This window comes from Propithecus coquereli, unplaced genomic scaffold, assembly GCF_000956105.1.
Source record: "Propithecus coquereli isolate 6110/MARCELLA unplaced genomic scaffold, Pcoq_1.0 Scaffold10, whole genome shotgun sequence".
Lineage (NCBI taxonomy): Eukaryota > Metazoa > Chordata > Mammalia > Primates > Indriidae > Propithecus > Propithecus coquereli.
Window position 1 is genome coordinate 1272332 of NW_012133858.1, and position 56327 is coordinate 1328658.

The 56327-nt window shown below is 46.6% G+C and overlaps 2 protein-coding genes across 4 annotated transcripts; both read left to right on the forward strand.

Moving 5' to 3' along the window:
- The first annotated feature begins 332 nt into the window (after positions 1-332).
- Positions 333-7115, forward strand: ADPRH (ADP-ribosylarginine hydrolase). Of its 2 annotated transcripts, none has more exons than XM_012639405.1 (5): positions 333-464; positions 1325-1420; positions 2595-2928; positions 5201-5561; positions 6372-7115. In XM_012639405.1, exons 3-5 carry the CDS (start codon positions 2616-2618, stop codon positions 6772-6774), a joined length of 1077 nt encoding a protein of 358 aa, XP_012494859.1. In that variant the 5' UTR covers positions 333-464; positions 1325-1420; positions 2595-2615; the 3' UTR covers positions 6775-7115. The 2 variants fall into 2 exon arrangements, with proteins under 2 accessions (XP_012494859.1, XP_012494866.1); XM_012639412.1 differs by having other exon boundaries at positions 2599-2928; positions 6372-7098.
- An 11856-nt stretch (positions 7116-18971) lies between these two features.
- On the forward strand, positions 18972-48745 carry PLA1A (phospholipase A1 member A). Of its 2 annotated transcripts, none has more exons than XR_001137388.1 (11): positions 18972-19092; positions 30280-30481; positions 32249-32426; positions 32924-33032; positions 34216-34317; positions 36771-36860; positions 39497-39664; positions 41047-41136; positions 43559-43671; positions 47608-47772; positions 48329-48745. XR_001137388.1 is itself a non-coding variant. In XM_012642233.1 (11 exons), exons 1-11 carry the CDS (start codon positions 19014-19016, stop codon positions 48411-48413), a joined length of 1377 nt encoding a protein of 458 aa, XP_012497687.1. In that variant the 5' UTR covers positions 18972-19013; the 3' UTR covers positions 48414-48745. The 2 variants fall into 2 exon arrangements, 1 of the variants encoding a protein (XP_012497687.1); XM_012642233.1 differs by having other exon boundaries at positions 43559-43667.
- The last annotated feature ends 7582 nt before the right edge of the window (positions 48746-56327 follow it).

The window sequence follows — 56327 nt, forward strand, 5'->3', positions numbered from 1 at the left end:
TTGAGGTTGCTGTGAGCTAGGATGACGCCACGGCACTCGCTCTAGCCAGGGCAGCAGAGTGAGACTCTGTCTCAAAAAAAAAAAAAAAAAAAAAAAAAGAGGTAGACACCGTTGTCCCATTTTATGGATGAGGGGCCCAGAACCAGGGCCAGGGCGGCGCCCTCAGTCCCATCTTCAGGCATTCAGGCACACCCGGTTCACCGCAGCTCTGGGAAAGCCGGCATGAAGAAAGGCCAAGGCGTCAGCCCGGGGCCACACGCGTCATTGACGACAGCCAGAGCAGAGCCGAGTTCCCGGAACTGCCACACTGCGCGACGCCAGGCTGTTCCCAGGGCCCTCCAGCTCCTCGGTGGCGGCGACGCAGGCTCTGTCCGCCCCAGGGGGGCGCAGAAGGGCGCGACGGTGCCAGGAAGCCGCTTGCGAAGCCCCAAGACTCGCTCAAACTCAGCTCGGCCAAGCTCAAGGTGAGGGGGCGCTCGGCCGCGGTCCAGCCCACCTGGGTGCGGTCCCAGAAGGCGGCGACACCGCTCTGTCCTCGCCCGCGCGCGCTCCGCTCCCCTCGGCGACCCGCTGCCTCCCCGCCCCCGCGCGCTGCTCCCCGGGGGCGACCGGCTCCCCCGCTTTTCCGGGCCCCAGCGCGTGCGGGGCGGCGGGATCTCCCGGAGCGGCGGGGCGCTTTGCAGACCCGGCGTGCGTGCAGGTTAACATCTTCCCCACCCGCCAGAGCAGAGGACTGTCGGGAAGCAGCTGACTAAACCTCAGTTTTGAATGTAGAGTTCGGGTAGGAGAATGTGACCCGGGCAAGTTCACAAGAGTTCAAGGAATGACAGCGTTCGGAAAGGCCGAGGCCAGCTCACTACGTGCGGAAGTTAAAAGGCATTTGCATCGGAAAAAGATGCTGGTCGTCTTCCCCCACCCTCGCTCGCAACTCACAAAAACACCCAGTGGGGTGGAGCCGGAAGGAATTACAGAAAGGACGCCCAGGACGTTGGGAGGGGGGCTACAGGGAAGTTCAAAGTTAGTCGTCAGAGGCCAGCTGCTTGGTCTCTAAAAATCTCAGAGCAGGACGGGACCTCAGGGAGCATCTACATCTCCTCCCCGCCCTCCAATATATAGCTCCTGGGTGTCTGCGGTCACCCAACTTATTCTCCGCAGGGTCAGGTCTAGTAGCCCAGAACTCCAGTGCCTCCCCAGGCTTAGTGTATAATTAATAAAATATGTAAATGGCGTTTTACAAATAGCCTTTGTGAGCTCAGAAACTCAGCATGATCAGCAGCTGGGTATTGGCAAGCTCAAGCCATCTTTGTCGTTCCTCCTTCTCCAGGTGCTTGCCAGCCTGCACCCCCTGGCCCACAGCAGAGCAGCCGCAGGACTCCAGGCAGCCCAGGACTTTAAAGAACCCCGAGTAAACAGGGTTTGGGTAAAGCGGACGACGGGAGGAAGGGCAACCGGGTGGGCAAAGAGCCTGAGCTGGGGGCAGAATGAACTAGTCCACCGGCCCTTATAAACGTGTTGGCCTGGCTGGCCTTGAACCTGAAATCCACAGGGAAGGGACCCCCTGGGGAACTGGCTGAGGGAGGGCACCTACAGCACTTCACCCGGGGTTTAATTCACGGTGGGTGTATTAGCTGAGATCCTTATACTCTAGAAGTCTGTCATTTAGGAGAAAACCAAAATGTAAATATTGCTGTAGAAGGGAATGTTGTGGCAAGAAAGTATTCTAGTTCAGTAATAGAAAACCCTGTTCCCCTGGTTGTGTATGACTAATAGCAGCAATAACAAAAACAGTGCTTACTATGTGCCAAGCACTGTTCTAAGTGCTTTATAAAAATTAGTTCACTTCCTCCTCTCGACAAATCCATGGTTGTTACTTTTTTTTTTTTTATCAGTACCATTTTACACATGTGGAGGCCGAGGCACCAAGAGGTTGCCCACGGTAAGCAGGTGCAGCTGAGGCAGAGTGGTGTGACACCAAGCACCCTGGTCTGGCTGCAATCAGGAGATTTGGGTGCCAGGGCTTCCACTCTCTGGTTGTGTGAACTTAGCTTCTCTGAGCCTCAGTTTTCTTATATGGGAAATGCACAGTGTAATCCCTACCTAGAGAGGCAATGAATGTGCAGGCACTGTATGAACTGTGCATTGTGATTCCAGTAGAAAGTATTATTATTTAAGTGAAACCTTGCACTTCCAAGACCAAATCTCAACTAAAAAGAGAAAATGACGAGATGACTTGGACTTGCAGAATTAATGGGGTTACCCGTCACCAAGAGGCAAACATACAGTCTTAGCTAAAATCATAGGGTTTGGAATCACATTCCTGCATTGGAATCCCAGCCCTGCCACTCATTAACTCTGTGACCTGAGACAAGTTACTAAACATTTTTGAAACTGTATTATCTCTGTGATCCTCCGTTTACTCATACGTAAGACGGGCCTAATAATACATTCCTCATACAGCACTTATGAGGATTAGATGAAATGCATCTAATACAATGCCTACAAGTAGTAAGTGCTCAATAAAATGTAGATGGGGGCTTTTGTTTTTTCTGATTCTTCTTCCTCCTCATTTCCCCTCGTGTGCCTCCCCTCCAAAGACAGCCTCTCTGGAGCCCAGCATGTGTGGGGGACTGATGGAGAGGTATGTGGCTGCCATGGTGCTGAGTGCGGCTGGAGATGCCTTGGGGTACTATAACGGAAGATGGGAGTTCCTCCGGGATGGGGAGAAGATACACCAGCAGTTGGCCCAGCTGGGCGGCTTGGACGCCCTGGACGTGGGAAGGTGGAGAGTGAGCGATGACACGGTGATGCACCTGGCCACAGCGGAAGCCCTCCTGGAAGCTGGGGAAGTCCCAGACTTGGCTCGACTGTATTCTCTCCTTGCTAAGCATTACCAAGACTGCATGGAAGATATGGATGGCAGGGCACCAGGTGAGCCAGCCAGAGGGAGGGCAGGGAGGGTGGAGAATAAAACTGGCCCAAGGAAATCACTAAGAATGTCAACGGAGATTTAAATATCAAGGAGACGGTAGTGTTTGTAATTGTGATAAAAATGGAAACAACCTAAATGTCTCATAATTTACTTAATTATGGTGACACGTTGTCAATCATTTAAAATTATGCAGGGTGACTGTAGTCAGTAATAATGTATATTTCAAAATCAGTAAATTTCAAATGTCTCAGAACAAAAAGTGATAAGTGGGTGGCAGATGTGTTAATTAACTTGATTTAATCATTCTATATGTATACCTATATCAAATCCTCTCATTGTATGCCATAAAGGTACCCCATACAGTTATGATTTATCAGTGAAAATAATATTAAAGTAAATGAAATTATGCAGATAAATACTGATATAGGAAGGTATTATATACTTAGTGAAAAAAATAGGTTACAAAACAGTATGTATGTTATGAACCCAGTGTTCTTTAAAGAATAGATGTGTATCTCTATATTGGGAGAGGTCTGAAAGAACATACACAAAGATAATAATTATATCTGGGTGATGGGTTCTTATTTAAATTTTACTTATTTGTATTTTCTAAGTTTTCTGCGATGAACAAGCATAAAGAAAAATATTTTGTTTTCTTTTTTAAGAAGAATGGAAAAGGTCTTATAGAAACTCCTCTTCTGGTCCCAGGGCTGCCCACAAGTGGTTCTTGCCCACTTTGGGAACTTGTTGTAGCCACTTGGGCCAACAGGTGATTTTCCCCTTTCTCTGGCCCACCTGACCTACCTCTCTCCTGTTTTAGTCTGCTAGGGCTAACAACAAAATACCATAGGCTGGGTGGCTTAAACAAGAGAGATTTATTTCTCACAGTTCTGGAGGCTAGAAGTTCATGCAAGTCAAGGTGTTGGGGTTTGGTTTCTTCTTAGGCCCCTCTTCTTGGCTTGCAGATGACCACCTCTCTCTGGGTCCTCACATGGTTTTTGCTCTGTGCACATACATCCATGGTATCTCTCTGTGTGTCCACATTCCTCTTCTTGTAAGGTCACCAGTTAGATTGGCTTAGGGCCCACCCTAAAGGCCACATTTTAACTTAATCACCCTTTAAAGGCCCTATCTTCAAATAGAGGTATTGCGTATTAAGGCTACAGCATATGAATTTGGGAGACAAAATTCAGCCCATAGTACTACCTTATGAAAAGCTCTTCACCGCCATACCGAGTAGCCTCTGGTGACCCTAAGGACTGGCCTTAGAAGCCAATCTCTGTTCACTCTAAGTATCTGATAGCTCATCAGTTTGGCAAGCAGAAAGTTTTCGTTGCCTGTGCCATCCATGAACATTGTTGTGAATGAACTGACCAATAAAGGAACAATAATACCACATTCCCTAGTACGTTGCTGCCATTGTTTAGTGCCTGTACAGATTCATAGCTCCCTGGTAAGATAAGTCAATGGGACAAACCTGCTTACACACTGTCAGGTAGGGGACAGCCAAGGCCCAGTAGTTCAGTGACTCATCCAAGGGTACATTGCTCCCCTGAATCCACTGCTCCTCATCTGAGCCCAGGGCTTCACTCTGGAATTCGTGGCCTCTTTGTGATGATTCTCAGGAACTCCACTTGTCAGGTTCTTACCGGAGTCCTTAGGGCAGGGGTCCCCAACCTGTGGTGAATTGTATGATTATTTAATTATATATTACAATGTAAGAATAGTAGAAATAAAGTGCACAAGAAATGTAATGCACTTGAAAGATCCCAGAACCATTCCCTACCTCCTCAGTCTATGGAAACATTGTCTTCCATGAAAACAGTCCCTGGTGCCAAAAAGGTTGGGGACCTCTGCCTTAAGGTCTTGGGCTTTGGAGTGTGGTGAATTTTATCTGGCCACTGACTAGCTGGTTATGTGATTTTGAGCAAATTTCTTAAACTATGAGCTTTACCTTATTTATTTTAAAAAAGAGAATAATACGTTATACCTACTTTTTTGATATGTTGTGATATCTCAGTAATAACTGTTAATGATTCCAGGGGTCGCTACATGAGTCTGCTGCTTTTGCTAGTGCTGTCATGCTTAGGGTGGTATATCAGGTAAGGCATGTTGCTGAGTTGGAGTTTGGAGTCTGGGGACATTTGTCATCGTATTTTTCTGGCTTTCCCTTTCCATCAAAGAAGCCTGGAGACAGTTCAGTTCTTTCTTCCCCCTGGGGTCTTTGCTTTGGTTACACTGACCTCGGTGCCCTGCCCGACTCTTCCCCAGGCGGTGCCTCCATGCAGAACGCCATGCAGCTGAAGCCAGACGAGGCCGATGGCTGGAGGATTCCCTTCAACGGCCATGAGGGTGGCTGCGGAGCTGCCATGCGGGCCATGTGCATCGGTCTCAGGTTCCCTCACCCCGGCCAGCTGGACACGCTGATCCAAGTGAGCATTGAGAGCGGGCGAATGACCCACCACCACCCCACGGGCTACCTGGGGGCCCTTGCATCTGCTCTTTTTACAGCCTATGCCGTGAATGGCAAACCACCTAGGCAGTGGGGAAAAGGACTGATGGAGCTGCTACCAGAGGCTAAGAAGTACATTGTCCAATCAGGCTACTTTGTGGAGGAAAATCTTCAACACTGGTGAGTCTGTAGGAGCGTGCACCTGCCAGAACATGGTTAAACCTGTGTGTGCACACACCCCTGCACATGTATGTCTAGGATTCAGAGATTGTGGTTCTCACTGCGGAGTCCCCTCCCGGCCCGCCTGCCAAGGATTTCAAGTTCCTTTTCAGCAGTGGTTGTCACGAAGTAGCCAAGTATGATAAATACCTCAATGGGTAGCACAGCTGCATTGCCTTCCTCTTACGGAGGAATCCTGTCTTGTGTTCCAGCTTTTTGTAGTTTTTGTGGCTGTCCTGTGCTGAGATGAACTTTCATGCTTATTTCCTATTTCTCTAGAACTTGCTTTTTCCATGTCATCTTGACGCATAAATACTATTTTCAAATCCTTGGTTAAAATGTCAGAGAGAGGTTTTTCCACTAGCTAATTAATAAGCGGTAAGGCCACGCCTTCCCCTTTTTGTGAGTTCACTTCACATTCTCTTTCTTAGAATAAAAAAGGCTTTCTGCTCAATCACCCATGGTCATGATGTCCTGAAGTTCCCCCTTGAAAGGTGACATGACATATTGTCAACCCAGGACAAACAAACCTTTATTTCCTACCCTTTAACTTCATATTTGTCTTCTTTGTTCGGCGACAGGGTCACTGCCTTGTTTATGTAGATCCTTAGTAAAAATTTATTGACTGAATAGTATTTAGAGGTAATCTTGATTTTTATGTAGTTTATATATTAGTACAAAAAGTTGATGTTATCTTGGAATTTCCTCTGTTTGCACATCTATCTGGTGCTTTTCTTTATGGCTTTTTACTTTATTTTTTCCTTCCTATAGGTCCTACTTCCAAAACCAGTGGGAAAAGTACCTAAAACTTAGAGGGATTTTGGACGGCAAATCAGCCCCTACCTTCCCCAAGCCCTTTGATGTGAAGGAGAGGGATCAGTTCTACACGTCCCTGAGCTACTCTGGCTGGGGTGGCAGCAGTGGGCACGATGCCCCCATGATTGCCTATGACGCCGTCCTTGCCGCAGGAGACTCCTGGAAGGAACTTGCCCACCGAGCCTTCTTCCATGGTGGAGACAGCGATTCGACAGCCGCCATTGCTGGCTGCTGGTGGGGAGTGATGTATGGTTTTAAAGGAGTGAGTCCCCCCAACTATGAGAAACTGGAATACAGAACCCGGCTGGAAGAGACAGCTAGGGCTTTATATTCTCTCGGTCAAAGGAAGACACCGTAATTACCCTTTAGGGAGATGTGTTGTTCATTTCTGGTGGTTTCTTCTTTTGAGTATTCCCATTTCTGCTCCGTTTCTTTTCACTTTTTCCACCAAAGAGTCTTAACCTTGTACTCAGGAGTTGAGATGACAAATCCCTGGGGTTAAGCTTAATCTTTTCAGATTCATCCTGTTCTCCCTGAATCTGTCCCTCTTCTTATATTGAAGAGTCTTTTATCTCAGTTGATGGGATCAGTAACTCCCAAGACAGAAATCCCCAAACCTCATATCTGAGTCTTCATTTTCATCATGTAATTGTTCTAAAGTTTTTTCTGTTTGTCTTAGGTTTTAGGGGCAGGGGCAGGAACCCAACAGCCTTACGGCCACATGTGGCCTTCTAGGTCCTAGGTCCAAACCTGCCTTTGGACTGAATCCAAATTTTACAGAACAAATCCTTTTATTAAAAGGGTGCAGCAGAGAACGGTGAAGCTTTTCTTGCCTCCTTTGGTGCATAAAAAAAGAACAATCTGGAAATCATAAGGCTTCAGGTTCCCCACCCCTGGTGGGTTCTCCCACAAAGTGGACTCTGAGACAAGGATTTGAGTGCAAGTAGTTTGTCTGGGAGGTGAGGAACTACTGGTAGGAGAATGGGGAGGTAAGACCAAGAAGGGAAGGGAGGGTTAGTGAGTGGGTTTCCACCGTGGCCATTTGGGCCTCGGTCATCTGGGTCCCCTGCTAAAGGCAATTCTCAGAGTAGTCCCACCTGAAGGGCAAGCAAACCAACTTCCATCTGTCATTGGTTGAGGACCACTCTCAAGGATGCCAGCTCCCTGGTACTTCTTGGCTTGCCTTTTGTACAAGCCAAACCTGAATGTCTTCAGGTAAAGACTAAGAGATGCTTGCAGTAGCAAGCTGTAAGGTGCGTGGGAACTATGAGGGTATATGTGGGGTCCTAACAGCATCTACTAGACTCTTCTACCTCCTAAATATCTTTGAAAACTATCACCTCTTTTATCTTCATGCACTGAGTATTTTCAGCTGGATTTCTGCAATCCACGCTGCCCATGTCTGGAGAGGTGCTACTCCCAGCTGCCCTCAGTACTTTCCTCGTCAGGGCACCTGACATGTTACCAATTTTGTTATTGTCTGTTTTCTTGTCTGTAATCGTCTGGACAGAATCCGGATGGTGCCTGGGCACGCCACAGGCGCTTCATCAGTACGTACGCAGTCGTCGTCGTCAACTCGCCTCCTGTCTGGTGCCTCCCTCATTACGCTCCAGGTCATCTTTACAAATAACAAATCGATCATGCTGAACTTCAAATCAGGTTCCCATGAATACATTATTCCCTTTCTTCACGTCTTGATGCTCTTTCCTCTCCTTTTCCACCTGGTAAATTCGTACTCATCCTTCAAGACCCAGCTCAGATAGAACTTCCTGCGCGAAACCTGCTTCGATTGTTCAGGCACTTGGCCACCTTCTAACTGTACCCACAGCCTCCTGTCCCAGCCCTGTCGCCACCCTGATCCTGTTGTGTGGTGACCGTGTGTCTTCTGGGTCAATCTCAGGTGCACTCTGCCCAGCAGACATCCAACTCAGAAATGGCATGCCATCGTCACCTTCATCTGGTCACCCTAGTCTCAGCCATGGGCCTGCTCTCGTTTGGCTTGTTGTCAGGCAGTAGGGAAGAGCGCTCCCTTCCTTCCCCTTTCCAGAAAACCCAGAACTATGACTCTCACAATTTTTCCTTCAGATCCCTGGTTTTCAGCAAGGGGAAGTGGGGAAGGGAGGTCTGATTGCAGTGGTCCTGCTGCCTCCTAGTTAGTCCCACAGGGATTTGCTTTTCCAAGTCCTTCCAGTCCCTTAGGACATGGCATGTGTGGGGGGTAGGGGAGGCTCTGGCGTAAGGCTTTAGCTGCAGTTGTACACAGAGGAAAGCTCTTTAGAGACCCCATTATGTTTGCTCTGTCAATTCTCACTCTTCATCACAGGCACACTTCAAAAACAGTTTAGACTTTCGTACTCCTTTTCATCAAACCTCAAAACCTCCTCCCCAGACTTCACTCTCAACTGGTGGCCTTGCTTCCTTGTCTGTGTGTTTGTGCGTGTGAGAGAGAGGAGGGAGGATGACAGTGATGGGGGGAAGGAGACAAGCTTAATTGTATGCATAATGTTAGAGTAAATCAATAAAGGTGGTGCGACACACAGTATGAGTCTGTCATGTGTATCAAGTTAATATATGTGTACTGAAAAGCAGAATAGGTCATATGTGACATTTCAGGGATTGCTGGTACTTTTTCGAGCTGCTGTGTGATGAGGTTTCATTTGCTTGCTTTCTTACCCAAGATTGCTAGAAGTCTAGAAGGCTTGACAATAATTATTTATTTATTTAGGAGACAAAGTCTCATTCTGTCACCCTGGTTAGAATGGTTAAGGACACAGGGGTCATTCAGATAGGGATGGGGGCAGCCTGCCATCATTTTTTTTTTTCATCTTTTGAGTTTGGGATTGGGGAGAGTGACACCCAGGGAGTAGGTGAGGCTCTTCCCATTGGGGGAAGAAGAAAGAAGAGGAAGAAGAGAGTGTTGCCATGTATCAGACAGTGCACAACAACCCATTAATAGATGAAGAAGTTGGGCTCAGAGAGGTTGCTATCTATCTAAAGTCACACAGCTAGGATGAGATGGAGCTGGGATTTAAACCCGGTCTGTTTGTCCTATAAAAGACAGGAAAAAATCAAACCAAAGTGCTTTTCCAACTCTCACACACTATTCAACATGATACTTCTGACACCAAGGGGTGAGAGTTGGGGAGTGTTGGGGAGTGCTGTCCACATACCAGCCCAAACGATGGGAAACACTGGTTCGCATGGTCCTCTATTAGTAGAGACTTCCCCACACACCAGGTAAGTCTCTAGCAGACATCAGCTGGTTGTCCTCTAATTTAATTCAATTCTGACGCTGTCAGATCCCACGAGTTAAAGGCTCAGTCCTGCAAGACTGCCCCCCCATTTCAGATGCCAGTCACACATCACAGGTTGTGACCTGTGCTTCTGACCAACTGGCTATAAGTCAGGGTTCCTAAGACCCCCTCCTCAGGTGCTATTAATTTGCTAGAGCAGCTCACAGAACTAAGGGAAACACTTATGTTTATTGGTTTATTGTAAAAGATGTCACAAAAGATACAGATGAAAGCCAGATGGAAGAGATGCATGGGGCCAGCCATGTGGAAAGTGGTGCAGAGTTTCCACATTGTCCAAGCTGCCACCCTCCAGGCACCCTCATGTGTTCAGTTCTCCAAACCCGGTCCTTCTGGGTTTTTATGGAGGCTTATTATATAGGCACGATTAATCGATTACATCATTGGCCATTGGTGAGCAACTAAGACTTTAGCCCTCTCCCCTCCCTGGAGGTCCAGGGTGGATAGGAAGAAAGTTCCAAACTTCAAATCACATGGCCAGTTCCCCTGGTAACCAGCCCCATCCTGAGGCTGTCCAGGGGCCCATCACTAGAAGAAGAGATGCTCCTAGCACCCAGGAAATTCCAAGGGGTTCGGGAGCTCTGTGTCAGACACTTCTATCAGTCAGGAAATTACAAAGATCTTACAAGCTCTGTGTCAGGAATTGGGGGCAAAGACCAAATATTAGAACAAAAGATCCTCCTAGCAGCCCTATCTACAAGGGTTTTAGGAGCTCTGTGCCAAGAATTGGGACAGAGACCAAATATATATTTCTTATTATATCATAATACCACAATCTCCAAAGACTTTTTCTTTGCAGACACTCTACCACACACTGTTAGCTACAAGTATTAGAAAATCCTTCCTTAGAGAGAGTCCCAGTGGGGTAAGATGGTGATAGCTGTAAGCCTGTGCTCTCTTCTCCACCTTCACACAACTAAGAGGTGAAGTCAGGAGGAAAGCTAGTTGTGAGTTTGAGATCCACATTTGGCAGCAGGGGTAGGGGGAGGCCGAGCTGAGCCCAGGTAAAGCTGTGAAATGGACAGAGAACCTTCACTCCCCTCTCAGCCCCTGTCCCTCCTTAGCCTCCTCTTCCTCTGTCCTCATCCTGCCCCTTGACCCAATGGAGACCCACCCAGTGCTTGGGCCACGATCTGGACCTCTCCACACTGTGTTTGGTTACACCTGTCCCCATTTGCCAAGGTTCTTACTTCACCTTTGTGGGCCTGTGTATCATCTGTACCAGCTGGTGGACTCAGGCAAGTGCCCCCTCTCGGGGTCTCTGGGCTTGGATCCATGGACTTAAACACTAACATCCAAAGAATATGAGTCTACAATGGGGCTGACTGAAGTTGAGGATAGGATCAAAGGAAGAATCTTTTGGTCTCTCCCCATCTGCAGAGCTGCAGATAGAAGTTTGTATTTATTAATAGAGGACCATGCTTCAAACCAGTGTTTCCCATCGTTGGGGCTGGTATGTGGACAACACTCCCCAACGTTAATGCCAGCAGATGGAGGTGACACAGTGCACCTGTCAGCCCACTTCAGGGGCTGTGTCTTCTTAATAGGAATCTTCCTTCTAAAATACACTTATTAAAGCTTATTTACATAAAAACTTTAAATTCATATAAGTACAGGGGATAAGGGACTATGGCAGGAATAGGGAAGGTAGGATCCAAATGAATGAAATCGAGAAACACGGCCTTGAGCAAACAAATGGATCTCCCTCCAGCAGGGTGATTTCCACCAGAGACCTTTCTAGAGGAGGTGATATTTTTGGGGTGAGGTGGGCTTTCTGGCATCCCTTTATGCCACCAGTCTTGAATCCAGGAGACTGGGAAGGAGGCCACTCTCCGAAGGTGTACATTTTGTCCCTGTTGCAGGAACATGGTAAGTGCCATATAGTTAGGCCTAAGAAAAGCCGTGCTCTGTGGTCTTTTGTGGACAGCTGCCATTGAAACCCGGCTCTCAGGTTACTTAGGACTAATGTAAGTTGAGGCTAATAGTGCCTACCTTGAGGGGTATGATGGGCATGAGATTAGGGAACCTATATTTCGAGTAGCAGATAAGGATGTGTTTGCTGGTGGCAGTTTTTCAGATTCAAATCCATGCTGCGCCACTTTGTGTAGCCTTGGGCAAGTTATTTAACCTTGCTCTGCCTTTGTTTCCACAGGTGTAAAATGGGGCTAAGAACAGTACCTACTTTCTGGGATTGTTGTACATTCTACATAGAATAAATAGCATCTGGCACACGATAAGCCCTCAAACAAAAAGTGGGGCCGGGCGCGGTGGTTCACGCCTGTAATCCTAGCACTCTGGGATTGTTTGAGCTCAGGAGTTCGAAACCAGCCTGAGCAAAGAGCGAGACCCCGTCTCTACCAAAAATAGAAAGAAATTAATTGGACAACTAAAAATATATAGAAAAAATTAGCCGGGCATGGTGGCGCATGCCTGTAGTCCCAGCTACTCAGGAGGCTGAGGCAGGAGGATCGCTTGAGCCCAGGAGTTTGAGGTTGCTGTGAGCTGGGATGATGCCACGGCACTCTAGCCCGGGCAACACAGTGAGACTCTGTCTCGAAAAAAAAAAAAAAAAGTGGAAGGAGATATGTCGACATATATTATCTACATATTAACTGATAGCTTTTTAAAAAATGTATCTAGGGTCTTCTTTCCACCAGCCTGTCATGCAATACTAATAGCAGACCCAGGGAAATCCCCAGATGATCACTTCCAGCCAGTTCTTTCATCATTGGGAAACTTTTGATATGACCCGGGGCTCATGGGGTTTTCTCTCCCTTCAACTTTCTCCTGGTACCACCTTGCAGTCCTGCACCCGCAATGAAAAGCCCTTAAGGTTCACAAACAATTTTACTTTGAAGTTAGGAGATCTCAGGCAACAAACTCTCCAAACCACAGAATTTTACTATCACACTGTCATTTAAAAGCTACAAACAATTTTCAGTCTCTCTCAACACTTGCAGCTTGGCATCACCTGGCAGGCACACCACTTCTCTGTTCTGGCAAAACCATAAGGGGTCTTTTATCTGAGAAAATGTAAAGCTGGTGTCCACTGTGGGAGCGAAGGCAAAACTTCCCCCTTGCCCTGGGAAGGTTCTCTGAAAAATCAACTCACAATAAAGCAGATTAATAAGAGAAAACTTATCAAGTTTATTTCATGTATATACATGGGGACTCCAAGAAAATGAGGATTCAACTCCCCAGAGGGTTCAGAAGCTTATATGCCTTTCTGGTAAGGTGGGTTATGGGATGGGGAAAGAGGAAGTCTGTTGAGGAGCAACAAAGGACCACCAGGGAGGACGAATGGATGGAGAAGGAAGGCTAACTGGTAAATAGTTCCCTTCTGGAATCGAAAAGAGTCTGAGAGGTGGGACACTATCTTCTTAAAGAATCTGTTCAAGTGTGGTCACGCCCTTGGTCTTACAGGGAGGGAATGAGAAGGACAATTGTAATCCTAGGTGGGTCCTGATCTCAGGCAGATAAAGAAATGGCAATGATTTGGGGGGAGTCCGTGGTGGTGGCAGCGGTGAGGGACGGTCAGAGAGACCTTGAGGCTTCTTCAGTCTGTCAGGTTTCAATCTGAAATGTTGGTTCTTGGCGCACGCATGGCCGAAGAATGACCAGACACACCAAAGCAAGGCAAGCACAAAAATGAGGTTTATTGAGGAGAGAAGGATAGGGTTATAGGGCAAGAGGAAGATATAGGTTTACAGAGCATGATATGTACACCACAGATGACGAACAGATCCATTGTGGTAGCAAAGGGAGAGCAAAAGGAAGGGGCCAAAAGAGGCCTGGTTATGGTCTGCGTCTTGTTTTACAGTGCCTGCATTGGGACCTCCCTCATGGTTCAGAGGTCACCATGGAACCACTTTGATTGGACAGTTGGGAGTTGCATGACCTGAGTCTTAGACTACACGTGCCAGGTGTTCTAGGTCACTTCCAGACTCTATGGTACCTATGCTACTTGGCCCGTGGGCTATGGAGTCCCCTGCATTCTTTCGCAGCTGGCGCGCTAAGTTATGATTGGCTGATTCACAGGGTGTTCCCTCCTCCCCAGGTATGGCGGTTGCTCAGGAGAGGATTAGGGTGGGGCAGGGCCCTATGGGGCCACCCTTGTGCTTCTTCCTAGATGGGGCAATTGCACCAAGGCAAGATCACCCACTTCCATCTCTAGGAGACCCGGAATCCCTCGCTATCTACCTAACAAGTCCAGAATATCAAAATGTCATATTTTGGGGTAAATTTCTAATTTCCTTTGCTACCCATTTTTCTGAGAAAATAGAGACAGAATATAGATGTCTTAAAATGAAGCTAAAATTACATGGTTTGGGGTAAAAGGGGCATGAAATGTTCTCTTTTCCCATAAGAATCTAGATTGTCCTAAGTGGGAGGCGGCTTCGCCATAAACTGGTTACCAGCTCACCTGACGTAACACCCCTACACACACGTTATCTGAAGTGGGCTTGTCACTTACACCTGGGCAGCAGGGACAGCAGAAGCCTAGGGTTCATGGGGAGACAGCCCCCCAAGGCTCAGGAGAGTGTTAGGCAGGGACCAAATCTGCAGGTGGCGGGTACAGCCAGGAGGGTGGTTCCCAGGAGTGAAGCCAGGGACCAATGAGGGGAAGGGACTGTGGGAAAACATAGAACACCTATCAGTCATGTATACCAATCATGTGGTAACATCCCACACCCCTGTAAGCCCTCTTCTGGACCAGGCCAATAAAAGGGAACCACCTGGGAGAACTTAACCTCTTTCTCCACTCATGGAGATTGACCCCTTCCTCTCTCTGGACCTTCTTTTCACTTTGTATAGTTCCCATCTTTTCTGCAATAAAAGCTCTTTGTATGGAATTGCTTCCTGTCTGTGGTCACTCTGTCACACCAGCCTGCTTGTGATTCCTCAAAGCAAGGAGCCAAAGAACCAGGACAACAGTCCACCAAGAGGCCAGACCGGACAAGAGCAGCCCTGGGCAAATGGAGACTCATCTGCACACACCCCACCCGCACCACTGAAGAGAGCTAAGGAAGCAGCAGCCCACTCTGGGTTTTCTACCCCAGGGCAATAGGACACACTGGGCTAAAGCTGTGAAGAACATCCTGTTTCAGGAGTCAGGCCTGGGAGACTGGAACAGAGGCTAGGCTCTTCTGGCCGGTTCCCCACTATCCCAGGATGTTGTATTCCCAACATCCTACAGTTATTCTTGAGAACTACAAGCAAGAAAGAGGGGAAAACTGGGTCAGTGCAAGGCCACCTGAAAACTGTCCTACGCTATGCTCATGCATTATGACTTGTCCGGAGAAGGTGCCTGTGTGTGTGTGTGTGCATGTATGTTCACATGCAGTACACACCGGACGTCAGGAGTGCAGACTCCAAAATCATGCTCTTCACCTCATATTGGAGAGGAACCTGGCAAAAGTTTGGACTTCCTAAAAATCGAGTGGGATAAGGGCTTGAGCCATTCTGGGTTGGGCACTAAAATTTCATGACACATTCTATCTAATGGGGTTATATGCAATCTTAAAGAAAGAATGAGACAGCCTGAAGTATTTTGTTTAGTGTGAAAAGTAAAGATCAAAGAGTTGTGTGTAGTAAGTCAATAAGTGTGTAAAAACCTAAAAAGAGTGAGCTAGAATATCTCTAAAAGGATATGCAAGAAAATGGTGACAATGACTGGCTTCTATGGGATCTGGGGAACTCGGGGGGAGGAGGATGGAGATTTATTTTTCAACCACATGCTTTTGTACTTTTCTTTTTTTTTTCTGAGACAGGGTCTCAGTCTGTTGCCTGGGCCAGAGTGTAGTGGTGTCATCATAGCTCACAGAAACCTCAGACTCCTGGGCTCCAGCCATCCTCCTTCCTCAGCCTCCCAAGTAGCTGGGACTACAGGCATGCGCCACCACACCCAGCTAATTTTTCTATTTTTTATAGAGATGAGGCTGTGCTCTTGCTCAGGCTGGTCTCAAACTCCTGGCCTCAAGCAATCCTCCTGCCTCAGCCTCCCAAAGCACTAGGATTACAGGCATAAGGTACCACAATTGGCTTTTTGTACTTTCTGATTGTTTAAAAAGCATATACACATAGAGCTATTTTAAAACACACTTTAAAAAATTAATATGACCTCATTTTGTAGTCATAAACTGGTGAGGCCTAGAATTATTACTTCCTAAGTTTAGTGTATAGTTTTATCAGTACCCACCTCCCACTCACTCCCGCACTGAAGGCAGCAATGCCCATTCCTCCCACACACACCTAAACAAATAAAGGCAAATTCATTTGTGGAACTGTCAGCTAAAGATCCTGAAAGAAGGTGAAGACATTGTGACTCTGTGCTGGAACCAGGCAGAGGGGAAAGGCTAGAAGGGATTCGACGGATTCTGGGAGTGGTAGCCTATAGATCTCCCTCCCTCCCTCGCTCCCCGCCCTTCCTTCCTTTCCTCTTTCCTTCCTTCCTTTGTTCTTTCCTTCCTCCTTCCTTGTGAAGGCTCCTTCTCTCTCTCTCTTTCTCTCTCTCTGCATTTAGTGGGTACCATAATTTGTCCGGCACTGTTCTAGGTATTGAGCACACAGCAGGGAACACCGAGCAAAGAGAATTTTAGACATCAGTTCCTTGGTCGCTTGCTTGCCTCCTGTGTGCTTAGATCCTAGGCAAATAAAACCATCTGAATCCACTTTAAAATGGGTGACTAGGACCCCTTCTCTGAACCAGTGAGGTGGGGAACCACCAGCACATCCTACGATGTCTTCCCTTAACAAATATTTATTGAGCACTGGCTGTGTGGCAAGTCTGTGCTAGGTGCTAGGTGCTAGGTGAGCTCCGTGAGCAAAACAGACTAGGATTCTGTCCTCCTGAGGCTGACGTTGTCCTCGGGGGAGAAGACAGTATACGTTGAATATAAATTGTGGTTCCCTCAGTGTCTCTTACTAGAAGGGTCTCATCCTCACCTTCTAAAACATGCAATCTCACCTTGCAGAAGGACCTTACTTCCTTGGGCCCCTCCAGCAGTGTTCGCCAGGCTCCTGGACTCTCTAAGCCTCGATTTCTTCGTTGGTGACATGGAGATGGCTACGGTGATGATTCCCAGAAGACGAGAGGTTCCAGCACGTGTGCAATCACATGAGGAGGCTGTTGGAACTTCAGAGTCCTGCGCCCCATCCCAAAGGTTCTCATTCGGTGTGTCTGGGGTGGGCTCAGCAATCTGTCCCCAGTCCCATGGATGATTCTGAGGCTCTGGAAGGGAGCGCTCTGACCCCACTTGGAGAGCGCCGTACCCAATGTTGACGTGAAAGGGAAGGTGCTCTCTCAATGGCAGCTTTATTCCTCTCAAGCACAAGGGCAGCCTGGGTTGGCTACCTCTGGCCATGGCGTAGGTGGCCATGAAAATAGCCCTCAGATGTCCTGCGCAGGGAACATGATTGATCAATGGCTGCAGCCGCTGCCTTCTGAATCTGCCTGCCTCTGTGCTGAGGCTGAGCCCAGCTAGTGACTGAGCAGGGTGTGGTGCGTATGCAGGCCCATTCCCACAAGATACGGAACTGCTTTAATAGGAGACTTCAGCCTGAGGGCTCCCCCTTGGCCTGGCCAGAGTATTCTAGAAACTGTGCTGCTGTCCAAGACTCTTCCTATGGGATCCTCTCTTTCCTTCCCACTCTCCTTCACAGGTGTCAGACCTGCCTGCTCCAGTGCCCCTCATTCTTCACAGCTGTAAGCCCAAGAAATCTCTTGCATATCTAGTTCCACGTTGGCATTTTCTTCTCCAAGGACCTAAACTTTAATAATATACCTGGCTTGGTTTCTGACATCAGAAGGGCCTTCAGCAGTGACCTCTGCTGTGCCCTTCTTATTGCCATACTCCTTCCGGGTGGCAGCAGCGCTGCAGCAGTAGGATCGCGGGCACAAGGGGAAGCAAGGGCCGGCCCCTCCAAAGTCGTTTTACCCTTGTCTTCAGCCTCGTTGCCATGGCCCAGCGCCTCCTCGGGGTTGTTGCTGTAGAGTGTAGTGGTTCAGGGCATGGATTCTGGGAGCTAGTCCTACTTTCCATCCCAGCTCTGCAGCCCTTGCGCAAACTATTTAACCTCTCTAATGCCCTAACAGCTGCGTAAAACAGGCATGTAGATAGTATTCACCTCACAGTAACTGTTCAGAAAGGACAATCCTGGCCCTGCTGGATCACAGCAGGGTGTTTAGATTTAGGGAGCGCCAGGCAAGTGCTCTGCCCTATGCCTGGCCCCTGGCATGCCTCGAAACAGCTCCATGTGGTTTCTGCCACTCCTTTGGATGAAGAGGCCACATGGGACCCTGGAACCCCCCTTGTTCCAGGCTCAGCTCTGCCACTTCCACCATCAGGGCTCATTTTCTTTTTCTACTATTCAGTCTCTTCATTTGTGAATTCAGGAAGTTGAACATCTATTCTTTTTTTTTTGAGACACAGTTTCCCTCTGTCACCCAGCTAGAGTGCAGTGACATCATCATAGCTCACTGCAACCTCAAACTCAGGTCCCACATACCTGGGACTACAGGCATGTGCCACCACGCCGGGCTAATTTTTTTATTTTTTGTAGAGACAGGATCTCGCTCTTGCTCAGGCTGGTCTCAAACTCCTGGACTCAAGTGATTCTCCCGCCTTGGCCTCCCAAAGTGCTAGGATCATAGGCGTGAGCCACGGTGCCTGGTTTGAACATCTGTTCTTAGAGGCTGGGCTTTACTTCTAGTCCCAAGATTCTGTGAAAGTGTAATATCGTCCAGAGCAAACTCCATCTTTCTCCATTCTGTGCATTAAATGTATATGTACCATGTATTGTTGGCTCAGCTCGGTGGCCGGCACTGGGGCTTCAAAAACGTAGAGAAGGTCTTTGCTCTCAAGTCACTCAGAATCTTCCTAGGAAGACAAACAAGTTCACAGTTCCAATACAATGAGGGCTTTGTGGCCACCTGGAGATGAAAGACTGCTGCCTTGGTTATCACTAACATTTTATAAGGGGAAATGGGAGAGGTACAGGAAAGTTTCCTGATCATGTTTGGCTCTGAGAGGAAGGACAGTGTGTTTCAATGCTCCCTGGTTAAAATAAAAAAAAAAAAAAAAAGAGAAAGGAAAAAGGAAAGTGTATTTATTTTCATTGAGAAGAAGAAACTGAAAACTCTGGAGTTTGAATAAACAGGAAGACTTTATTTTTCTTTTACAGGTCATGAGGCCAGTTAATGATTAGTGAGACCCGAGTGGACGTTTGGTGAGAGGTCCGGCTGTGGGTCTCCTCAGCCTAAGGCGTTAGGACTTCCCGCTCAGCAATGCCCCCAGGCCCTTGGGGGAGACGCTTCTGCTTGTGGGGGCTCTTTCTGTGGCTCCGCGGCAGCGTTGGAAGCTCAGGTAAGGGGGACGCTCAGGCCTGGGGTGGGACTTACATCAGTCAATGATCCTATTTCTCAAACTACTTATGGAGGGCTAACTGCTGGAACGTCCCCTAAAAGCCCTTTGCCTCTCCTGAGGTGAATTTAAAACAGGGGAAAAACCCTACTATCATAAGAGGAATGATGGTAAACAGGACACTTTCTCAGGTCACAGAAATTTAACTTCTCCTCGTTGTTTGACTCATTTTTCTAAAAGCCATATTACAATCATTTTTGCCTCACACAAGCCGGGGTGACTCTAAGAAAATAAAATTTGATTAATTCCAAAATATTCATTTTCACCCTATATATATCCACTGTTCCAAGATATAGTTAATGTTAAAATTTGAATTTTCCAAACTAATAATGATTTTGTTTGTCATTGAGATTGTTAGATGTCCTTTTCTTTTTTTCTCATTTCTTTTTCTTTTCTTTTCTTTTTTTCTTTTTTCTTTTATTTAAGGCTGGTCAAGTGAAGCAGTGGGAGTGGAGAAGGAACAAAGGAATCTGTAACTGGTTGTGATCAGTTAGTTGTAAACACCACTGCTCTTGGACCAACCTAGATGTCCTTTTTAATCCTGTGACCCAACTCAAGTTCAGGCTTGTCCTCCGTCTTAGCTGACGACTAGTGCCTGCTAACCACAGATGCCCGTTAGCATGACTTCCCTCAGATGCCATTTGCATTGTATCTTTCCCCTGGTAAAGAATCAGAAGACACGGGTTCTCGGAAGACTCTCCCCTCCCCCGAGCAGTGGCCCCATTCTCAGAAAGGTCCCCTCCCTCGGCACCCAACAGCAGATCTTCCCCATAAGACGTTTAATTCTCATTCCCCAGCTCTAGAATATGCTATGCTTCTGCCTGGAGTTGCTCGCACTCCCTTTGGGTTAATTTCTGTTCTTCACGTCTTCCAAGGGGGCTTCCATGACCGTATCTTCCTTGCAACTCATCATTCCTCTGTTCACACCCCTCCCTGCTCCAAAGTTCAACTTGCATGAGTGTGTACACTCCCTGCATCCGTGGGTGGCTTTTTATTTTTGACATTAAAAAGAGAAACGAAACATTTATTTAAAAATAGTTTTAGATTTATAGAACAATTGGACATACACCACAGTGAGCTTTCATATAGTCCATACACATTGCCCCTTATTAACTGCTTACGTTACATGGGTGGCTTTTTAAAGGTGCTGCTCAGCTTCACGTGTGGTCTCTCCTTCTGTAATCATTTGTCCCTGCCCTAGTGCCTAACACCTCTAGCAGGGGGTAACCATAACAGAGAGAAACTATTCTAGAACCAGGGAAGCCCGTCTGCCCAGTTCTTTCCCAGGGAATTATGGTGCCCACTTCCTAGAATACTCTCTTTCTCTTTAACACCTTTCATTTCTTTTGACAAAACAGTATTCTAGGAGGGGCACAGTAGCTAATGCCTATAATCCTAGCACTCTGTCCTTGGTGATCTTAGTCTGATTGAGCTAGCCCATAATATTTAGAAGAAAATACGAGAGAGTATCTTATGGGAAAATTGCTTAAACGAGACACCAGAAGCACACATCATAAGATAAAAGATTGATAAATTTCATTCTATAAGCTTTTGTATAAAAACACAAGCAAAAAATAAAAATAAAAAAAGTCATAGGCTAAAAAAAGTCTTTTTGCAATACATATTATAAACAAAGGATTTGTGTCAAGAATATATAAAAAACCTGACACAAATCAATGAGATAAAATGAGCAGGTCAGTAGAAGAGTGAACAAACTACATGAACAAGTTTCATAGAAAAGGAAATCACAATATATGAAAAGAAGTTCAACTCTACTAATTAGCACTAAAGGGCAAGTTAAAATGACAAAGAGGTAGTATTTCATTCCCATCAGATTGGCAAAAATTAAAAAAATCTGACAACACTAAATACCAGTGAGAGGGGAAACAGGATCCTGTGTCTTTCTGGTGGGGATATAAATTGTATCGACTGCTTTGGAGAGCAATTTGGCTATACTGGTAAACTGCCTTGGGACCCAGTGATTCCATTTTCAGAAACCACCTTAAACTTTTCACGTTGTAGTGGGGTGGGGAACCTCCAACCTCAAGGGGACATGGGGCTCTCTAGATCCCCAAGTACAGCCCCTCCACCAAATCCAAACTTCCCTTTATTAAGAGGATCTGTGCTGTAAAACTTGGATTCAGTCAAAGGCCACAGTCAAAGATCCAGAAGGCCACGTGTAGTCCGAAGGCAGCAGGGGACTATATTGTCATATTATTTACTGAACATTCTTATATCTTAAAATTATTTCATAATTTTTTTAAAATTCACCCATAAAAGAGCAAAAAAAAAAAAAGGAATGAAATACATTAAAATGTTAAAATATATTTGTGTCTGGATGGTGGGCTACAGACAATATTTATTTTCTTCCATCTGCTTTTATGTATTGTCTAAACTTTCTGTGATAAGTCTCTGTTACTGTTTTTAAAAATTCAGAACGGTACAAAGAAGAAAGGGGTGCTGGTGCTGGAGACAGTTCACAGTCTCTCTACCTGGATAACCCCTGCTGATCCCTAAAAAGTAAGGTTAGAAATCTTACACTTACCTGTCCATACTTCTTCTACCCAAAGGTAAATTCTCCTTACATTTTCTTGGATTCTTTTCAGGAAAAAAGTGTATACATAAACAGACACAGATGGCATATACTTATATGTCCCTTTGTATTGCTTTTGTAGTAGAAAATACCTAGAATTTAGCCAGAGAGAAAAGAATTTTATTTTGCAAGTTTAAAAACACTGGGGCTTGAAGATTGTGCCAATTTAAACAGGAATACAAATCAGATAGCACATATGACTCTTTGGAGAGAAGGAAAGTGGTGAAAGGGAGGAAAGGCCTTAGAACCGCTTCTAGGACACTTGTTTTTTCTTTTTTTTGAGACAGGGTCTTGCTCTGTTGCCCCAACAAGAGTGCCTCAGCCTGCTGAGTAGGTAGGACTACAGTCATGCCACAATGCCTGGCTAATTTTTCTATGTTTTGTAGGGATGGGGTGGGGGCGGGGGGGGATTTCTTGCTCTTGCTCAGGCTGGTCTTGGACTCCTGACCTCAAGTGATCTTCCTGCCTGGCCTCCCAGAGTGCTAGGATTACAGGCGTGAGCCACCGCACTCAGCTGTTTATCATTTTCTTTCTGGTATTGCCCTTGTCTGGTTTTTTGTTTTTTGACAGAGTCTTGCTTTTGTTGCCCAGGCTAGAGTGAGTGCCGTGGTGTCAGCCTAGCTCACAGCAACCTCAAACTCCTGGGCTCAAGCGATCCTCCTGCCTCAGCCTCCTGAGTAGCTGGGACTACAGGCATGCGCCACCATGCCCGGCTAATTTTTTTCTGTATATTTTTAGTTGTCCGATTAATTTCTTTCTATTTTTGGTAGAGACAGGGTCTTGCTCTTGCTCAGGCTGGTCTCGAACTCCTGAGGTCAAACTCAAACAATCCGCCCGCCTCGGCCTCCCAGAGTGCTAGGATTACAGCATGAGCCACCGCACCCGGCCCTTGTCTGGTTTTGATACTGGGTTGTTATAGCCTCATAAAATAAGTTTCTATTCTATGAAACAGCTTATATCATGTAGAGGTTATTTGTACTTTAAAGATTTGGTAGAGTTTTCATATAAAACTGTCTGTCTCCAGTATATTTGATGGCTAGAGAAAACTCTTGGTTGCCAATTCAATTTTCTGATTTTATGAGGTTTATGTGGGTTTTCTAGTTCCTCTTGAGTCAGTTCCAGTAAATTATATTTTTCTGGAAAAGTATCCATTTGTTTTAAGTTTTTCAATGTATTTGGGAATTATTAAAAATATGTTTTAATCCTTGATGTTCTGCAGTTATTCTTTGGTCTGCCTAGTATAGCTTTGTTTATTTATTTATTTATTTTTATTTTACTCATTACCCTGAGAACAATTTTTGATTGGAGCACTCATGCTTTTTTTAAGTTACAGAAAATTCTTAGCAATTAACTTTTCAAATACTGCTTTTTCTCCCATTCTCTTCCTTTAGAGCAGTGATCCCCAACCTTTTTGGCACCAGGGACTGGTTTCATGGAAGACAATTTTTCCATGGACCAGGGAGTCGTAGGGGGATGGTTTCAGGATGATTCAAGCGCATTATATTACTGTACACTTTATTTCTATTATTATTACATTGTCACTTGCTGCTCACTGATAGGGTTTTGATATGAGTATGCAATTGATTTATTATGGTCTCTGTGCAAACCTCTCTGCTAATGATCATCTGTACTTGCAGCTGCTCCCCAGCACCTTCATTGCTGCCTCAGTTCCACCTCAAATCATCAGGCAGTAGATTCTTATAAATAGCTGCAACCTAGATCCCTGGAATGCGCAGCTCCCGGTAGGGTTTGCGCTCCTGTGAGAATCTAATGCCGCCACTGATCTGACAGGAGGCGGAGCTCCAGCAGCGATGCCAGTGATGGGGAGCGGCTGTAAATACAGATGAAGCTTTGCTGGCTTGCCTGCTGCTCACCTCCTGCTGTGCAGCCCCATTCCTAACAGGCCAGGGGACTGGTACTAAGTAAACTTTTTATTTATTTATTTTTAATTAATTTTTTTTTTTTGAGACAGAGTCTCACTCCGTTGCCCTGCGTAGAGTGCCGTAGTGTCATCACAGCTCACTGCAACCTCAAACTCCTGGGCTCAAGGGACCCTCCTGCCTTGGCCTCCTGAGTAGCTGGGACTACAGGCACGTGCCACCATGCCTGGCTAATTTTTTCTATTTTTGGTAGAGATGGGGTCAGACTCTCGCTCAGGCTGGTCTCAAACTCCTGACCTCAAGTGATCCTCCTGTCTTGGCCTCCCAGAGTGCTAGGATTACAGGCATGAGCCATCACACCTAGCCTCTAAGTAAACTTTTTATTAAAGTACAACATATATACAGAAAAGTTCACAAATTCCTACTACACAGATTAATAAATTTTTAGAGTGAATTCACCTCTGTAACCATCATCCAGACCAAGGAATGAAACATTACCAAGGTCCTAAAACTCATCCCATATGCCCCCTCTTAGTCACTACCACTGCAAAGATGACTACTACCTTGGCATCTAACATATTAGATTAGTTTCATTTTAATTTTTCATTTTAACTTTTTCATTTTAATTTTTCAATGAAAAGTTTGGTTGTGGCCTCTCTCCTTCCCCCTCCCCCAGCCCCTCACCAACCCCCAATCTCTCAGCTCTCCCAGCCAGCTCCCACCTCTCCATCTTCACAGTCTCCTCCAGCCAGGGAGTCAGACAGCTCCTGTCTCAGCTCCTGTTAGCCAGGCCTGGTCTTTCTATCCTGCCTCCCTAAATAAAGCTACAGCTCTAGGCAGCAAGTCAATTGCTGTGTTTTGTTTGTTTGTTTTTGTTTTTGCCCTTCCTTTCATGGGTTGAAAAGCTCCTCTCCATCACTGGCTACAAGGTGAGCCTGGTGCTGGTCCTCACATCTGACCTTAGCAGAGCTGAATTCTTATAACCACTGCCTTCTCCCAGACCTGGCACCAAGCGCCATGTTGCATTTCTGTTCTTTTTCTTTTTCATGGAGATAGCATTTTTATATCTGAGATCCTCAGTGTCTTTTCATCTCTCCCTTTTGATACTCACCTGTCATTGCTCTTCAGTTGGAGTGATGGTTGGGGAGAGGCAGTATCTGGATGTGATTCACTCTGCCATACTCCATGCTCTTGAAGGATTGACAGTTCTATCGTCTTCAAATGTTGGCAACTTTTTTCTCTCCCTCTCTAAACTTTATAACCTTTGTCCCTTTGTATTGTCTTCTTTTACTGACTAGGGCTAGGACAAAGAATACAATATTTAATAGAAGCAGTGATAACAGACATTGGTGTTTGTTCCCAGTTCTAAGTGGCATGCTTCCAATGTTTCACCAGTAAGTCTGATCCTTAGGCTTTTGGTAGCTATCCTTTCCTATGTTAAGGAGTGTTGGGTGTTGAATTTTGTCAAGTATTCTTTTTTATGCCTCTGTTGAGATGATCATTTGGTTTTTCTTCTTAGGTTGTTCATATATCAATTATATTAATACATTTTCTAATATTAAAACATCCTTTGATTCTTTGGATTTGACCTTGCTTGTCCATGAAGTACTTTTTTTTTTCTCATTCTGTTGCCCTGGCTAGAGTGCAGTGGTGTCATCATAGCTCACTACAGCCGCAAACTCCGGGCTCAAGCAACCCACCTACCTCAGCCTCCTGAGTAGCTGGGACTATAGGTGCATACCACCACGCCTGGCTAATTTTTTTCTATTTTTTTGTAGAGACAGGTCTCACTCTTGCTCAGGCTGATCTCGAACTCCTGACCTCAAGTGATCCTCCTGTGTTGGTCTCCCAGAGTGTTAGGATAACAGGCCTGAGCCATTGTACCTGGTCCATGATGTACTTTTTGTTCTTGTTATCCTTGATGAATTTAGATTTGCTGAACTTTTATCTAGGACTTTTTGTGTCTATGTTTAGAAGTGAAAGTGGTCTTTAGATTTTCTTTCTCCTCTTTGTCCAGTTTTGATATTTTGGTTATTCTCACAGTTGGGAATCTGTCTCCCTCCTATTTGTATTGCCTGGAACAATATATATACAATAAGGACTTCAGGATTTGTAGAACTCCCTGGAAAACTGTCTTGCCTATTAGAGCTTTTTGACAGATAGATTTAAAACTACTGTTTCAACTCCTTTATGCTACAGTTTTATATTTGATTTTCTGGTTTTTTTTCTTGAGTAAGTTTTGGTAAGTTCTATTTTTCTAGGAAATTATCCATTTTCTAGAAAAATATTCATATTTTCAACATTTGGGTGGGTATAAACATGTTCTTTTATGGTTTAAAAAATCTACTGTGTCTGTATTTATATCCCCTTTTTACTCTTTACTTGTGACCTCCCTCTTTTTTCCTTACTCTGCCTTATCAAAAGCACATCTAGTTCATTATTCTTTTCAATGGACCAGCTTTTGGGATTTGTTGTATTGGGAGGTACTATTCTAGGCAGCAGATTGAACAAAATAGATAAAAATCCCTGCCTTGTAGGAAAGTACATTCTTTTTTTTTTTTTTTTTTTTTTTTACAGAGTCTCACTGTGTTGCTCAGGTTAGAGTGCCGTGGCGTCATCCTAGCTCACAGCAACCTCAAACTCCTGGGCTCAAGCAATCCTCCTGCCTCAGCCTCCCGAGTAGCTGGGACTACAGGCACATGCCACCATGCCCGGCTAATTTTTTCTATGTATTTTTAGTTGTCCAATTAATTTCTTTCTATTTTTAGTAGAGACGGGGTCTCGCTCTTGCTCAGGCTGGTTTCGAACTCCTGAGCTCAAACAATCCGCCCACCTCGGCCTCCCAGAGAGCTAGGATTACAGGCGTGAGCCACCGCGCCCGGCCAGAAAGTACATTCTAATGGGGCAGACAGTCAATGAACAATGAGTATAATCAATTAGTAAATTCCATAGTAGATTAGAAGGGGATGATTGCTAAACAAATAAATTGATCAGTGTCAGGAAGATTGAGAGAAATGAAGTGAGGGGCATAAGCAGGTTACAATTGAAATAGGACTGTTAGAGCAGCAAAGGTGGCATATGACAAGTAAAGACTTGAGAGGAAAAGGGAATGAGCCATGTAGGTACCTGAATGAAACACATTCCAGGCAGAAGGCACAGCCAGTGCAAAGACCTCCCCAGGAACCTGTCCTGGCGGAGGGAGAGCAAGGAAGACTCCTGGCTGGAACAGAGTGAGCGATTGATTGATAAGACAAAGGGCTCTCAGAGCAGGCTGATCAGATCACAGAGGGCCTTGTAGTCATTGTTAGGACTTCAGATTTTAATCTGAATGAAAATCCTTGGCGACTTTTGCACAGAGATGTGATATGATTTACTTTTTAAAAAGATAAATCTGGTTACTGTGTTGCAAATAGACTGAAGGGGCCAAGAGTGAGGACGGGAAAAGCAGTTATGGGGTAGGGCAGTAATTTTGGGAGATAATGGTGGCTGGGATCAAGGTGATAACAGCGTGGGTAGTTAGAAGGGCTGGATTCTGAATATTTTATTCTGATGGTCAAGCCAACAGGACTCACTTACCATTTATATGTGGGATGTGAGGGAAAGGGAAGACTCAAAGACGTCTCTAGCAAGTTTGGCCGGAGAAACTACAATGACTGAGTTGCTAACAACGTTGTTCATATTTCATTGTTTTCTGTTCCTTTAGTTTCAACTATTATCTTTATATTTCTTTCCCTGTACTTTATCTGGAGTTGCTGTGGTGTTCTTTTCTGAGTTAAGAGATTAATTTACCTAATCTAAATGTTTCCCATTTTCCCACTAACGTTTGTGTGTAAGATTATGTATTAAGATTTTAAAGAGGTTTTTTTTTGGTTAGCAAACAGTGATGCATGAATTGGGCATCTCCAGACTGCAAGTTTCTCAGGACTCCACCAAAGTGGCATGAGGAGAACATTTTACAAGGCGCATGTGGAGCAAGACAAAGAAGATATTTGATGGGTTAAAGTGGAGCAGTAGGCTGGGTGTGGTGGCTCACGCCTGTAGTCCCAGCACTTAGGGAGGCTGAGGTGGGAGGATCTTTTGAGCCGGGAGTTAGAGGCTATAGTGAGCAATGATTGTGCCGCTACACTCTAGCCTGGGTGACAGAGCAACACCCTGCCTCAATCAATCAGTCATTCACTCAATGGAGCAATAGCCTAAGGCCCCTAGTGAGAGGTTGCTTGGCGCTTCTGACTGGTAAACCTTAAGTTTCCTTTTCCTAGGGTACAACTGTTCACCATGAGTTGGGGTTTAGTTAAGCTTCTCTAGGAACTCAAGCACTAGAGCTGCCTCAGTCTAATGGCCTCCCAATTCATTATCTTAATGCCTCTAAGTGCTGTTTTAGCCATTCTTTGCAAGTTATGATATGTACTCATTTTATTGTCATTTAGTTTTTAATATTCTCTAGTTCCATTGTGATTATCCTGTAACTCATTCATTGCTTAAAAGGGTGGTTTTACATCTCCAAATGTATTTTAAAAGACCTTTTTTTATTGATTTTTTTTTCCTTTTTTTTTGAGACAGGATCTCACTCTGTCACCCAGGCTGGAGTGATCGCAGTGGTGCGATCATACCCACTGCAACCTCAAACTCCTGGGCTGACGTGATCCTCCCGCCTCAGCCTCCTGAGTAGCTGGGACTACAGGCATGCGCCACCACACTTGGCTAATTCTTTGTAGATGTGGGATCTCACTATGTTGCCCATGCTGGTCTCAAACTACTAGCCTCAAGCGATCCTCCCACCTCAGCTTCCCAAAGTGCTGGGATTATAGGCATGAGACACTGTGCCCAGCCTTGTTAGTGGTTTCTAATTTTATTACATTTTATTTAGATAATGTGGTCTGGATGATTTTGATTCTTTGATGATTATCTGAGATAGCTTGTGATATATTATGCTCATTTAAAAGGACTCTTAATTCTCTGTTTGATACATCTAGGGTTCCCTATAGGACCAACAGAGCCGATTTATTAATAACGTGGTTCAAATCTCATGCTCAAGCAGAGTCCTTTCATTCTTTCTTTAAATAGCCAAAGGCTGGGGAAGGCAGATACGGTAGTAGACTCAGGCATCTTTGTCTCCCATGTACTGCGGGCTGCACTCTTAGAGGGCTTGATCTCAGGAGTGTCCAAGACCTGGCAGCTCAGAAGAGCTCGGCATGGGGACTGGAGATGAGGTCTGGGACTCAGAAGTGGTGATGGGGAAACCTCAGTGCTGCTCTGGAAGGCCTTGCTGCAGGAGGTATTCTGCAAGGGTGGGGTTCCCACCATTTACTCATATAGCACCATAGCCCAGAGCATCCGAGGCCCATTACCTCTGATGGCAAACAATCTCTCCAGAAACCTAAAGTTGCTGTCTTCCTTGGCAAAGGGCCCACACAAACCAAAGTCTTCAATCTGGACCTTTCCTCTGAACAGCTGATTCTGTGAATTTCTTCATCCTGTGGCAGTAATGCTTGGTAGCTGCCAACAGCACCACAGCTGGGCTGTATGCTGCGGGTCAGCGGGCCGTGCTGCTCCTGCCTGTCTCCCTGTGGGATGTGCGGGAGTCAGGGACCACGCGTCTTCATCACAGAAGTGGACGTGGGGGAAGGATACTGGGTATTAAAGACGGGCCAGATTTTCAGCTCCCTGGGAAGCAGGAGTTTCATGCTGTCTTTTGTGTTCAATATTTTAAAAGGCCCTTCAAGGACCTTGGCCAGAAAATATCAAGTTTAAAGGTATCTATTATAAGGAGCTGTAGAGTAGGTGTCGCTTGTTAAGCTCTTCTCCAAGGGCTGGGCACTGGAAGGCTATGGCCTGGCTCTGGACAACTCGTGAGGACAAGAAGCAATTAGGTTGGAGCAGGGGGTTTGAAATCCTTCTGGGATGCAGTGTTCAGACCAGGGCGAGCCTGGTTCCCAAAGTGACTGCCCATCTGGATGCCCAGGGTTCCTTTTAGAAGTCTCTGTTAGTTTTCTGGGGCTGCCTTGACAAAGTGCCACAGGATGGGTGGTTTAAACAATGGCAATGTATTGGCTCACAGTCACGGAGGCTGGAAGTCTGAAATCAAGGTGTCCGCAGTGTCGGTTCTTTCTGAGGGCCATGAAGGAAGGATCTGCTCCCGGCCTCTCTCCTTGGCTATCTGTAAGAGCTGTCTTCTCCCTGTGTCTTCACATCATCTTCCCTCTGGCTGTGTCCACATTTCTTCTTCTTGTGAGGACACCAGTCATATTGGATTAAGGCCCACTCTGGCAGCATCATTTTACTTTAATTACCTTTGTAAAGACCCTATCTCCAAATACGGTCACATTCTGGGGTATTAGGGGTTAGGACTTCAACATATGAAATTTGGGAGGTGAAACTCAATTCAGCTCATAACAATAGCCATTTCACCATGACATTTAATCTCTCTCCTCTAGTTGAGCAGCATTCATATTCTCTGGTATTTTTTATCATTAGCCATGAAAAATATTCACAGGTTTTGATTACAGAAAGGACACAACCTTTAATAAATGAGTGAGTGATTATTGCCCTAGCTTATTGATGATAAACCCCATGCCTGTAAGCCCCTGTTTCTTTCTTCCTTGTAAGAACAGATGACCTCATTTTGGATGCTTCTTCTTTTGTTTTGTTTTCCTCCAGGGGATGCACCTCATACCCCACAGCCCAACTGCACTGACTTCCAGAACGCCAGGCTCCTTCAAGGCACCCATCTCAATGTCCGGTTTCTCCTCTTTACCCCTTCGGATCCTAGCTGTGGGCAGCTAGTGGAAGAAAGTAGTGACATCCAAAACTCTGGGTTCAATGCCACTCTGGGAACCAAACTAATTATTCACGGATTCAGGTGGGCGCTAACCAACCAACCAATAGAATCTCTCAGCTGAGAACTATCAAGTGACCATAATGCCATAAGAAGTTAGTGAGGAGCAAGAGGAGGAATGGCTTTACTGATGATTACATGTTCCCTCACCCACATCCTGCTTTCTTTGAAGAGGTCTCATGTCAACATGCACACACGTTATGTTGCTTATTCTTGTTGGTCATATACATTACCCCTCCACCCAGTCTTGTCTACACATTCACAGACAGTATATATGTCTGGACACGCCACTCCATACACAGAGGCTCGGTTTCCATATCTGAATTCGAGGGGAGGTTGCAGGGTTGGTCTCAGTGGTCTTCTTTTCCCTGAAGTATGGATTGCATGACATGATTCATCTCAGACAATGAGATCAGAGGCTTTTTGCAGTTGCTCAGAGATAACAGCATGATGCTTTTACCCACGGTTTTATTTCCTCTTCTTCACTTCTTCCTTGATTTCATGATTTATGAAACTGTTTCTCAGGAGCTAGGCACTTCTCTTTTGCAATTTCTCTGATGCCCTGCAGTCCACATTTTGTTGCAATATATTGTCACTGAGTCTCAATTCAATCGCCATCCTTCCTTCCAACGTTTTTCTCCAAAGCTCCCTGACAAGGTTGGAAACAGAAGAAGGTTTCCGGGAGGAAAGAGGGAACGAGTATGGTAAAATGGTAGCACAATGGAGCAAGTAGATTTAGGGGCATCGGATGAAGAGGTAGGCACAAAGGCAGCACATGGAGGATCTCCATTTCCTGAGCCCTGGCCTCACTCTGCCTCTCAGATCCATGGACTCCAGGGACCCAGCCACTTACTTCCTTAGGCATCTCACCTTGTTCTTAAAATCTCTCCTCTAGCAAACCTTACATTCAGCCGCTATCCAAGGCTGAGTGTGTGCCTTTAACCCAGGGCTGGCTAACAGAGCTAGAGAGCTCGTTGGGCTGGGTGCTCTGCCTGTTCCTGAATCTCCCCGACCCCAATGCCTGGTGCACACCCAGGGTGTACTCCTCCATCCACGCAAGCGTGCTCTCGTTGCTTCTCTACTGGGGGCTGTGAAAAAGCCGTCTTTCCTGATCCTAACCTGTTGGGAGAGATTTCTAAAAAAAATTTTCTATCATTCTTCTTTTCCTAGAGAAGTCCTATTACACTGTAAGTTCCAGAAGGATAAGGACTCTATCTTATTTGTCTTTATTTTTTGGAAAGCACCTAGCATACTGCCTGGCCCACAGGTACTCAATAATTGTTTGTTGAATGAATGAATGGGTGAGTGAAAGAAAGAAAAAATGAATGAATTAATATGCACAAGGAAAGAGCCTATATTCTAGAATGAGAATTAAGGTTGCACACATTAACTCTAAGGTACAAAGCTATCTTTTCTTTTCCATGCATAACACAAACGGGGCAGTGCAGTGTCTGTAGTTTTCAGAGTTTATGCATTGCACAAAGATGCCTGACTGAAGGCTGGTGGGGCTGAAATCCAGCCTGCGTTCTGAACCCTGGCATCAGGCTGCATCTACCTGGAACAAAAGGCACCTTTTTATAATTTGCACAAAGGCTCCACATGTGCTGGTGGAAGGTCTGGCAACTTTGGAATTTTGTCCTCCCTGTGCTCAGAGTGCTGTGTGATTTATTCCTCACATCCTCCCTCCCTTAGTTTTGACTTCTTTTCTGGGTTTGAGATACTAGAGGTTTTCAGGACAATGGATAACATCTTGGAGGTAATTTTCCTATCCTTTTTTGGCCCCACATCCAGGGTTTTAGGAACAAAGCCTTCCTGGGTTGACAAATTTGTTAGAGCCCTTCTGCGTGCAGCAGATGTCAACGTGATTGCTGTGGACTGGGTGTACGGGTCTACGGGGATCTACTTCTCAGCTGTGGAGAATGTGGTTAAGCTGAGCCTGGAGATCTCCCGTTTCCTCAGGAAACTTCTGGTAGGTGCAAAAGAGTTTATGGTGAGTTGTGTTTGCTTACGGAGGAGAGAAGCAAAAAGACAGCAAAAAGCACCACACAAGGAGGCTCAGGGTGGAAGCTGAGCCACACAGTGGCCCGTTGGTCTTGGGTTCAAGTCTTGACTTTGTCACCTAGAGTACCGACCTTGGGTAGATCATTGGACCGCTGAGCCTTCGGCTGCTTCTCTGCAAAATGTGCACATAACACAGCGAGCGCAGATGGCCTGGCATTTAGTCACCCCTCAAGAGGGAATGGCTGTGATCCTTACTCACACACAAAGGAAAGCTGTCAGGGTGAGGAGCCTAGGAAGAGAGGAAGTGATTAACAATGACAGCTCTGCCCTTTTTTCCAGAAGCACATGTGGCCAGTGTGTCATGCCCAGGGCCCTTGGCTTCTGAAGCCTTGGGGATAAGTGTGTCACTGTGAAGCCAGCAGCGGCTGTGGCTGACATGTAACTCACTGTCCATGCCTGTCCTAGGCGCTGGGTGTGTCGGAGTCCTCGATCCACATCATTGGTGTTAGCCTGGGGGCCCACGTTGGGGGCATGGTGGGACATTTCTACAAAGGCCAGTTGGGACGAATCACAGGTAATGTTTCTCCCTGCCCATCCTCTCAGGGTTTAGAGATACAGAGATCACCCTGGAAATGCCTCTTCTGAGGGAGTGAAAGGAAGTGTTGACCCTTTGTTTTCAAGATCAAGTCATCTTTTACCACTAAAATTTGTGGTCCTTTTGCACAAAATGGTATTGTATTGGTATTGCACGATCTCTAATATCCGTGTGAGAGGCCATGTATTTCCTTCTGAGCCTCAGTTTCTACATCTATAAAATGGGTTGTAACAGCACATACCTCCCTGGCCCCACTGTGGAAATCACCTTTCGACAGTTTTGTTAAGCACCTGCGGAAGTGTGGAGGACTTTACGCTTCCAGATCCACCCTCAGTCAATAAGGGAGGAGAGTTGCACGAGAAACATCCGAGCTTCCTGGGCCCTCCATGGACAATTCTGAGTCATGTCTACAGAATCGTCAGAAGGGCCCCGGTGGGATGAGACTCAGGTGCCCACAGTGCAGTTACTCGACATTTTGCTCATTCTCTGACTTGTTTTCCCACTCCCTCACCATGCTTTCTGTCACCTTCTCCCAGATAAGCTACTGATACTTTGAATCCTTGTGGCCGGATCTGCCTTTTCTCTGGGGGAAGGAGGAAAGGGATCCAAACCAAGACATGGGAATAGTAGTATCTACTTCACTGTGTTGCTGTGAGGACTAGAGTCTAGAAAACTGTCCAGCACAAAGCCTGGCACGCAGTAACCACTCAGAAAAATTGTAGCTATTGCTGAGTTCAGGGGCGCATGCCTATAGTCCCACCTATTTGGGAGGCTGAGGTGGCAGGATTGCTTGAGGCTAGGAGTTCGAGGTTGCAGTAAGCTACGATCATGCCACTGCACACTCGCCTTGGTGACAGAGCAAGAACCTGTCTCTAAAATAAAATAAAATATTACTTACATTAACTCTTACCTCATTTGGTGTTATCAGGCTCATTTTAGAGCCAGAGAAACAAACTGAGTCAATGAGAGGTTACCTCTGGAGAGATAAGAGTGGGGTTTCCTGGGTTAGTTGGTCCTGAGCTAGTTCTCCCAACCCTGGGGTCCTTGTCAGAAGATTCTATGACCTGAACTGGAAGGGCTGCCAGGGTAGGTTTGTGGTGGAACCATCAGTGTTCCTGTAGCTGAGAGGAAAGGGGCCCCTGACATCAGTCTGTACTCGCAGGCCTGGACCCCGCTGGACCCGAGTACACCAGGGCCAGCCTGGAGGAGCGCTTGGATCCTGGAGATGCCCGCTTTGTGGAAGCCATCCACACAGATACCGACAGTGAGCTGGGGTGACCTTCCTGGCGTGAGGGAATGAGCGCGGGCGGAGGTGGGGGCGTGGAGGCTGGCATCCTGCTGTGTGGCCCTGGGCAGAGGTGCCTGCCCCTCTCTGACTTTCTGTTGTTCGGTGAGGAGTTTACCAGCGTGATATTGCAAGTCTCTTCCACCTCTGTCATTCTGTGACCGCTGAAGAGGATGGATTTATTTTCAGCCACCTAAAGGCAAGAGGACTCTCCCTCATACACTGAAAATGTTTGGTTGGGAGTCTTACTTCTGATTCAGCTCTAAACCTTGTACTGGGGAGAACATGGCTGCCTGGCTGACTTATGGGAAAGTCACGCTGCTTTTTCAGATGGGTGCGCCTGGCCCCAGGGGGCTGGGCCATTCCACTGCCCAGGCGCAGAGGCCTGTCAGGACATCCCTCCTCCCCAGAGGACAAGCCCAGCTCTTCAGTCCAGTGTAGAATGGGAATCCCCTTCCAATAGGGACCGACACAGGAAAGACCCCCCCAACTCTCAATCCATTATGATCAAACTACACTCCTCTGACCAACCGGGAAAGGCAGTGGGCATTCTCGTTCTCTCTACTCCATACCAAATGCCCATGGAGTCTGTGCCAGGCACGGTGCTCAGCGTGGTGGTGCAAGGAGCAATGACTTCAGTCCCTGGCAGGAGGAGGTTGCAGTTCAAGGGAGAGATGTCCAAGTCTCATTCCCTTTGGTCAGACGTCTCCTTTTAGCAACCAAGATCCACAGATTCGTGATTCTGGAAGAAACCAATGCAAGTCATACTGTCCAACCTCTTTCCCACCTTCATTTCACCAATGGGAAACCAAAGCCCACAGGCCTGCCTAGCCATGTTTCATTAATTAACCTTGCTAATTAATAAAGTGAATCTTTTCTTTTCCCAAATTTGCTAAATAGATGACTTATTTGCTCACCATTCATCTGAGCTAGGCCTCTGAGGCCCCTTCAAAGTAGGAGCCTCTTCCCGATATGACTAAAAAAAAATTATTCTATTATTTAATCGGTATTTATTGAACTATGTAGCATGCGCCAAGAACGCTGCAACGAACAAGACATCGAATAAGGTCTCTGCCCATGTGGAGCCTACCGGCTGTGTGGGCAGGCACTCACTCATCTCTTCATTCAGTAATATTTATTAGGCACTCACTGTGTGCCGGGCACTGCGCTAGGTATTGAGGATGCAGCAGAAAAAAAGGCAGGCAAAGGCCCTGCAGGGGTGGAGCTGTCCAAGGAAACAGACAGGATAGTTATACACTGTGATTATTATAGTGAAGGAGATGTGAGAGAGGACGACTTGAGGAGGGTCTACTGCAAACAGGATTACTGGGGAAAGTCTGTCCAGGGAGGTGAGACCTAGCGTATGAGAGGGAGTCAGCTCTGGGAGGAGCTGGGAGAAGAGCATTCTAGGAGGGGAGGGCAGCCAAAGTGAAGGCCTGGACGTGGGAGAGGATGCTGCTTGTCGAGAGACAGGAGAGGACCCCGCGTGTGGCTAGAGTGCAGTGGGGGAGGCAGAGGTACGGAGTGAGGCTGGAGAAGAGGGAGCCAGTCCAGGCCAGCCCTGGCGAGGGTGCCAGTGAGCTCAGGGCCGTGGCTGTGGCTCCTCTGCCGAGAGTGCACCCCAGGTGGCACGAGGGGAAGCCCGGAGGCCCTTAGAGGGTGGTTGCAGCCGTGGTCTGGGTGAGAGATCATGGTCCTTGGGCAAGGATGTGGCAGTAAAGATGGAGAGAAATATATGTTGGGGGTAGGTCTGACGGGATGTGTGGCAGGCAGCATGTGGGCAGGGGGGAAGGGAAAGGCAGGACTCCAGGACAGTTTCTAGGTCATGGCTTAACCCCTGGGTAGATGACATTAAACAGATAACACACAGCCAATGTCTTACGTAGCGAGAGACGATATGACGGAGACAATCGGGGTCTCTGGCACTTGGGCCTGACCCAGTCTGAGGGGTCAGATGAGCTGAGATGGAGGCTCAGGGACGTGGTCACAAGGATGAGACGAGGCTGCAGCCTCTCCCTTAAACTCAGCTCTTGGGCTACATCGTATTTCCACTTAGGAGAGCACAAAAACATATTTTGTGGGAGACTAGAAATGTGGTCCCAAACATATTTATCCAAGCTATTCCTCAAAGGAAAACAGAAACTATTCAATGATGATATTGACCAAGTTTAAAATATTTACTGATTTATAAAAACTCGTGTAAAGGGATTTTAAAAAAAAAAGTTTAGGCAAATATGAGTGTTTTATAAATTGATTCTTCTTTGGTTCCTTTCGGCATGGAAAACCCCATTTAGAAAACCGTCAGTGGGCTTGTGCTGCAAAGTCTCAGCACTTCGGGGTGAGGTGGGCTCTGCTGCCAGTCAGCCCTTATGTGGGACCTGGAAAATATCCCCCTGAAACAAGGAAGTTAATGGAGCTCTGCCTCCTTCCAGATTTGGGTATCCGGATTCCCGTCGGACACGTGGACTACTTTGTCAACGGAGGCCAGGACCAACCTGGCTGTCCCACGTCCATTTACTCAGGTGAGAAAGCCAGAGGGAGTTGGTGTTTGGCTGCCCCAGAGATTGGAATTCACCAGCAGCCTTCGCGTTGAGTCAGCCAGTGTGGGCCACAGAGCGTCCTCCTGATGGCGTCCTTTGCCGTGTCCCACAATGCCTTATTCAGCACATACTGAATGGATTAAGTAAGCCACGTCCAGCTAAGAGCAGATTGTTTAGTTTTCTTATATTCTTCCTATGAATATAGCCAAGATATCAGCATTTTACATGAAAATTTAAAATGCTGATCTCTGTTTACTATTATTATTTTTTGTTTGTTTTCAAGATAGGGTCTCACTCTGTCACCGAGCTAGAATGCTGTGATCTAGCATAGAGGTTATTGAAGCCAATAACCTCTATTTTTCCCTGGACCCTGGTTTGTGACACAGTCCATAGCAGCTGCATCCTCTGTAGAGCCTAGCTGTGGCAGAATCGAGCCAATGTGCCCAAAGCTAGCTAGCTGAAAGATCAATTCATTGCATGATAATTTCACCAACTTTACTAAATCTAACACTTCTGTAAAATTGTTTTCAAGATAATCTTTAAAAAATGCTTTTTGTTTTTTTTTTTTGAAAGGAGTGTCCTCACTCTGTTGCCCAAGAGTGAGTGCCGTGGCGTCAGCCTAGCTCACAGCAACCTCAAACTCCTGGGCTCAAGCGATCCTTCTGCCTCAGCCTCCCGAGTAGCTGGGACTACAGGCATGTGCCACCATGCCCGGCTAATTTTTTCTATGTATTTTTAGTTGTCCGATTAATTTCTTTCTATTTTTTTAGTAGAGACGGGGTCTCGCTCTTGCTCAGGCTGGTCTTGAGCTCCTGAGCTCAAACAATCCACCCGCCTCGGCCTCCCAGAGAGCTAGGATTACAGGCATGAGCCACCGCGCCCGGCCTAAAAAATGTTTTTTAATTTAGTTCTTCTTTTTGTTAGAGATGGGGTCTTGCTATGTTGTCCAGGCTGGCCTTGTACACCTGGGCTCAAGGGCTCTTCCTGCCTCAGCCTCCCAAGTAGCTAGGACTACAGGCACACCCCACCACATCTGGCGAAGACAATTTTTTGAACACATTGAATGAATGTACATTTCTACTCTTCTAAATATATTCTTCTGGAATGTTATTTTTGAATATGTTAATTGAATATGTTCTTCTTAACATTATCTTAAATAATATTGAATTTGTCAAAAGCTAAGCATCAATTATCATTTAGTTTCCTTATATTCTTCTTATGAATATAGACAATGTATCAGCATTTCATGTGAGAGTTGAAAATGCTGATCTGTTTACTATGGCTTTTTTTTTTTTTTTTTTTGACACCAGGTCTCACTCTGTCAGGCTAAGAGTGCAGTGGTGCAATCATTGCTTACTGCAACCTTGAACACATGGGCTCAAGAGATCCTTCTGTCTCAGCCTCCCACGTAGCTGAGACTACAGGCACATGCCATCATGCTCAGCTAATTTTATTTTTTATTTTTTTGTAGAGCCAGGGTCTTGCTGTGTTGCCCAGGCTGGTCACAAACTCCTGATCTCAAGCAATCCTCCTGCCTTGGCCTCTCAAATTATTAGGATTACAGGCATGAGCCACGGCACCTGGCCTCCATTTATTATAAATATGTTTTTAGTCTTTTCTTGCTTTACCAAATTTTGAACATTTTAAGGATTGTTTTGACAATTTTGTTAAATAAACATGAATCTATTTTACCAAATTTACAAGTTTTCCAAAAACACGCCTCTTGTAATAACCTATAAATTTTCCAGCAATTCTGACCAAATGGGATAGTTTACTTGCAATGGCTTTTGAAAATTTTGGTGGCATTTTCATTGACTACTTTTTGTTTTTTCTTCATAACACAATTTGAGAAGAGTTTAGTTTGTCTCTGCCCCAGCTCCCTGGAAGGAGCTTATTCATGGAGAGTGTCCCAACCACAGGGGACAAGAAAGTCAACAGCTCAGCCTCAATTGCAGGGCCCAGAGAGGGGGTCCCAAGGTGCAGGGTGAGTCTGCAGACTCCAGAGCCCTGGAGTTATGTCTCACTACATACTTCTTAGCGCCAGTCAATTCATCCAAGGTGGGTTGCTGCAAACTTAAATAGTAAGCAACAATAGCAACAAACCAAGTTTTTGGTAAATTAGGATATTTGGCAAATTCAGTGTGTCAGTCATTCACCTGAGGCCAGGTGAGCCTCAGCACATTGGATTTAGAGACTGGCTGTGAACTGCTGCTGAGTCCCTTGGTGGTCTCATTGCTGGGTTGGGTATAATAAGCGTGTATGTGTGACAATGACGGTAAAAATATGTACCGATATCCATCTTGCAGTGGAGTCAGCCACTCCAACTCTCTGCACACTCCTGTCATTCTATGAAAGAGGGTTTGCATGACCATGTAAGAATGGGCCTCAAACTGAGCAATTTACTTGATAGATTAAGCTTATGTGCTGCAGGAAAATTAAAAGGAAAAGGGGCAATGCAGGAACCATGTCATTCATGTTTTAAAAATGTGGCTCAGGGAACATCCTGTTTATTTATATCTTGCATAAATATAAAATTCAATAGCCTTCCAGTAAGTAGCGTGGAGGGACTTTCCTTTAGTCTTGACTGAAACCCTGGTTGTGGTTTTTTCTCTGCTCAGGTTACAGTTATCTGATCTGTGATCACATGCGGGCTGTGCATCTCTACATCAGTGCCCTGGAGAATTCCTGCCCACTGATGGCCTTTCCCTGTGCCAGCTACAGGGCCTTCCTTGCTGGACAATGTCTGGATTGCTGTAACCCTTTTCTGCTTTCCTGTCCGAGGATAGGTAAAATCTCATCCCTTTGGCTTTCTTTGACATCTGGGAAAAGTTCAAGTCCTGCCAGTTGTCACCTCTTAATGTCCTGGCCTTCTCTGGTCAAGAAGTCTAGCCAACCGGGGAAAAAGAGAATGAAACGATGAGCGGCTCAGCCTGTTCTCCTGGGAGCAGGCGTTGGCCTCATGCCCCAGCCCTCACCCTCTCTACTGCTGCCTGCTCTGCACACCCGGTCCCACATGCAGGGCCTCGCCTGCAAGTCCAGCCTCAGGACACTCTCCAGAAACATTGGTATGGCCCGAGCCCCTGTCCCTACACTCAGAGCGGATGCTTTCCATAGATCTTTCTTGCTAGGCCAGCCATTCTCCAGATCTTCGCAGACCCTAAGCCCGTGTGTTGTGGGGAGTCCCCTAGAGTGGCACACAGACCCGCTTTAGAGGCGTGAGGTTGTGTGGCCACGTGCCAGCCGGAGGGATGCCTCATTGCTGGGAGGCTTGGGCACCCTCCTGGATGATCCAGGCCTGTCTGAGGAAAGGACTCCAGGAAGGCCATGGGATCTGGCCTCTAACTCACCTGTACAGACCATTGCTGTGAATATCCTGGGGTTATCTGGGATTAAGAGCTCCAGGAAAAAAATCCTGGGTAGTGGAAATGGTCCCTCCCCCTCCCACACTCTCCCCTCTGCGGCTCAGAACTGCAGCGGCCTGTCATGGCTTACATGAATGAAATGGATACCAGCTCGACAAAACGTTAAAGTAGGGTCGCTTCCCACATTCAAACAAGCCAACAGTATTTCCTACTCACTGGGCATACGCAGAGTTTTCCCCATGCGATGGACCCGCAGATGTAACAGCCACCTCACCCCGTCTGCCCGCCTCACCTCTCACTGCACTTTCTCTTGCTCGGAACAGCCCGGGATGCTGACTGCTTGTGCTCCCACGTGTGCGTCACGTCTCCTCACCCCACATGCCTCTGTCCTAACCACACTCTCTGCCCAGGATGACTTTTCCCCACTCGCCACCCACTAGTCTGCAGGTCAAGCACTTCCCGCTTCACTGTGCTCTACTGCACAGGACACAAGTGCCATGAAAACTTCCATCACATAGATCGGTTTTGCAAGTCAGAGACATACTTTCAGATTTCATATAATTACCTACCAAGAATGGGCCAGATTATCTGAAGAGCGTACTTCCTGTTTACATGTGGGTTTATCCCCCACTGGACTGAGTTCGTGGGATCCTGGGCTTCACTCCAGAGTATGGCACATCATGAGCATGCAGTGTAGATGTCTGAGGAAGAAGTGGGTGCACGGATTACTAAATACAGGGCTGGGTGCTGTGGGACCCTGGAATGGCCTCCCGAGGGCTCTGCTGTCTTTGCTTCTCTATTTCCAGGGCTGGTGGAAGAAAGTGGTGTAAAGATAGAGCCCCTTCCCAAGGAAGTGAAAGTCTACCTCATGACCACTTCCAGCGCTCCATACTGCGGTGAGTAGGGGGGAAATGCATGAGCTCAGCTCTGCCCGTGTGCCGGCTGGAAGAGTCCGGGGCTCCGGCTTGCGCTGTGTCCAGCCCAGTGTGTAGCTGAGGTGGGGTGAAGGACGAGGGTGCAGGTATCACAGGAGGTGGAGCAGCAGCTCCTGGTCCAAACCACAACTTGTAGAGTGAGCCCAACCGACGCTCTACAGGTAAGAACGTGGGGGCGTCTTACTGTCCAGGTCCTGATCCTAGTTCCTCCCAGCCCCTGAAATAAGCCCTCCGGTGGGCGTTCTCCCCTGAGCGGTGTTCGGGAGTGCCCTCCGTCCTCCTCGTCCTGCACGCTTCTCTCCCCCTCCTCCGTGGCCATCCTACATGCCTCCCGCCCTGGCAACCTGCCTAAGTCAGGGTCCCAGAGGGATACTGAGCCTTGCGCTCTGCCCTCCGCCCCTGTGCAGACACGTTCCGGCTGCTCACTGTTGCTCCTAAGCACTGCATTTCTTCAAAGATGCCAGTGATTGTAAACAACATGAAAGAAAATTGTGTCTTAGAACCCATGAAATACATGACAAGCCGAACCACCACCCTTCCCTACACTACATGCATCTTAACTAGGGTGATCATACTTCCTGGCTTATGCTTGTTATCCTGGGGTCCTGTCTCTTTATTGTGTGTACAGGACAAAAATATGCTGGTTTAAGTGATAAATTATACAGATACGCGAATTTTAACTGATTTTCTGATCAGCTTGTGTCAAGTGAGTGGAGGGACCTTTGTGGGTACATCTTCGTGGCACTAGAAGGCGGAATGCAGTGTGGTGTGGAGCCCAGAGCTCAGACTTCTCCTCACACAAGCCTGGATTTGAGTCTCAGCTTCTCCACTTACCAGCTGCATGATCAGGAACAAGTTACTTAACTTCTCTGAACCTTTATATGCTTATGCAGAAAATAGGAACAATAACAGTACCTACTTCAAAGCATCAATTGCGAGGATAAAATAAAATAGTCATGAGCATGGTGACTGCAACTCAAGAAGTAATACTTCCCTTCCCTTAGTCCATCAGAGAATTTGGGAGAACAGTTGGGGTGTTTCTACCTTCCTGCCACGGAGAATTCATGGCCATCTCTTAGCAACAAAGTGGGCTACAGAGTCAACTGTGGGCTTTTCACTTGTATTGGCTCATTCGGCCACCCACTGAGATGGAGGAGTGAGGAAAGGGCCTGAGACACCAAGTGACTTGCCCAGGCTGTAAGGGCAGTGAAAGGGTCAGGACTCGACTGCAGGTCTTCTGACTCCCAAATCTAAAGTCTTTCCCCACCACCTGTCTCCACGCTGACTGCTTTGCTCCCTGAGAACCCACTGTCTGCGGCCGTGTTTCTCGGCTACTCTCTGGTCAGCGCCCCATCAAAGCCAGCCTGCAGGGGGTGCTCTGTCTGGAGGTGCAGGCAGTGCCGCCGGGACCAGACCTCCTGGCTTCTACTTCCAGCTCTGGGCAGGTCGCAGCAACCTGAACTGGCTCAGCCGTGTCTGCGCAGCTAAGAATGCACATGGAGGGAAGCCTGGGGAACGCGTGGAGGTTAAACGCACTGTAAGGTCCCTGCTGAGGGAGAGTCACGAGTCTACTGATCAGGAAACCAGAGATACCATGTTTGTAGATAGACACAGATTCTCTCTCTGAAGTAAACCTGTGCTAATTACAATGAGGGGATTTCTACAGCAGGCAATCCCTCCAGCCACGGAGAATATGCTCCTTTCCCAAGTGGAAACTTCTGACAGCTACATGTTAGGCCTTCTGAAACTGGCAAATGAGGAATATAATTGAGATTTCTTAAATTAGCCTCAATTCTCTGAATTTTCAGGAAGAAAGGGAAATTACAGATACTTAGCGTCTGTAATTGACCTGCTGGATAGTGACTACAAACTCCCAGGCCTGGGATTCTTGGGTAGCAGAAGCGTAGAGAAGATGTGTAAAAAGGGAAAAATAAAGTACATTGACATTGTGTTGGCTAAAAAAACAAAAACAAAAAGCAAAACAAACAAAAAAACCAATAGCAGTATATGACAGATCTTTTTTGGCTCTTTCACGATCACACTACCATGATAATGTCACTAAACAGGGAGTGGTGGAACATTGTAGCATTAAAAGTAGTAATAAAAACTAACACTGAATATTTCCTAGGCATAGGAATTGTCCTGAGGACTTTATATGTATTAACCCATTTAAATCTCATTCAGGCCTATGGGTGTCTGTTTTTATTACCCCCAGTTTACACGTGAGGAGACTTAGGGTCTGAGCCCATAGGTCATCTGCTCCACAGCACAGGGCTAAGAGGTAGAGCTGAGATTCCCAACAGCACGGCTGCTCTCGGGGGTGCTTGCTCATCGCACACCTTCTGCCCTCTGGCCCAGTCTCTGATGCGCTTTGGTTTCCTAGTGTATCACAGCCTCGTGGAGTTTTCCTTGCAGAAGCCGAGAAACAAGGACACCAACATCGAGGTCACCTTCCTTAGCAGTAATGTCGACTCCCCGGTCAAGATCACCATGTACGTAAGTGTCCCCCGTGGCTGACCCTTCTCCTTGGGAGTTAGTTGCTTTTCATTTTACACGTGTGCACATGTGGGCATCCCAGGTCAGGCCTGTGTGGTCACTGACAGGGGAGGTGGGCAGCCAACTAGGCTGGGGCAGCACCTACTACAGACCCACCCACAGACACGTGCTGGGGAACTGTCCTAGATTTGGGATCAGCACTGTGTCTAAGCATAGTATATTCAGACGAGACCAGACAAGGCAGGCAGGCAGCAGTAATGGGGTGTCCCAAAAGGTGGTTAGGATACAGGAATCAGGGCTCTGATAGGAACCAGTGCTCAGGAATCCAGCTGGGGGCAACCAGGGTGTCTGTAGGGAGGAGGCCTCAGTCACTAGCCCAGGGAGGGCTGGCCAGAGCCTGGGGAACGCCCACTCCGGGCAAGGAGGCACAGTATAGGTCGGTCACCAGAACAGACTCGGAGGCAGAGGGTCAGTTAGCAAATCAGGACAAGGTAATGGCCAGAGTAGCAGCCAAAAGGGCCTGATGCTGGGTGGTTCCAGTACCTGAAACTGGGTCTGATCATTTCCTTCCCTTGCTGGAGCAGGTGTGGGCCTGGGGGCTGGTGGGAAGAGGCTTGAAGTGAGAGGACAAAGAACCTCAGCTGTAGGGAGCCACAAGCCTGCAGGGGATAGGAAGTCAGAAACAGTGGTGCCTTTATTATAGGTAGAGACAGGGTCTTGCTATGTTGCTCAGGCGGGTCACAAACTTCTGGCCACAAGTGATCCTCCTGCCTTGGCCTCCCAAAGTGCTGGGATTACAGGCGTGAGTCGCCGCACCTGGATGGTGGATGTTTCTTGAAAAAGCAATTGGTTGGTTACTCACAAGCTAGCAGGAGACAGACTGATCAGAGAATGTCACCGACTCAGTCAGGGTCCAGTCAGTAAAATAGAGCCCATGCCAGGAGGTCCAAGAGAAGGAATTTAACACAGTGAAGTAATTATAAGTGTGTTGGAAGAGCTGGAAAACCACAAGGGAGATGGGGAGGCATTGCAGAGATTAGACAGTAGGTGTCCCGCTACCACCCTCAGGCTAGAGGGAGGAGCTGGGTGGAGCTGGCAAAGCCCTGCAGCCCGCCCAGTGGGAGCTGGGGCTGCGGGGAAGGCTGCTTGGCAGGCGCTGGAACCACACAGGAAGCTCAGCCCCTCTGGAAGCCCTGCCCAAAGCGGTGGCCCACCTGCATGTGCCCCCCATGGAATAGAGCTCCTGGAACCCACTGGCAAGGGAGCCTGCAGGGTAATGGACCGAGCGCAACAGGGAAATGAGCAGCGCACGCACTGAAATGTTCACTTGTCAGGGCGACCAACGCCGTGAGAGCACATAGGATGGAGCCTGATCGAGTCTGAGGAAGTGATGAGCAGGAAGGGGAAGGATTTGCAGGCGCTCCCCAGGCGGGGGCTTAGTGTGTCTGGAGCAGAGAGCCGGGGCTGTGGGAGTGGTGTGAGAGGAGGCTGGGGAGGCAAGTCAGGGCCAGACAACACCAGGCCCTGAAGGACACGTTAGGGATTAGGTTTTCGTCCTGACTGCAGTCTGGGGAGCCACTGGGAGTTTTAAACAGGAGAGTGACCAGATCGGATTTGGGCTGGGAAATATTTCTCAGGCTGCAGAGTTGGACATGAACCGTGCTGTGAGGGAAGACAAGTTTCCGCTGGGAGGAGGGCACCTCTCGGCTCCCAAACACCCTGCCACTAGCCAGCATTCCTCCTGACTCACCCAGGGTCACACAGCTGGGTACAGCTGTCCGGACCCCGACACTGGCCTGCAGGTGCCCGGGGAGCCGTGCAGATTGTGGTGGGCAGCAAGCTGAGTGCTTCCCACTCAATCAGTGCAAAGTTGTGTGACTTCTAGAAGGGTGTTTTCATCAGCTCTCCAGCCCGTTGGTACATCGGACAACACTGGTGAGTGTCATGAAAATGACACACAACCCTGGCTCCATGTTAGAATCACCGGGAGGGCTTTAAAAAGTACTGATGCCAAGCCCCTCCAGACCAATCGCATGAGGGTTCCTTGGCATAGGCTCCAGGGCAGGATTTTAAAATCTCCCCTAGCAATTCAAACAGACATCCACAGATGTGTGCTACCCCTTCCCAAAAGAGCTTTACATAAGGCTTTTGAAGAAGGCCAGCAGAACATGATTAACTTCTATCTTCAAGTCCTTGATTTTCGATTTTGCAGATCAGAAATTGGTGGGGATGGGAGAGGAGGAGAAATGTGGAGAAGGTTATGTGTGGTCTTTCCCTACTTTCTATAGCTTTGGACAACCCCAAGATTTCCTTCTAATTGAAGAACTTACCTGGGTCAAGTCCCCAGACTACTCACTTAATGTGTCTTTCACATTCCTTATGTATTACAAGCTCCTCAATCTAAGCAGTTACTTAAAGGGAACAATCTTATTTTTTCCTGTGATTCTTTTTTTTTTTTTTTGAGACAGGGTCTTGCTCTGTTGCCCAGGCCAGAGTGCACTGGTGTCATTATAGCTCACTGCAACCTTTAACTCCTGGGCTCAAGTGATCCTCCTGCCTCAGCCTCCTGAGTAGCTGAGACTACAGACATGTACCACCATGCCCGGCTAATTTTTCTATTTTTAGTAGAGATGGGGTCTCCTTCTTGCTCAGGCCGGTCTCCAACTCCTGACCTCAAGCCATCCTCCCGCCGTGGCCTCCCAGAGTCTAGGAGTATTGGCATGAGCCACCGTGCCTGGCCCCTCTGAAATATTTCATAATACTTCTGGGGAAAAAAAGCAACAGCTGTTAAACAGAGTTATACAGGATCTTCCCTCAAAAGGAAAAAACAAAGCATATGACTAACCCTGGGCTGAAAAGAACACAAAGAAGACATGTCATTACTGTGGGAAGACCAGAAAGGACAGGAAACCAACCTGGGGAGGACAGACCACAGCCGCACTGTGCGGTGGCGGTGTTGGGGGGGAAAGCAGTGCCTCCTCCTCTTCTGCTTTCTCAGTCCCTGCTGCCTCAGAGCCCAGGAGGGACGGGAGGGGTCAGGAGCCCAGACGAGGCTCCTTCCCACTCCCCCACGTAACTCCCTCAGGGCTCTGCAGGGGGCCGTGCCTGTGCCCAGTGTGGGGCTTTAAGGGCAGGTCTCTTTCCTCCCACTTGACTCTCACCATTTCTTGCCTTTGTCTAGGCTCCCACAGCCCTTTGTGGAGTGCCCCCCTAGGTCGGTCCCTCATCTTTGTCTCAGGCCAAAGTGCTGCCTGAATCTTGCAAACTGATGGGGAGTCTGAGGGGCGAGTTCGAGTTCGGGAGGGTGGTTAAGAGAGACCTGGGTTCCGTTTTCACTCTGGGCCCCTAGGCTGAAGTCGGTATGTGCCAAACCCTGTGGTTCAAGCTCATAGCAGCGTGTGGGGGAGCTGGGGTTTATACCCAGTGCTGTGGGACTCCACCGCCACCTCACCAGGTTAGGTAACTTGCCCAAAACCCGGGCTCCACCCAGCTCTGTCTGGCTTCAAGGCCTGTTTTGTTGTTTCCACTGCACATTCATATCTAGCCTAACACAAAATAGTCCGCACATAGAATTCTTTGAACTGAGATGTCCTAAAAGAGGACTCTACTTCCGGGCAATTGGATCTGAAAGTGAAGATCTTCTCCAGCTGGGAATCCAAGAATGAGGGACATTTTTTCCAGATGTGAAAAGCCAAGAGCTACTATTTTGCTGCAGTGTCTACTTGTTTACTCTTGAAAATCAACAACTATTTTCTGGGTCGTATTTAAAGCTGTAGGTGTGTGGAAGGGGCTGGTGCGGGTGATACAAAGGGCTGTGGTAAGGGGCTAACCCCTTGGGTGTGACAGCAACCAGTGCCACCAGCAGAGCCCTGGGGGAGCTCCGGCAGTGAGTGCCACAGTCATCAGTTTCCCTTTCCCTTTCCCTTTCCCTTGCAGACCTAGGCAGGAACTCCAGGGGAAAGCAGTCATGGCCCACGCCAACCCACAGTGCCAGATAAGCCAAGTGAAACTCAAGTTTCAGTCTTCCAGCCGGGTTTGGAAAAAAGACCGGACCACCATTGTTGGGAAGTTCTGCACTGCCCCTCTGCCCGTCAATGACAAGTAAGCCAAGTATCCAGCCCAGCTCCAAACACACACACACCAGGGACCGATCCTGCCTCCAGATGTGATGCTTGTTGAGGTTCATGTCATCATGGTGATTACTGTCTTAGAAACAGAGATGACAAGGACCTAGGGTTTTCCTGAACCTCCTCCATCTGGGGTTGAGGATGTTAGGAAGGAAGCCAAGGAGGGGGGCTTTAATTCAATATAAGAAACTCCATTTTATCTGTTTTATATATTTGATTTCTATGGAAGATTTCATTGGAACAAAGTTTTCTCATAGTATATTTCCTCATCCTTAGCCTCGACTTCAAATGCGTCACAGGTCACGTTCATGGGTGTGGATCTCAATCCACATCCCCTTTCCCCTGCCTCTAGCAGTCATTTATGTTATTAATCTCACCACCCTGGGTCCTTGAACCACAGGAACTGGCTCCTATTGCAGATGACATCACCGTAGACTTCTTGCTCCAGATATCATGGGAACTCGAAAACCACATAATTCCTCTCTCCCAACCAACCAAGAAACCGCCTTCTTGTTGCTCTTCTCTTTCAGTAAACAAATGGTCTGCTTACCTGAGCCAGTGAACTTACAAGCAAGCGTGACTGTTTGTCACGACCTGAAAATAGCCTGTGTATGATGGAAGCCCGGGCAGGACACATCTCCTTGGAATTTCTTGAGTGAGGTGTGATGAGGGTGTGTGTGTCTGCGCAACTTTTTCTACACCATCACCGCTAAGGAGGAAGGCAAAACTCTTGGTTATTTTCCCCATAACGAGCTACCTTGGAGGCTAAAGATGATTCATTTTACAGAACTTGATTTCCATTGCCGATCGTACATAGATACCATTTTAGCTTTCCTCTTCGTTCTTAACTGCAATTGCCTCATAAATTTGGGCATCTGTATTTAGGATTCAATAGACACACACACAGAAAAAAAATTTTAAAAATAAAACTTTATGGAATATCTGAATCATTTAATTGTTTTATTGGAATGGAATTCTGTTATATACAAAAAAGTGTGATTTACATTCTGTAGAATTGGAGAAAACCTTAGATATTGAATTCTCTGTATTAAAATAGCAACAGAAAAGAAGTCCTTGGAACGGGGGGAGTGGGGGAGGAAGATGGTACCATTCACCAGCCCTTACCATTGCCTCCTCTGGGTGGCTGGAGAGCTTGAGGGATCAGAGAGATGTTTGGGAAGACACATGGATTTTCTTGGGGTTAGTGTTTCCCAAACTTTGATCTTTGTAAATAACCTCGTTCACCAAAAAGCAGATGGGTTAATCAAATTGGGTAACTTCAGGAAAATTTAATAAAAAGGACTGATATGGCTTGGATGTTTGGCCCTGCCAAATCTCATGTTGAAATTTGATTCCCAGTGTTGAATATGGGGCCTGGTGGGAGGTGTTTGGGTCATGCGGGCAGGCGGGTCCCTCACAAAGGGCCTGGTGCCCTCCCTGAGATAATGAGTGAGTTCTCCTGTACTAGTCCATGGGGAGAGCTGGCTCTTTAGAAGAGCCTTGGCACCTCCTCCTCCCTCTCCTGCTCCCCCTCTCACCATGTGACATGCCTGCTCCTCCTTCGCTTCCACCTCGACTGGAAGCTCCCTGAAGCCTGCACCAGAGCAGATGCTGGCGCCACGCTTCTTGTACAGCCTGCAGAACCAAGAGCCAAATAAACCTCTTTTCTTTATAAATTACCCAGCCTCAGGCATTCCTTTACAGCCCCGCAAAAGGGGCCAATGCAAGGACTATTTACAATCTTCGTGGGGCAAGCAGAAGGACAGTGCAGTTCCCCGAGGCCAGTGGCAGTGGAGGCTGCTGCTACCCTAGGCCTAGAGAGGCAGGGTTGTGCGGGGAGCACCAGAACCTGAGACAGGAGGCTCTGGGCCGGCAGTCCTGGGACACAGCCAGCCAGCAGCAGCCCTGCAGGGAGGGCGCCAGGAACACAGAGTGTCGGACTTCACTCTTCTTCTTCCCTCATTCTCCTGCCAGTGGTCCCCATCGAGTGCCGCGGCCAGAAGCCAGCGGGCAAGAAGCACAGTGACACGGCCCCCACAGGCCCAGGATACAGCAAGACAGAGAAGGACAGAGAATGGATGGGATGGGGCTGGGGAACAAACACAGCGTCACGCTTTCCCCCATATTCGGGTCGCCCTTGTATTCTTCTATTCTTCGAATTCACTTTAAAAACAAAAAAAACCTTAAATGAATAAGCTCTAAAAAGGAAACTGCTGACTCGCCGATTCACTCTCCACAATAAAGCAACGGGCTGCAGTTACTCCCTCTGGGCCAGATCGTCCAGACCACCAGGAGCAGAGCTCCGGCCTTTGTCCCGGCTGTGGCACTGCGGCCACAAGGACAGGGATGCAATGGGAACACTCACCAGGATGCTTACTGTTCTAAACTGTCACGCTCACATCAAGAATCCACACGTTCCCCAATACACAGGCTTGCCAAAACCAAAACCCCTTTCCTTTACTCCCTCTCTTTACTCCGCCCAGGTTCCCTGTGAGAACCTCCCCAGAGACAGTCTCACCCTGAGCTATATTAAGCTGCACTTCTGTTTGCCATCCCGGGACACACTGCTTGCACATATTTCTTCCCTAGTTTTCTCTACAGCTTGTTGCCTTTCTTCCAAGTGTGTATCAATCATATTACGCTTCTGTGATCAAAATCATGTTGTGTGATGCTGATGCTAATTGGTGTTAAACTGCCCTGACCTGGTTTCCACTGTCCTCATACTTTCCCTTTTGTTTTTGCCCATAGCCCTGTGTTTCTTTGCTAATATCTTCTTATTTTTAAGCACCCTTAGACTGTCTCACATGTTATTTTGCTACCCATCAGAAACTTTAGACCATTACCTTAAATGGGAAACGAGTTTCTGTATTCATAAATTAATCCTAGAAATAAATTTGTGTTGAGAATATAACAGTGTTTAAAATTCCAACTAGATACCATGGATTACTGAAGGCTCTAAGCCCCAGGCCTGTCCTTTCCTTATGAAAAAGGGAAAATTAATTAGCAAGGATGTGAGAGATGTTAAAAACTTAGCAATGCTGAATGGAGACTTTCTTCCATATGTAATTAGTGGATTGAAAGGATATAAAACATGCATAACTCTCTCACTATGAGATTTAATGTTGTTTGATGCTGGGTCTATGTGATACCTAAAGTCTTCTTGTCTAGGGGAACATGGCCCACACTTTGGGAAACCTGGGTTTAAGCAGGTGGATGTCTGTGGGCTTAGGGAAAAGGGAGCGGTAACAAGAAGCTCTGCTTGATGGCAGGGCAGAGGCAGGGCTTGGACCTTCCACACCCACACTGCTCGCAGCAGTCTGCGGCAGTCTTCATGAGCAGAGGCTATTACAGAACTATTAATAATTCAATTCAATAGCCCGATTCACCACCGAGAGCAAGATACACTGCTGAAAGATACAGAGCAATCTGACCTTGGAAAAACCACACAACAGAAACCGCTAACTTTGCACAGATTTTTACTATGTTCCAGGCACCATTGTGCGTGTTTCACATGCGTTAACGTATTTTATTCTCTCAGAAAGCCTAGGAGATACATGCTATTATCATCACCCCCACTTTACAGATAAAGAAATTGAGAGGTTGAAGAACTTTTAAGATCACAGGGCTAGGGAGTAAAGAAGCCAGGATTCAAATACCAGCCGTCTGGCCCCAGAGCCAGGTGATTAATCACTACTCCAACCAAGCTCAGAAACACAACAGAAAAGCCCCTCCCAAAGGTGCACATTGCAACCCTGCAGGTCTAGCTACATAATTTGCAGGGCCCAGTGCAAAATAAAAATATGGACTCCTTGTTAAAAAAAAAAATTACGTTTTTTAAGATGGTGACAGCAGAGCATGAAACCAAGCACTGGGCTTTTCTAAGTTCAGGGCCCTGTGTGACTATATGGGACACATGCCCTGCAACCAGGTCAGCCATGCACTATTAATCCCCAGAGGAGCTGGGCATTCCAGACACACTCGTATAGTGTCACTGACTGCGAACCCAAATGAAGCTTCCACTGGCTAAGGAAGAGGGTTGTAAAGGATGAGAAAAAGCTTATAGGGCCTTTGAGAGCAGTGCAAGTGTTTCTTACAGAAAACATCCAGACCCCAGGGGCATTCTGGTGTCAAGTGTCACTAGATTGTCAGGCGAATGATGATTAAGGCTCCTCAGCCCTTTCTACAGCAGAGGCTGGTGGAAGCTTGGCCCCCACAGATGCAGTGACGGGTAGGAGGGAGCCCATCTCAAGCACCATTTTGGGAACGCTGTCCTCAACATCTGGAGCACAAGATGCCAGGGAGAGACTGGAGATTTGGATGGGTTGATGAGGGAGAATATTACCTCCTGTCTTCTTCTGATCTTTGATGATCCACACTTTAAGAACAGACCCAGGACAGACTTTCCACTCCTGTGTCCTACAGCTTTGAGGATGGCTAGGGACTGTAGAGTGGTTAACAGCAAAGAGGGTATGTGTACTCATTTCTGAATAGCAGGGCTGGCTGCTTCAACAAAGGGGAGCAAAAGATGGGAGCAGGAGGGCAGGGGAGAGGAGAGAGGAGGTGTGAGCATGGATGGAGGTGACTGCAGAGAAGCAGTTGTAGGGCACACAAATCCGCCTGTCCATGAAGTCCTTTGAGGACTCCGTGAGTTCACAATAGCTTCCCTTGCCAGTGGATCACAAATTGTGCCTTGACTACAAATCCCCCCATGAAAAATCAAGCCTTGGCCAGAAGGGACTTTGTCTTGTCTACCATTAATATTGTAACCCTAATACCTAACATACAGTAGGTTCTCAAATATTTGTTTAAAAATGAATAAATAAATAGTCCCAGGGAGTATTTTCTCTCCTAAGCCTTACTTTATTGGTAGAATTCACCAGTGAAGCCATCCCAGCATTGGCTTTTCTTTGTGGGTAGTTTTTCCACTAATTCAATCTCTTCACTTGTTACAGATCTATTCAGATTTTTTCTCTTTTTCTTTTTTTTAAATTGGTACTAATTTTTTTTTATTTCAGCATATTACAGGGGTACAAGTGTTTAGGTTACATATATTGCCCTTGCCCCACCTGAGTAAGAGCTTCAAACGTGTCTATCCCCCAGACAGTGCACACTGCACCCATTAGGTATGTATATATACCTGCCTGACACCCGATGAATGTTATTTCTATATGTGCACTTAAGTGTTGATAAGTTAATACCAATTTGATGGTGAGTACATGTGGTGCTTGTTTTTTTCCATTCTTGGGATACTTCACTTAGTAGAATGGGCTCCAGCTCTATCCAGGATAATACAAGAGGTGCTAGATCACCTTTGTTTTTTGTGGCTGAGTAGAACTCCATGGTATACATATACCACATTTTATTAATCCACTCATGTATTGATGGGCACTTGGGTTGTTTCCACATCTTTGCAATTGTGAATTGTGCTGCTATAAACATTTGAGTGCAGGTGTCTTTTTAGTAGAATGTCTTTTGTTCTTTTGGGTAGATGCCCAGTAATGGGATTGCTGGATCAAATGGTAGTTCTACTTGTAGCTCTTTGAGGTATCTTCATATTGCTTTCCACAGAGGTTGTACTAGTTTGCAGTCCCACCACCAGTGTATGAGTGTTCCTAACTCTCCACATCCATGCCAACATTTATTGTTTTGGGACTTTTTGATACAGCAGATTTTCTTTTTCTCTCGACTCAGTTTCAGTAGTTTGTGCCTTTCTAGGAATTTCTTCCAGAAAGATAAGAAAGATGAGATAAGAAAGATAAATAACTACCTAAGTTATCTAATTTGTTGGCATGTAATTTTTGATGACATTCACTTATACTCCTTTTTATTTCTATAAGGTTAGTAGTGATGTCTTCTTCCATTCCTGATTTTACTAATTTGTCTTCTCTCTTTTTTATTTGTCAATTTTGTTGGTATTTTCAAAGAACTAACTTTGGTTTTCTATTCTCTATTTCATTAATTTCCACTCTAATCATCATTATTTTCCTTCTTGATCTGATATTCCTCCACATCATTTTTTTAAATAGTAACAGCTACACATCTGACTTGACTCTTTTGTTTTGTTTCTGTTTGTCAGTATTCCTTGAAGCAGCAGATCCTTCATGGCTTACTGCCCTAAAAGGGTAGTGTCATGGGGTAATAGATAGTTTTCTTAGGAAGAGATGCATTTGTTAATAAATCAAAATGGTATTCTGCTACATATGCATAACTTATCTTCACTCTTGGACTACAAAGATCTGTTTCAGAGACACATTTGGAGTGGAATTTTCCCTAAGATTATCCTCAATAAAGTCTAAAGTATAGAATATACTCATTTTCTCACTCAAATCCTGAGGCTCCAATGGTTGTTTACCAGACACCCTCCTTTGGAATTCCTAGAGGAATACCACTGCCTAAACATCATATTCCTCAGGCCAGAGTGCTCTAATAGACACCTAGACATTTTGAGGTGTCTTTTGAGCTCAAGAACCATCTCTTTTGCTGAGAACTCACCCCTGTCTACTGCATGGGCAGTCTCAATTGTATTGCATGACCCTGTCCTTAGCCCCAGCTGATTGGACCAGAAGCAGACACTTGACTCAATCTGGATAAGTGAGATTTCCCTCCTGCAAATTTAAAATTATGAGTAAGAGGCAACCAATACTCTCTTCCAGTAGTTGGAATGGTTACATATGAACTCAGGAGCTCAGGGCAATCATATTCTACCAGGAGGACAGAGAAACAGGGATGACCAGTCTGTAGGAAAAGAGAAACATGTTGCAGGTCTCCTGAGAGAAACAGAAAGGGAAGATAGTGCCTGCATTCCTGATGGCTGTTTCCCTCATCTAGTCCCATATGGAAACCTAGTGACATTCCTGACTTTGAATTCCTTAAGGCATCCCTGTGCTTATATTATCATAACTTCCCCTTTGCTTAATCATCATTATTGTCAACATCCTATCAATGTTATCAACAAAAAGGATAAAACTTCTTGAACATTTAGTATGTGCCAGGTAGAGTTCCAGAGTCACATTACTCAAATTATCTTATTTAATCCTCCCAATAATTCCATGTATTACTTCATTTTACAGAAGAGGAAACTGAGGGACAGGGAAATTAAGTAACTTGCCTGTGGTTATACAACTAGCAGTGTGTGAAATTGGGATTCACACCGAGACCATCTGACTTCAGAATCTGGGCTCTACCACCATGTTATACAGTTTAGGCTGTTCAAGTTGGTTTCTGGTACTTGCAACCAAAACATCTCAGCTAAATACAGCTCTCCTCAGTCTGGCCCCACTCTGCCTACCTAAAATCACAGCAATTTTCCCCCGTGTGCTGACGCCAATATTCCCCTACAACTTTGCTACTGCTTCCCCCTCCTCCTTTGAGATTCTACCCCTCATTCAGGGTCCACTTCCAGTTCTATCTCCTCCAAGAAACCAGGTCACCCACAAGTCATATCAGTACCTGCGCTGCCTTGCAATGGTGGTCAATAGCTTACTGCATGTATGGCAGGCTTCTATGATGAGATTGTAAGGTCTGTAAAAGAAGGGGCTGTTTCCTCTTTCGAAGTGTCCCCCACAGTGTAATTCATTGTAAGCATGCAATAAAAGCTCTTTGAATTGAATTGAAGACAATAATCTTAATAGTGTAGGCAAAGGCAGGGAGAGAAGGTCAGGCACAGAAAGGCTACACTAAAGGAGGGATTGATGTCTTTTTCATTAAGTGTCAGGTTTGGCCTTCATTTATTTATTTTGTTTTAAAATTTCACCTGTCAATATTGCATTTTGACATTTAAAAATCTCTGTAGGAGAAAGCTATGGTTGTACATAAAGGGTATTACATTGAAACATAGATCTTCCCTAACTGCTGAATTCTCACCCAGCTCTTGATCTCCTTGCTGAGTGGTCGCAAGGCTGACATTCTGAAAGTGACATACACTATTCCCTCAGCCTCAAACACACTTCTGATCTCACTCTTGGGCATACCCCAGGCTCTGGGATGACCCTCAGAGACTCCCCCATCCCACAGGAGGTTGGCTTCTTCCCCTTGAGAAGAGCTTGAGGGTAATGAGATTGTCCCAGTGCCTGAGTCCTTCCAGGCCTCAGGAAGGATCAGTCCTCTCTGATCCCCAGTATTACTCCTCATCTATGAAAACACAACTGTTTTCTCTATGTTCCATTTACTGTCCTGACAGAAGTCCAAACTCAATCCATCCAAAATCAAATCAATATCTTCCCCAAAGTTGTCCCTCCTGTTTTTATGATTAATAGCTACCACTATCATGCAATCATCCAGGCTTGAAGCCTGAGTCATCTTTGACTCAGGAGAAAGTTCCATGGGCTGATGAGAAGAATGTAAATTCAGCTTTATTTGGGTGGAATGTCCTATCAAAATCCCATTATCATTCTTCACAGATCTGGAAAAAATAATTCTACGCTTTGTATGGAACCAGAAAAGACCTCGTATAGCCAAAGCAATCTTAAGTAAAAAGAACAAACTGGGAGGTATCAGTTTACCAGACTTTAAACTGTACTACCAGGCTAT

What these genes read in the sequence shown, in the direction of transcription:
- ADPRH (XM_012639405.1), top strand. Translation starts at nt 2,616, where the DNA reads ATGTGTGGGGGACTGATGGAGAGGTATGTGGCTGCCATGGTGCTGAGT. An exon ending in TATGGATGGCAGGGCACCAG is followed by an intron (nt 2,929 to 5,200) that starts GTGAGCCAGCCA and finishes ACTCTTCCCCAG; the next exon opens with GCGGTGCCTCCATGCAGAAC. An exon ending in GAGGAAAATCTTCAACACTG is followed by an intron (nt 5,562 to 6,371) that starts GTGAGTCTGTAG and finishes TCCTTCCTATAG; the next exon opens with GTCCTACTTCCAAAACCAGT.
- PLA1A (XM_012642233.1), top strand. Translation starts at nt 19,014, where the DNA reads ATGCCCCCAGGCCCTTGGGGGAGACGCTTCTGCTTGTGGGGGCTCTTT. An exon ending in TTCCAGCGCTCCATACTGCG is followed by an intron (nt 41,137 to 43,558) that starts GTGAGTAGGGGG and finishes TTGGTTTCCTAG; the next exon opens with TGTATCACAGCCTCGTGGAG. An exon ending in TCCCCGGTCAAGATCACCAT is followed by an intron (nt 43,668 to 47,607) that starts GTACGTAAGTGT and finishes TTTCCCTTGCAG; the next exon opens with ACCTAGGCAGGAACTCCAGG.